General features: G+C 41.3%; 2 protein-coding genes across 4 annotated transcripts in view; one reads left to right on the top strand and one right to left on the bottom strand.

Annotated features, from left to right (window-relative positions):
* The window catches only part of CSRP3 (cysteine and glycine rich protein 3), a 9,431-nt gene extending 6,110 nt beyond the window's left edge, over nucleotides 1–3,321 (top strand). Inside the window, exons 3-5 of the mRNA XM_058544701.1 lie at nucleotides 93–225; nucleotides 1,383–1,476; nucleotides 3,011–3,321. Coding sequence (XP_058400684.1) covers nucleotides 93–225; nucleotides 1,383–1,476; nucleotides 3,011–3,087 — 304 coding nt within the window. The 3' untranslated portion in view covers nucleotides 3,088–3,321. The remainder of the gene's footprint in view (nucleotides 1–92; nucleotides 226–1,382; nucleotides 1,477–3,010) is intronic.
* A 10,364-nt stretch (nucleotides 3,322–13,685) lies between these two features.
* Nucleotides 13,686–70,650, bottom strand: ZDHHC13 (zinc finger DHHC-type palmitoyltransferase 13). 3 transcript variants are annotated; one of them, XM_058546120.1, is made up of 17 exons: nucleotides 70,557–70,650; nucleotides 54,717–54,862; nucleotides 51,606–51,728; nucleotides 50,245–50,322; nucleotides 48,680–48,824; nucleotides 46,774–46,838; nucleotides 45,222–45,384; nucleotides 44,860–44,985; nucleotides 41,732–41,865; nucleotides 37,995–38,095; nucleotides 26,342–26,466; nucleotides 25,417–25,479; nucleotides 24,641–24,734; nucleotides 22,868–22,951; nucleotides 18,964–19,121; nucleotides 16,609–16,706; nucleotides 13,686–14,281 (listed from the first exon to the last, which is right to left on the bottom strand). In XM_058546120.1, the coding sequence occupies exons 1-17, from the start codon at nucleotides 70,581–70,583 to the stop codon at nucleotides 14,143–14,145; spliced, it is 1,869 nt and encodes a 622-aa protein (XP_058402103.1). In that variant the 5' UTR covers nucleotides 70,584–70,650; the 3' UTR covers nucleotides 13,686–14,142. The 3 variants fall into 3 exon arrangements, with proteins under 3 accessions (XP_058402103.1, XP_058402104.1, XP_058402105.1); XM_058546121.1 differs by having other exon boundaries at nucleotides 54,717–54,857; nucleotides 70,557–70,629; XM_058546122.1 differs by lacking the exons at nucleotides 54,717–54,862; nucleotides 70,557–70,650 and adding an exon at nucleotides 54,675–54,688.
* Between the last annotated feature and the right edge of the window lie 1,439 nt (nucleotides 70,651–72,089).

The following is a 72,089-nucleotide window of genomic DNA, read 5'->3' as shown; positions in this document are numbered from 1 at the left end:
AGAGAAGTTAAGTAACTCACTCAAGGTCACACACCTAGTAGTGTTTGCCAAGGGAGGTCTATAGGTTTCATTCATTTCTGTTTCTCCATCAGGTCCCCCAAAACGGCACGCTCAGCCACCACCAGCAACCCTTCCAAGTTCACTGCAAAGTTCGGTGAGTCAGAGAAGTGCCCTCGGTGCGGAAAGTCAGTCTACGCTGCTGAGAAGGTGATGGGCGGTGGCAAGGTAAGGATTTCTCTATGAGCCAGAATGGATTTGCTCATCTCCACCAGATCAGTTGGGAGGAAGGACAGAAGAAAGTAGGAACTGCAGGCGGGTCGGGAAGACCCTTCATTCTCCTTAGCTCCCAGGAACCACTCTAGGTTCCTCACCCACATTCCCGGGCTGTGACTGTCACCCTGCAGCACCTTTGGAAACTAAAACTGGTGCAATTCGATGCAACAAGCATTAGCCCACTAGGAGGAAGGTACCCAGCCAGAGGCTCTGGAGATACAAAGGTACTCAAGACCCCGCCCTCAGCGTCCACAATCCTTCCAGAAAGGGGTCAGCCCTGGAGCACGTCACCACTGCATAGCTCAGGCCACTGCTAGCACCACCGTGATGGGCAGAGCAGACATCTCACAGCAGCAGAAAGCATCCTTGCTCCCAAACGTCCTGGCTTCAGCAAAGGCATTGAGTGTCTGAGACAGTAATGCGCACTCGCTCTGCGAGCCCTGGTTTCAGCCTGAAGCCAGGGCATTCCCCAAAGGACTTGGGCCTTACAAAAGAAAAAAATCTGTTTATCCTAAATGAGGGAGGAAGGCCGCGGAGAGCGTCTGACTTCAGCTATGAGGGCATCTCCACCCCAGACGGGCTGTCGGAAGGCTGATTCTGAGAAGCCCCGGGCTGCGTCTGGTGGACTCGCAGGTGTGCGGAAGGCAGGTGGTCTTCCAATGGTCCGAGCAGTGCAGCCGTCTCCCATGGGAAACACACGGAGCTCAAAGGAGGCTGAGTCGCCTGGATGCTGCCCTTTTCCTCGCTGTTTTCTTCTTTCACTTTATATTCAACATAAATTTTACCCACTACTCCAGTGCAAGCTCCCCTCTCTCCACTTTGTTCCTCCATCTTCTAGAAAGAGGAAGTCCTTTCCTATTTAGTCTGTTTTGAAGGAGTAGATATAGAAGTCACCTGGATAAATTTATTTTTAGGGGTTCTGAGAATTGCTGGCCAAGTCCACAGCATCTCATTTTCTCCAAACCTAATGTGAGGGCCGATTAGATACGCAAATGGTTAGGTCGGTGGCACTCCCTTACATGCTGCTAGTCAGGGGACTTAACACAGAAACAGAATATACTGCCCACCCCATTAAATATGTAACTGTTCTGCCCTCCTGTGCCCCTCAGCCCTGGCACAAGACCTGTTTTCGCTGCGCCATTTGTGGGAAGAGTCTAGAGTCCACCAACGTCACTGACAAAGATGGGGAACTTTATTGCAAAGGTAAGTGGTTCTGGAGACTCTCCTGAGAGGTTTTGCTGAGGAGGGTCCTTGGGAGGGGAAGTTGTGTCCATACCCGGAGGGTTAGGGTTAGGATTAGAGTTAGGGTTAGGGTTAGGCATGGCTGCTCAGTCTGAGCGGGTTTTGGGCTCTCAGGATGGGGCACAAAACCACCCAAGGGAAAGAAATCTCCTGCCTGACCCAGCTCTGGTCCTGTCCATCAGAGTATCTGGGGGGACTGGATGCTTGCGGATGCTCAGTGGTTTGGGGCAGCTGAGTGCCTGGTGGGGAGAGAGAGGACGAGGAGGAAGCAGTATCCTGACTCCAACATGGAAAAGGCCTCAGGCCTGGACAAACAGCATGGCATTCTCTTCCAAAACCCAAACACCTTTTGTCCACCTGAGTGGCAGATAGGGGTGACTGGGGGAGGAGGAACTCGGCCTCTCTTGAGTTTATCAAGACTGTCTTCCTTCCTTCCCTCCGTCCCTCCCTCCCACCTTCCTGACATTTCTGTTTCTGATGTTGCACATCACTTAGTGATCACAGGAACAGAACTAACAAATGGGTTTTCCTTCCAGTTCTCACAGCTCTGCCTGTAGCTGCCTCCAGGATCCCTTTGTCTCGTAGAGACCTAGTAGAGGCTTATCTCCTTCCTGATGCTACAAAAAGGAAGGGATGCATTAGGGCCATGGCAATAGGCCCATTCTCTTGACTAGGCCTATTCTGTTCTCAGTGGGATGTCTCAACATCTCCAGGGGTATGTGTTGGAGTGGGGTGAGAGGGACAATGGGAGAGTAGCAAGAGAGAGGACATCACTGATCAGACTGTAGGTTGCCAAGCTTTCTCCATAATGAGACAGGATGGGAACTGACACACAATCTGACAGGGGTTGCCTCCTCCTGGCAGTAGAGGGCCCCCAGCATTCATAGGCCATAAAACCCTAAAATGTTGCTGCAGCCAGCAGGGAGATCAACACATAGATAAATAATTGCATTTCCAAGTGAAAAAAGCTCTAGTAGGGGACCGTGCACAGCGCAGTAGCATACAGAGAGGCAAGTGATCAGCTTGGGGTGTGAGGGAAGGCTCCTCAGAAGACAAGCGTCCTCTGGGTCTTGAAGGGGAATGTGGGTTTGGGAGGTGGCATTCCAGGAACAGGGAGCAGTGAGTGCAAAGGCACCAACGCCGGGCATCCAGGTTCATTCGGGGAAGTGCAAGTTGCTCTGTGTGCCTGGAGTGAGGGGCGAGGCAGAGGCAGGAGAGGACGAGGCCGAGGCCGGCAGGCAATCAGGGGCCAGATCATGCCAACTCAAAAGAGAAAATGCCTCTGAACACACTTAGTGCAGAGCAAGGAAATATCAAGACTTTTTACTAGCAGATCTAAAACAAATCTAGTTCAATTTACTTAAAAGTTAACTTATGAGTATGTTTATTAGAAAGCTGCCTCCAGCAGGGGAGGACGGTGCCCAGACAGAAGGAACTGAAATAATGGTGCTAACCAACCCATTCTGTCTCCCCTCCATCCCCTTCTCGTTCACAGTTTGCTACGCCAAAAACTTTGGCCCTACAGGGATTGGGTTTGGAGGCCTTACACACCAGGTAGAGAAGAAAGAGTGAACAGGGCAGCATTTCTCAGATCTCGCGTCAGCCTAAAGCATTCACCAGGAATCCTGCCCGATGGAGACCCTTCCCCAAACACCCTCTCCTAGGTGGACGGCATTTCTCTTCAGAAGTGATCAGTCTTTACCCAAAGTTAGAAGAGACCTTTGGAAGAAAATTATTAGAAGTCGAATCTGTAACAAATGCTTTATTATTTACGATCCCTGGTGTGGGAGAGGCAATCAATAAATGTTCTAGCCATACCTCGTGTGTCTCTGGATCTTTTATTGCAAATAGAGGGAAATTTTCAACAAATTGAGACGTAGTTTGAAAAACTAGCAGCAAAGGTGGTAAGAATTTTGGTGTCAACTGGGGAAAGAGTGAGGAGGGGGAAACGAGACAAGAAAAGCAGTTTTCCAGAATCTGTCAGCCGTGCCTCTTTCTGGTTATTACTGCTAATGGCAAAGAAAACAGAGGTCCAGAGAGGCAGACAACGTGATCACAAATCCTAAAAGGAAAATCAGAACTAACAAAACTGCTGAAGAGCTGATCTTTTTGTCCTATCAATCATGGGCTTTGCAATATCACACATTTCGTGAAAACTCAGAAATGGCAACAAAATGTAGCATTTGCTTCTTGATATAAACGGCATGAGGATGATTTTCTTTTATTCTGGGACAATTCCCTAGGGTTTAGCAATTTTCTTAAAACTTCTCCTCCATCAAATTGCCAGCCTCGCAAACGAAATGCAGCCAATTAAAAATGTCCTCGTCTGCCCTCCTCAGCAGCTCTCAGTGGCTCGCGCGCGTGTGTCGTCTTGGGACTCCGCTTCTAACAACCACAGCATTTCTCCCACCACCCTGCAATTCTGAATTATTTGGAGTATGGAAGCAAATGAAAATCTATTGATAAAAATTATGAAACCCTAGATGAAACCATGGGTTTTTCTATGCTCCACGTCCCAAGAAGGCTTTCTTTAAAATGAGCATTTATTCAGGGCTGCTCATTGCATCTTTGGACAAGGCCCTGTACTGACTTTATTACTTATCTATTTATTAATTTTTTTTTTTTTGATGAGGAAGATCAGCCCTGAGCTAACATCTGTTGCCAATCCTCCTCTTTTTGCTGAGGAAGATAGGCCCTGAGCTAACATTCGTGCCCATCTTCCTCCACTTTGTATGTGGGATGCCACCACAGCATGGCTTGATGAGCGGTGCGTAGGTCCACACCCAGGATCCGAACCTCCGAACCCTGGGCCGCCGAAGTGGAGCACACAAACTTAACCGCTTCCCCACTGGGCTGGCCCCATCTATTTATTAATTTTTTGATGCTCAAAATGCAATTACATCTGATCATTTTCTCTGTTTGATTGGTGTTAATAGAATGGTCCAGAAAACAGAAAATAGCTGGCTGAGGTTGTGTCCCACTGCACTTTCAAGGAGAAAGTGTAGGAGTACGTTTACTTGTCCAGAGTCAGTCGCTGGGGTGATTCAGCTGCTGAGTTCCACCACAACAGCCTGAGGGTGGAAACACTGTACATTCTACATTCTCTGGGGAAGCAAGCATAGGACAATGTATTTTTAATTTGTAAACTTTTCACTAGAGCTACATCGTCAATCCAGCAATTAACACTACCTATAATCAACTGAACTAACTGAAGCAAGACCCCTTAACTGCACTGACTTTAAAAGCAATATACCACCTTGATCCTTCGCTGGGAAGTTGCCTCCACTAGGGCTTTCCAGGCTTGCCGAGGGTAAGACACACACGTGACATGACTACCGGACACTGCAACTTCTTCTCCTCTACCCCTCTCCCAGTTACTAGCCCCGCCATCCATCTGCCCAGGAGACTGAAGCTAAAAACCTGCGTGTCCTTAGCTTTGCCCTCTCCCTCACTCCACCTTGTCTCACTGCTCAAGCCTCCCTGACTCTGACTCCAAAATGTCCCTGGAATACACCTTGTCCATTCCCACTTTTTGGAACGTGTGTCAGTCGGCTAGGGCTTCCATAACAAAGAACCACCGAACGGGTGGCTTAGACCACTGAAATCATGTTTTCTAAGTTCCAGAGACCAGAAGTCTGAGATCAAGGTGTCATCAGAGTTGATTTCTCCTGAGGCCTCTCTCCTTGACTTGTAGACGGCCGCCTTCTCCCTGGCTCTTTCCTCTGTGTGTGTCTGTGTCCTAATCTCCTCTTCTTACCAGTCATGTTGGATTAGGGACACCTGAATGACCTCACTTTAATTTAATTACCTCTGTAAAGACCCTACCTCCAAACACAGTCACGTTCCGAGGTACTGGGGGTTAGGACTTGGACAAATGTGTTTGGGGAGGGGGGACACAATTCAGCCTATAACAATATGTCATATAAGCACTTTCAGGAATGGGCCTTGGACTTACCCATTCAACTTAGCTTTAGACAATCTCTTCCATACCAGCTCCAGCTACAGGCAAAGGCTGGAAGCTTTCCAAATCTGCCAAGTGCCCTCCCCTAATCATACTTTTCTAATGTTATTCTTTTTGCCTGGAATGTCTGGATGATGGAACCCCTCCATCTACACCCCCTAACCCAACTCCTCAGCCTGGTGAATCCCTGCTAATCAAGTCACAGGTCAAACACCATCTCCTCTGCATTGATCTTTTCCTGGATTACCTGAGCAGAATTAATCCACCCCTGTGTTCCCATAGCCACTGTATGACTAACATAGCGCTTGTCTCATCGCAATGAAACTGTGAATTCCCATCTGCCTCCTGGGTAGAACGTGACACACTTGTATTCACAGCGCTCAGCAAATAGTAGGCACTTAAAAACATTTATTGAGTGAGGGAAGGGGAGAGTGTAGGCCAGACTACATGCCAGTTCTGCTAGAATTTAAAAGAAGAGATTATTATACACTGGAGTGAAGGAGCTTGGAAATGACAAAACAAAACAAAACAAACAAAGAACCTTACTGTGGTTCAGCAGCCTCCGTGTTTCTCCTCTGCTTCCTAGACACACTGTCCTGCACGTCCCACGCTCCCCTACCAGTGACTGGGACACGTGACCGAGTTGGCCAATGGAGGCCTGGTCTCCAAGATCTCGAGGAGAGTCTCCATTCTCTCTGTCCACATCCGCAGATGCAGAAGGTGCAGCAGACACTGAGGCCCTAGGAAATGGTGGAGCCACTAGTTAGGAAGGAGTTGGTGTCCCTGCACAGAAGAACACCTGCTAACATCTAAATGGACTGTGATAAGAGGGAGAAATAACCTTTATGTTGTGCTAAGCCGCTAGATTTTGGGGATGTTTATTATCACATTCACTCCCTTCACTACTACACACCTGAAGTATTGGATGTGCTACATCCGAGATATTCACTGCTCAGTGTCCATCCAGTGTCCATCCAGTCCATTTAAGTCGCAGGGAGCATCATCAAGATTTTGCCCAATATTTGTGAAAGTGATTCAAGTGTGTCATCTTTGATGTGACTATACAGATATTTGGGAAAAGGAATGAAGTTATGGCAAGATGGCATAACAGTCAGATCTTGCTGGCCCGGATAAACGTGATGGTGTTTGCCTTGGCTTTAAAATGAAACACGAGTAAAACCTTGCTATTCACCCCAAGCTACTGCCTTCTCCCCTCTCCTTTTGGAGCCAAACTGTAAGACTGGGTTCCATTTAGTCCTTAGCGTCTCAGCATTCGGCTCCAAATCCCCTCCTTGCCCCCATCCCACCCCACCCCACCCTACCTCATCTCCTAATCATCAACCCTTTCCTCAGTTGTTCCTCTCAGCCTCTCCTTAGCTCCTGACCACTGACTGCTTCCTCTTTGAGATTAATCCTTTTTCTTGAATTCCATGACACTGTACTCTCTTGAGTATCCTTCAACCCGACCTCCTCCCAGCCCCCTCCTCCTTCTCCAGCTCCCTAAAGCCATGTTCCGTAGGGTTGTGTTCCCACCCTTCTCCTCTCTCATGCTTTTTTTGTTTGCATTGGTTGTCATTTGGTCTCTTTTTAGAAATGATCTTCCCATTTCAGGAAGGCAATTCCCATTTTGACTTTCATCTCATTTTTCCACCTCTCTCCTGTGACAATCTCATCCATCTGTGCAGATGAGTCTCATTCATGCCCTGGCCTCTTTCCTGCTGTCTTCTAGACTTTTCCACTGGATAGCCTGCAAGTACCTCAAACAGTAGGCCCCAACCACCAAACTCATCAGCTTGTCACTCCACACTGTTTTCCTTACTCCTCAGAGAGCATCGCCACCCTCTCGTTCATTGGGTTCAACACTTCAAAGTTATCTTTGACTTCCCCTCCTCCTCCTCCTCCATTCAGTCAGCAACCTGGGCCTGCTGGGTCTCCCTGTGCCTTCATTACTTCTTGTCTAGACCGCTATTAAAGGCTTATCTCTAATACTCTGTATCTGTCAGGGTCCAGTCAGAAAAACAGAAACCACATTAGTTTTTTTTTAACAGAGAGAAAATAATAGAGGCAATTGATGAAACAGGTGCTAATATATATATATTTTTTGGATGCAAAGTATCTTTATTTTTTTAAAGTTATTTTTTTGAGGTCATATTGGCTACAACATTGTGTAAATTTCAGGTGTACATCACCATATTTCAGTTTCTGTATAGACTGGATTGTGTTCACCATCAACAATCCAGTTTTTATCTGTCACCGTACTTATATGCCCCTTTACCCCTTTCACTCTCCCCCCACCCCCTTCTCCTCTTTAACCACTAATCTGTTCTCCTTATCTATTCGTTTGTTTGTCTTCCACATATGAGTGAAATCACATGCTATTTGTCTTTCTCTGACTTATTTTGCTTAGTATAATACCTTCAAGGTCCATCCATGTTGTTGCAAATGGCACGATTTTGTCTTTTTTTATGGCTGAGTAGTATTCCATTGTGTATATATACCACATCTTCTTTATCCATTCATCTGTTTTTTTTATAATTTTATTTATTTATTTATTTTTCCCCCCAAAGCCCCAGTAGATAGCTGTATGTCATAGCTGCACATCCTTCTAGTTGCTGTACATGGGACGCGGCCTCAGCATGGCCAGAGAAGCCGTGCGTCGGTGCGCGCCCAGGATCTGAACCCAGGCCACCAGCAGCGGAGCGCGCACACTTAACCCCTAAGCCACGGGGCCGGCCCTATCCATTCATCTGTTGATGGGCACTTGGATTGCTTCCACGTCTTACCTATAGTGAATAATGCTGCAATGAAGAGAGGGGCGCATATATATTTTTGGATTACTGATTTCATGTTATTTGGATAAATACCCAGTAGTGGAATAGCTGGATTATATGGTGTTTCTGTTTTTAATTTTTTGAGAAATCTCCATACTGTTTTCCACAGTGGTTGTACCAGTTTGCATTTCCACCAGCAGTGTATGAGGGTTCCCTTTTCTCCACATCCTCTCCAATACTTGTTATTTCTTGTCTGGTTAGTTACAGCCCTTCTGACAGGTGTAAGGTGATATCTCATTGTAGTTTCGATTTGCATTTCCCTAATAATTAGTGATGTTGAACATCTTTTCATGTGCCTGTTGGCCTTCTGTATATCTTCTTTGGAGAAATGTCTGTTCATATCCTCTGCCCACTTTTTGGTAGAGTTGTTCATTTTGTTGTTGTTGAGTTGTATGAGTTCTTTATATATTTTGGAAATTAACCCCTTGTCAGATATATGATTTGCAAATATTTTCTCCCAGTTGGTGGGTTGTCTTTTCATTTTGTTGATGGTTTTCTTTGCCATGCAGAAGCTTTTTAGTCTGATATAGTCCCATTTGTTTATTTTTTCTTTTGTTTCCCTTGCCTGAGTGGACAAGGGAATTTCAAAGGTATTTGAAAAATGCTGCTAAGACTGATGTCAAAGAGTGAACTGCCTATATTTTCTTCTCAGAGTTTCATGGTTTCAGGTCTTACATTCAAGAACAACAAAAGACCCCAAATAGCCAAAACAATCCTGAGAATAAAGAACAAAGTTGGAGGTATCACACTCCCTGAATTCAAAATATACTGTAATGGGCTGACCCCGTGGCTTAGCGGTTAAGTGCGCGTGCTCCGCTGCTGGTGGCCCGGGTTCAGATCCCGGGCGCGCACCGACACACTGCTTCTCCGGCCATGCTGAGGCCCGCATCCCACATACAGCAACTAGAAGGATGTGCAACTATGACGTACAACTGTCTATTGGGGCTTTGGGGAAAAAAAACGAAACAAAATATACTACAAAAATATAGTAATCAAAACAGCATGGTACTGGCAGAAAAACAGACACACAGAATCGAGAGCCCAGAAATAAAACCACACATCTATGGACAGCAAATCTTTGATAAAGGAGCCAAGAACATATGATGGAGAAATGAAAGTCTCTTCAATAGTGTTGGGAAAACTGGACAGCCACGCACAAAAGAATGAAAGTAGACCATTATCTTACACCATACACAAAATTAACTCAAAATGGATTAAAGACTTGAATATAAGACAGGTGCTAATATTTTTGAAAAAGTAAAGAGGAACACACAGACTTAATGCAGAGATAATAACTGCAGGAGACAGCTACCACCCCTGGGACTGGGGAAGCAGAGAGAAGAGACGGGGGTATCCTAATGTAGACGCCTCGAGGAGAGGTCGCCCAGGGACCAGGAGTCAGACTTCGGAGAAGAGAGCCCTGCCTGGTTACTGCTGGTGCTTCTAAGGGGACACAATGGAGCTGCCTTGGTGAAAAAGCTAGACACTGATTCCATTGTCATTGTCAGGGTGAAGGGCCATTGTCTGAACACCACTGAGAGGAACAGCTGGCAAGTAGGATGGACTGGGTCCCTTCTCCCCTCCTCCTTCCAGCCTACTGGCAGAATTGACGGGAAGTCAGCTGGCAAGGAGATGGTAGTTTCAGAATCCTAGCCCCAGAACACACACGCAGATAGAAGGGCAGATCTGGCACATTTCCCTACCACCAGCTTCTCTCTCTCTGTAGGCAACTTCCCAAAGATCTCTGAATTAACAGCCAGCATTTATTGAGCACTGACTATGCAATTACAATTCTAAGCACTTTATATGTATTAACATATCCAATCCTCATAACAACACTTGAAGGTGCATACAATTATTATCTATATCATACACATAAGGACACTGAGGCACTAGGAAGCTAAGTCATTTGCTCAAAGAGATAAAAGTAGCTTATAACTGGTAGATGCAAGATTCAAACCCAGGGTGCCTACCTATAACACAGATTCCCAAACTTCTTTTTAACTTTCACACCTACATGTACCTGAAGGAAAAGCCACACTAGCAAGGTGGGGTAAGGTTCTTTAAGTAAACAATTCTCAAACTGTAGCATGTGCATGTAAGAACCATCTGGGGAATCGGACGAAAGTTCAGACTCCAGGACCCACTCCTCAGAGACTGATTTGGAAGGTCTAAAATGAGGAAACTGAATTTTAAACAAGTGACCCATGGACACCACCCCAGCCTGATTCTGATGTAAATGGTTGAGGACCTCAGTTTGAGAATACTTACTGGGCGGGTGTCGGTGAGAGGGGGAGCGGGGACATAGTTTGAAAGAGTCCATCTGTCCCCAGTTGAGAATCAGTCTTCAAACACAACTCTGATCCCATCAGTCCCGCTTGAAAACCCTTCACTCATTCAACAGACTTCTTAGCTGATTAATTCAAATATTTATTGAACATATACTCTGTGCTAAGCAACATTCTAGGTGCTTGGGATACATCAATGAACAAAACAAAGATCCCTTGTGGACTTTATACTCTAATGGGGTGGAGAGGAAGACAGTACGCGGCAGCCATCGTAAATAAATTACATGGTACGTCAGAAGGTGGTAAGGCTACAGGAAAAAATGCCAAGTAGGGTGAATAGGAAGCTGAGCGCAAGAACAGGATGTTACAACTGGCACAATGTTGAGGGGTAGGCTTCACTGAGAAGCTGGCATCTGACAGAAGGCTTGGAGGAAAGGCGCTTGACTCTGTGGGTTTCTGGGGTTAGCGCACTCGAGGCAGAGAGAACAGGCAGGGAAAGGCCTGAGGCAGAAGCACGCCAGGCAGGCGTGTGGGGTCAGTGTGGGGTCAGTGCCGGGCAAGCAGGCGAAGCGTCAGATCCCGCAGGGCCCTGCAGGCCACGGTCAGGGCTTTGGCCCTTCCTCTGGTGACAGGAGGAGCCATGGGAGCATTCAGGATCACCCTGGCTGCTTACAGCCGGGCGAAGGGGGAGGCAAGGGGACCAAATAAGGCTGTAGTAACCCAGCCAGAGGAGATGGTTAACTCGGGACTAGAGCAGCAATGGTGGCCAGGGTTCAATTCTGAACATATTTTGAAGATAGAGCCAATAGGATTTCTCAAAGAAATGAATCTGGGGTATTATGAGAAAAAGAGGGTTATCAGGAAAAGATTCTAAGGTTTTGGCCTGAATAATTGAAAGGACGTAGTTTATGATCAATTGATACAGGGAAGACTGAGGGTAGGAAACAGGGTTGTTTACTTTTTATTTTAAAATTTGTTTTATTTTTTGTCTATATTTTAAATCTATTTTTTACCTGTGTGGGCAGGGGTAGGGTGAAAATCAGAAGTTCAGTTTCAGTTTTGGACATGTTAAGTTTACGATGTCTGTTAGATGTCTGAGTGGGTACGTCAAGTACCCAGTCTGGAGTTTGAGAAGTCTGAACTGGGGTTAAAAACCCGGGGTGTTTTGGCAGAGAGATGGTATATGCCATCATGCAATTGGATGAGATCACCAAGGAAGGGAGTGAGTTGAGATAAAGAGCAAGACCAAGGACTAGGGACATTCCAACACTAAACGGTAGGGGAGGAAAAACAGCACAGGAGACTGGGGGCTCTCAGGAGCAACTAGGCAGATGAGAAGGGAAGCTGGAGTGCTCTTTCCTGGAGGCCATGTGAGGAAAGTGTATCGAGGAAGAGAGAGTGACTAATTCTCAAATGCTGCCGGTAGGTTCTGTAAGACGAGGACTCGGAGCTGACCGCTGAATTCAGCAACATGGAAGACACCGGTGCGCTTGCCAAAGGCAGCGTCCATTCGGCACAGGGGTGAGAGCCTCACAGCTGTGAGTCAAAGGAGGAAGGGAAGGGAGGACCTGAGATAAATGACTGCACACAACCTTTCCAAGGATTTCTACTGACAGGAGACTGAAAAAGTAGCCCCTTATTGCTCACTCGAATCTCACAGCTCCTTAGCTTACATTCAGGGCCCTGGCGATCTAGCCCCAATCCACCTCCACAACTTACTAACCAAGCTCCCCACTTCAAACATCCCACAGACCCAAGCGGTCACCGTTCTGACGATACTTTACTGTCCCATGGTCTTTTCTCATCAAGTTCTCTCCCCGAGAATGCCTTTCATTTCCAACTCCGTATTTCCAAACTGAGTTACCACTGAAAGACCCTCTCTAATGCCCTATCATCCATAAACTCTTCTTTGATCACATCCACTGAGGCTCTCCCCAACCTCTAAGCTCTAACAGTATTTTATTTGTACCCCTCTTACGGCTTTTAATATCTTCTACATTATACTAGTTTCATTTATCTTAGCTCCCCCTCTAGACTGCAAGCTCCATGATTAGTATCCCAAGGAAATGTCTTATGGCCTGCAAGACCTAGTATGGTGCTCAATAAATATTTGTGGAATAATTTAAAAATGAATGAAATGTGCTTTCCATGTTACATATCAATCAGAAGTGCTGGAATACAGTGGTTCTGAGGGTATGAGGCGGGGAATTTGAATTTTAAACAAGGGAGCCCCAGGCCCTGCCCTGTCCCTGCCATTCTGATGTAAATAGTCTATGAATCACAATTTGAGGATATTGACTTGGTAGGGGTTTGTGAGAAAGGAAAGGAGAGTGGATACAGCTTGAAAATGTCCTTCTGTTCCCCAAAAGAAAATCAGTCTTCAAACACAATTCTGATCACATCATGTCATTCTTAGAAACCCTTCACTCATTCAACAAATTAATTGAAATGTTTATTGAACACACGTGTCAGGCAGTATTCTAGGAGACTGGGACTTTAGAGTGGCTACCCCACTTAGCATTCACGTGACCTTGAGGAAGATGCAAACTCCTTTAGGCTTTAGTTTCCTTATCTGCAAAGACTCTGCAGAAGAAAGGAGAACGGATCCTCGAGGAACTGAGAGGTCCATGTGGGAGGAGTACAAAGCGTGGTCCTGAGTAAGACTGGTCAACAGAACAAGGTTGTATCCTTCAGGGCCTTGTAGGTCCTGATGAGAACTTTAGCTTTTACCCCAAGAGCAGCAGAACCGAAGGAAGGGTTTTCAGCAGGAAGGTGCTGTGCCCAGGGGCGCATACACACAATACCAGGAGCTCAAGTTGATTCAGCCTTTCCTCCAGAACAAGGGAAATTAGCAATTATAATCACACCAGTCTAATGTTTCAAAGGTACTGAGTAAAAATAGTAGTTAATCTTTAGAATTTCCCATATTTCATTTTCTAAGTAAGATAGAAAACTAAATTAAATCTTGCTTATTGGTGTTAACAGTGATCTCAACTCATTCCTGGAGTCGTGAATCAGTTTATGTCCTATACACACCTTTTCTCAATTTAAGATTCTAGAAGTGTTAAGTGTCAGAAACTAAGCCTCAACTACAAAAAAAAATTTTTATTAAGGTGAAAGCAAAACAGGCACATGTATTTAAATATTTTTTTACATATTTATAGATAAAACAAAGACAAATAATTTATCAAAAATTACAAGTTTAAAGAACAGCACTATTTTGAAACAGCCAATAAAGTATTTGAAAATATCACATTTTATCCATAATTAGTGAATATTATCTGCAAAAAAAAAAGTACCTTGCATTTTCTTGTGAAAAATATAAAAGTTTTTTAGATGTCTGAAGATTGTTCAGGAACAGTCCATCTTGCTAAATCTAAAGAAGTGTAATGCCTTTATTGAGAACTTCTGTTTTCACCAATGGCTTTACAAACCACCCGTGATTCCCTGTGGGCTCAGGGAACTCTAAGTCTTCATTTTGCTTGCAGACCTCAGTGCATCAACATAAACACAAACAAATTGGAGTGAGAGTTTGGGTTGCTTTTCTTCATACCGAGCGAAGAACTTTCTCCTTAGCTGGGTGGAAGACCATGGTGTACTGTGAGGTCCAATCTACCGCACCAGGCTTGACCAGGCCAAAGCAGCCACACTGGAAGAAATCTGCGAGGTTCTGGGTGAACCCGAGGCTGCCGAGAAAGGAAGAGAACATGTCTTACTACATTTCCTGTTAGCTCCTCACATTCATTCATTCAAACCACAAACATTCACCGAGAACTTAGAATATAGAACATCATCTGAAGATCCTGCAGGAATCCAGAGGTCAAACAGATGGTTCCTTGGGTTTATGGCACCTTAAAACTGAAGCTGAGTCCCATTCTGGACCTGCATCCCTATTTTGAGATTCCCTGGCTTCTGCCCACTAACTTACTAAGCTCATTTTGGGTCCCTCACTCACTGGAGTGGTCACTGCCACCAATAAGTTTCTTTCTTTCCATTCCCACTGCCCTAATTCTAACTTTGATTATCTCAAAGGCCAGAGAGGCTAGAAAAAAATCAACAAGATGGGGTTTTTCTAAACCAGCTAAGCAGCTCTCTAAATTATGTCCCTGTCTCAATTCCTCTACTTCATCTTACATTTTGGAGACTGGTCCTCCAAAAGCCCTGATATGTTCACAGCCCCTCACCTCCCAATCAAAACCCCTTAAAGACACTCCTCCGCCCAGAGGCTCAAATTCAAATTCCTCATCGTTGTATTAAAGGCCCTACACAATAACGCCCTAAGACTCCTTGGGGGTTGACTCTCCAAACTCATCTTTATCAACTTTCTGCTATAGCTACTCTGGCTTTATTTTTCCCGTGGTCATAACTGTGTGCCCCATTCTTCTTCCCTGGAACCCACATTAACCTCAGGTAACCCCCTTATTCTTTTAAGGCCTACTGGTTGTAAGGCCCAGGTCAAGGTCTACTTCCCCTTTGGAGCCTTCCTGACAAAAGAGTCTTCAGCATCATTTTTTCTCCATTAAATTCCTGAATACTACTATCGAGTCCAGTCATGAGGAAGGTTTACTTTTACACACATGCCCCATCTTTCAAGTGCCTAACCCAACCTCTACACACATCAAAACATGTGCACATGAAGATGCTTGTGCCGCTGCTGCTGTTCAATGAGAGTGGTCAGGAAAGTACCATCGCTACTCAGAAGGCAGCTTCCTAGGAAGAGGATCCATTCCTACTCAGAATGGACAGGGAGAAGTGTGGAGACATGCTGGGGATTCATGGGGCCCAGCTCCAGAGCCAACTAGTGAGTACAAGTCCCTGAGGGGAGGACAAACAAGGCAAATCTTTGGTTTGGGCAGGATTTTGGAAGCTAGATTCAAAGTGGCTCTAAGGCATTACCATTAGTTCCTCCAGCTTATGTTGCAACTACTCAGCAATTCCCAAACACGCCCAGCTCTCTCACCTCTGCCTCTTTATTCAGACCCTTCTCCGGGGCTTGGAACGCCCTTCCTTCCATCTCCACCATGCCCCACCACAACCTTCACGGCTCAGCTTAAAATTCCACCTCTATCACAAAGGCTCCCATGCTTCAGTGGAGTGGACATTTATTCCTCTGGTTAAACCACTGACAAAGGGACTTGATTATCACCCGTCTGAAACAATCATCACAAGCTTAACACTACTCTCCACTCCCCATCACTTTAGCCATCTCTTCCAATTAAGTCATTTCTCTCCTCTCTAAACACACATGGTAGTCATAACCCAGGCTCGGGTTTCCCTGTCTAACAGCCTAACAGTTTCATCTTGTACCACGAGTGTGCTTTAAAATAGACTGCTCCTGAGATAGGCAGCGAGCGCTCAGATCCCGGGAGGGCCCTGGGTCACCTCCGCAGCACTCCCAGCCTCCAAGACCCCGAGACATGCGACAGGCAGATAAGCTTCAAAGCCTGATCACTCACATCAAAAGATGATGGCCTTCCTACACACACTCTCAATTTTTAACTGGGGACAGGTTTAATATAACCAATGCTCTGGGGAAAACAGATCCCAAACCTGAAACACTAGCTTCTCCCTGACACAGGTGGGCACATTAAACATAGGGCTCAAAGAATGCTGAAAATCTTGGCAAAGCTCACAATCTAACTTTCTACCGAGAGCCTTGTGGCTGCCTTTCTCAGCCACATGCTTAATTATCTCACACTGGCTTCATGCCAGCACATGCAACCTTGTGACCATGTGGCTCCACTGGAGAGATTCCCCATCTTGGCAAAACTTCAAAGTCACTTATTATTTGTGCCGAGTCCAGTAGACTAAATCTTAAATTCTTACCACCTTGGGGCTCATGACCTTACCACTTACCTCCTGTCACTGAGGCTTCTAAGAATGAAGTTCAGCTTCACCAGATAACAAGTTAGAGGAGAGCAGAACGGGCATGGGCAGTGGAACTAGGTAGGGAAACCAATGGCTAGGCTAGCGTCTTCCACAGGACTCAGCGGCCAGAACGGATCTCACTTACTTGTACGGGGTCCTCCTGAGGGACAACGTCTGCCTCATCTGCCTGCTCTGCTTCAGCAGGCTGGTTCTCTCGTGCGAGGTCAGGCCCAGAAAAGCAATCTGGAAAAGGTTGGAAGGTACGTGAAAATACCACTACACCGAGGCTCCACCACTCTCAGTAGTGCATCTCAGGACGCGGGCAAACACCCAGTACTCCCCCAAGACTGTACCACCTAGCCTTCCAACCAATGATCACCGGTGAGGACAAAGATTCAGCAGCTCTAAACTACACTCTCCTATGTCAATCTAGTAGCTGGGCTATTTTTTTTTTTTTTTTTTGATTGTCTGATTTTTATTAACCTTCAACAGCACAGTGCACTGACTTAGAGCCATGAAATCATTGCTTTAGTAATTCAAACCATGGCTTATGGCCACATTTAGATTCTCAACACATTCAGCATGCAACTTTCAGATGAATAAAACAATGTAAGATCAGTATCGGTGCTATTATCTCAACTTGTGTGTGCTTCTTAGTATCTCTTTGATGAAAAAGTTAATCTGAAGTGAAGAACATTTAAATCCATAAATTTGGGGAAGGTTAGGAATTAAGGTAACTTATAAACTCCCCAATTATTGAAACCATTACTATTCACTGAGTTATCTCATTTAATCCTCAAAACAACTCAAACCTCAAGTTCCTTATCTGTAAAACAGATTATCACATCTTCACCAGATTGTTTAAGGATCTGAGATAACACATTTAAAGTACCAAGTGCCGAGGCTTACAGAGGAGAAGTAACTGGTCCAAGGCCACACAACTTAGAAAGCGGCAGAACTGGGATGACACCTCGGTGGGTGTGAGAACAAAGCCCATGGTCCTGACCAGCAATCTATGCACTCAGGCTGACTTGCTACAGTCAAACCATAACTCACCAGAGCACTCAGAAAGGCTTCAAATAACTAGGTTGTTTTGTTTATTAAGAAAACAACTTAGCTCTGAACTCCAGTATTTGAAAACTATCTAAAACTTTGAGTCCATTTTCCTGCCTTAGAAAATACAGACAAATATATTAACCTTTCTTTTAAAAATTAAGGATATTATAGTCTCATATGCTTGTACTTATTCTAAGAGTCCAGAAAACAAGAAAGAGCATTAGAATTGGTGTCTCAAACCTTAGATTATACATCTAACTCCTCCTCTTACTAGCCCTATGGCCATAAGCAAGACACTCAATGTCTCTTAGGCTTAGTTTTCTCATCCATAAAATGCAGACACTACTTTGGCACAGTCTACACCTCAAATGTTTGTGAGGAAATAGACGGGAAAGTGCTTTGGAATATATAAAGCATATATAAATATTAAGTACTATACATGATAGTAATTAATATCAATAATCACTGGTGCTAATATCCATTCTTACTGCCTGAGTCTGTAGATACCAGAGGGACAGAAAATTAGGATGAATGTTTAGAAACCTCAGTTCAGTCAGTACTATTAGCTTAATTCCCTTTGTATTTTTTTTTCTTTCTTTATTATTATTATTGTAGAATTGGTTACGTCCCCATAAAAGTGGAATACATCTTGCTTTTGTTGAATAATGCTCTAATTATCTGAGGTCTTGCAGTAATTGGCTCAGACTGATCATGGCTGTCCATTCCATGAGGGCAGGCCACAGCCAACAATGAGAATTAGGTTCTGCTCATAGGGGAAGGCAGGCAGCAGGGAATGGACAGAAGCTTCACAGAAAGCTAAAGGTGGCTACTCCCCTGGAGCTTGAACTTTCTAATGGCCATGACCTTCTCTGGAAGTGTAATTACCATTTCCGTTTGTTAGTAATATATCGTTCATTTTCCCTCACTTCCATCCACTTAAGCACTGCATAACAAGGACAAACATGGTTGGAAAAAGTGAGGGAAAATCATCACCTCACATCTGCACAATGCTTTACAGTTTAAGCCATGCTTTCACACACCATATAATTCAATTGTATGACAGAAAAAGCACTTGAATTGGACTGGCAGAAGACCTAAGTTTCCAGTTCTGATTTTGCGTCTTACTGGGTGACCTTGAGCAATTCAATTCACCTCTCTGTACCTCTGTAAAATAAAGAGGTCAGATTAGGTAATTCCTAGGTCCAACACTAACAATTTATTATTTTAACCCTTAAACCATCCTGTGAGAGTATACAGAGATTATTATCCCTATTTTACAGACAAGGAAACTGAAATTCAAGAGTCAAATGACATGCCTAGACTCAAAGACTAAGTGATAGAGGTGGAACTAGAATCTAAGTCTTCTGAATTAAAATTCAAGTCTTTCTACCTTACTACAGGCTACTGGAAATTTTATTCAAAGGCATTATAAGAGAAAAAATACCTGAAAGAGTTGATTTAATAATAAAAATGTTGACCATGAGAAATGGAAAGTTGCCAGCATGAAGATATATAAAACCCAAGGAGAACAGGCCACAATCTGATTAAGGTAGGTCCACAGTCCATCTTCTCTGAAGGTTGTGGCACAATGATTCGACCAATCTGTGAATTCACAAAAAATGAAGCCATTATTTAAAAAGGCAACAAACTAGTAATCATTTTTCAAGAAGATAAAATCACTGCAGTTCTATTTAGGGAAAAGAAAAAGCAAGACATAATGGCACAGATCAGAACTCCACTTTAAGATTTGATCTTCCAAATGCCGGCACAACTAACAAAGATGAAAAAATGGTCCCTGACTGTTAGTCAAGGCTATGATAACACTGCATCGGCAGTTGGCAGTGAAGGCATAAAAGCAAAAAAGGTCCATAAAATCATCACTAAAATCAACATACTCAGCATAAAATGCTCTGCCCAGAACTGTTCAAAGACTTGACAACTGAGAACGATTATATTTAATAAATATTTGTCTTAGGAAATTCTCTATCTTATCCATGTTATAGCAAGATATAGATCTGTTATAGAACTGAATATAAACTCTTATTAAAGGTTCAGATCAACAGGCCACTGCTGCAGGCACAGGAAACCCGATAAGCACCCAGATACCATTGGAACCTCACAGCATGCAGTTACTGGGTGTACTTCTGCACTTGCACCATACGTTATCCTGCAAAGGGAGAGAGCTCAGGTGAGAGAATCCACGACAGACACCTCCAAGAAATGAAGAGGGAGCAAGATTCATATGGTCGCAGCTCAGTTTCTCCCCAGAACATCTATTTACAGGCCAAGTAAAAGAGAGGACTTCATTACAGGCTTCATGATACTGACCCCTCCCCCATGCAGCTAAGAGCAGCAGTAAGAAGACAGGTAAGAAGCAGCAGAAACAAGGGAGCAGATCTTCAAGGTTATGTAAAGCCAGCGACTTCTACAGGCATCACGACCATTCATAGAGGGCAAATTGTTTTTGAAATGAGAATTCTGTAGATTTGCACCTTGAGGTTTCATAAACGCCTCTGACAGTAAGAGCTTTAGACATTTTCCCAAAGCAGGACTTCAGAGCTCCTGAGAAAGGAAATGAGTCCATGACTTTCAACCAACTGGCTGTCCATTTCAGTCCTAAAATCTGTTCTTTTCTTTCCGCTGAGTGTCATTTGATTCCCAACCATCTTTCATGAATATATGCCAGAAGCATTTGAAAAGCAATCATCACAGAGTAACAATCAAGGTAACCAGTTAAGGCAAATTACACTCCCTTTAGAGCTTCTCATTAGGACAGCAAAGATAGATGCATCCCCTGTACCTGATATGACAAAAAAGAATAATTTCCACCAGCAGGCAAAGAAAACAGTTGCTGAGTGGGAAGAATATCTGCTTTCTTTCCGCTTATGGATTTCTACTGCTCTCTTCTGGTAACGTTTTTGATAACACAGCATGACCTCAAACTGAAGTTTTCATAGGACGGATTTCAGATTTAATATTAAAATATGGCTGCAAATGGGCATGTACATTATCTTATGCAATATAATACTTCAATTATGTACTAATAATACATTCTTATCAAGTGGTCATTGGCTAATGATAGACCTCGTACTGTTCCGAGTCAATCGTTTTCATCTTTAGATAGCTCTGACAGTTACGGAGTTCCTCCTGACAGTGATCTAAAATCTTTCTCCCTGTAACTTGTAGGATGCTGACACTTTCTCAGTTACTTACTGTCCACCCTGAAAACAGACCCCAAAAAAGATGAAATGCACGGAGGCTGTGCAGAGCCACAAGTAGCTACAACTGGATCACACGGTGGGGAGGGTACAGAGCAGGACTATAGTAATGGGAGCGTTAATAGTAACAAAGAAGGTGGGATGAGTGAGGCCTCATTAGAAAAATGAAGCACAAGTTCATTTCTCCTGTCTGTGAAATGATAAATGACACGACGTCTTCATTCAATGTAAAGAAATATTGTCAGAATATAAATGGGATAAAAGTAACAAAATACGTGTAGCTAGCCTACACAGTTGTAAGTGAACGTAAGGTGGGACTGTTCCTAAGAAACAAAACATAATATAAAAATTGGTTCAGAGCCAGAGAATAAAGACACAGAGGAGGGAAGAATCAACGCATGTACTGAGACAGCAACTTGGAAAGACTGAACATGATGGAAAATTACTTCTGTCCTTATCAGTACAGTCTTATGCTGGACCTAGACACCAAACAAAGGTGACTATTTTTAGTGGAGGGAGAGACAAGAGTGGTGTAGAATCTGGCTCCTTTCCCTCAGGATCCAGTCCAAGGGACAAGTTGGTCCATGGGCCAGCTTAAAAAGGTTTTCCAGGAATATGTTTTATTGTCAGCCTTAAAAGGGCAGCTCTTTCAACAGAAAGAAACACTGTCAGAAACTCTTTTATTTCTTACACCACAGGACATAATCTAAGAGGTTTTAAAGTTCCGATGCTCAGGAGTACTGACGGCCTTTAACAAGAACTGGGATCACGGATCACAACCTTCTGACTACGAGATCCATTCGAGAAGGTGACAGTTACACTGAGCTACAAAAGCATTCCCTAGTGATCAGACAAGCAAGGCGTCAGGTGGGAAAGGCCTGACAAGGTAACTGAAGTCCTCTCCACACCTATGGCAGGACAAAAACAGACCATTTCACATAGAGATTAATTAACAATCTCTAAAAATGAAAGCCCAAACAAAAACCAACTTATAATACTGGATGTTTCTGGGAAGGGAAACTGAGAGGCTTAGGCGGAAGTATCTTTCAAAAACTAAAGAAAATTTAAAGTAAAGAAAGCCAGCGGATCGGGGGGTAGGGAGAGGTGGGGCTTGGGATGCTAAGTGAAAAAGAAAAAAATGTAGGAAAAAAACTTTCCAACGTCTTCTCGAACCATTCCAGATTTTAGCTCAAGTAACAAACTAGTATTTAGTATTCTACTGGCAAAATCCAAGACTTGAGCATGACTATAACAGGAGGGTGGATGGAAACAGGTTAGTAGTGAAGCCTCTGCCTCCAGAGTCAATTCTCCACAAGCCTTCAAAATACGTAAATAATAAAAAGTTAAACAAATAAAGTCAAAATAAATAAACAACAAGAACTCTAAGTTTTTCTAGTTAAGTAACCTATTCCAAGGTTTGAAAAGCATAGTCACGCAATTCTCAACAGCTACCAAAATCCTTCTTGCTTCCATGTAAACCCTGTTCCTCTTAGCCAACCCCCTTGGAACCGCTGGATGTCACTCCCACATGAGACCTCCAGACGCCCTTTGATGCTGCTACTGAAAAGTCATCTTCCCCTCTCGGCGACGCAGAATAAGCGATCTAATGTCTTCTTCCAAGTTATTATTTCCATCTTTTCAATGACTGTTACAGTTTTCCCATGAGTTCTATGTTGTGACTGGATATTTATCAAACGGCATGTGCTTTCAGAGTTCTGTTCCTTAATTACTGTGACAACCTTCCCCCGCCCCCAACCTCTCCACCCAACCATTCTTTGTTTCCTGTTTTATTTGTTTATCAATTCCCTTGCTTTGTACTTGAGCAGCTGATTTTTCCTCACTTCACTGGGGGATAAATCTGCACTTGCCTTAGATGAACTTGTCTTTCTGATCACTTCTCAAATCCATCAAGGCCACTTTAGAGCACAATCTCTTCCAAAGTACTGACGACTACCCTCCTCCAGCATTTCCTGCAGCGCCCCACGGCTGAGTCTTAGAGGCATCCGTTTCATTTTTATTAGGGGTATAGTTTATAACCACCCGGCCAGAATGTGACATACGAGAGTTTACAGGGAAAAGTATACGTAGGTGTGGGTGCGTGAGCTTGTTGTGAGAAAAATTTATACTTACAGATGAAAGATTCATATATAATCCAGTCACACACGATGGAAAGGAAAAATAAGAAGAATATGTAATAGTGATGGTTGCCAAAACCTAACCAAAAAGAAAAACAACATATTTAATACTTTCTTACAATGATCTTCCAGATCAAGACCTTATTAACCACCTTCCTGTCAAAAGCCTTCACTAAAGTAAAAAAGAGAGAAGCTGTTGCTTTGCTTTTAGATACCACTAAACCAAAACCAAACAGCTCTGATATGTCCTGGTCAACTGTCCATGTTAACTGAACTAACTTTAATTCATGACTTATCTGAAAGAAGACACGGTTTTCGAATAGAACAAAGGCTTTACTAAGCCCATATAGCTCTAGGATGGCCTTTATCGTGTCGGAGGAAGGGGAGAGGGCAGGATTTTGGGTGAATCACACCGTGTCTCTTTCTTCCTTCATGTAATAAGTTTATATAAGTACAACTGCTGGACATCAAGGATTGACTTGAGCATGGGAGCAGAGAAAACAATCTGAGGAGCAGCACTACATAGACATGTTGCAGGAGACTGGACATAGCAAAAGCGGGGCACAGTGCAGCCTGAGAAAGGCCTACAGAAGTGAGGAAGGGGTGAGGGTGCCCAGCAACCAAGCCCACTGTTGCACGTGCTGCCCTCTTGATGCTGGCGATGGGAGCATTTTGACGTTAATGGCACAGAAGCTCCTCAGATAGCATGACGCTCCCACCTTCTCTGGAGGCAGCAAAGCCCCGCAGGAGCAGCAGCACCCTGTGGAATCAGGAGACCTAGGTCTACAAATGACTATCTGTGTGAGCAGAGGTACGTTGTTTACCTTCTCTGATCCAGTGTTCTTACTTGTCATATGGGGATAATATCTCTTCTGTCTACTTCACAGGCCTGTGGCAACCAAACAGGCTGATGTATGTGGAAACACTATGTTAAATGCAGTGTGATAAAAACATATGGGCTCACTACTATTGTTTTTCCACTGCCATTCAAAGCTGCCTGTTATAATGCCAATCATCTCATCTTTATTGTGGGATGGGGTCCATAAAGCTTGGGATCCCAGCAATTATGTCTTCGTCTGTTCTTCAGGACCAGTGGAGAACATCAAAACACACCGACAAAACCTATCTGAGCCGAGGCAGCCTTCTGTTCATCAAGATTATAAAAGCACATCCTCTCCAACGACCATAGTTCCTCCCAAGTTCCTCATAATAAACCCCTGGCTTTTACTGTGACAGCTCAGAGGAATGATGACAAGGAACATTCCCTGGGTGGAAGGCAATGCCCAGATCTCTGCTGTCTCTGGTTCTAGCTCCTACCTGAGCTTGGAAGGAGGCAAGTAGAGAAGAAGAGTAAGAGACACAGCCATAAAACATGGTAAGATCATGGTATTTAGAGCAGGACACTGATACTACTAATGTGACCTCAAGCAAATAATTTTACCTTTTACATTTTTTTTAACTCTAAAATGGAGATAATAATACCAACATCATAGACATGCTCTGATGATCAAATAGGATACTATATATGAAAGTGTCTGAAAATACTATACAATATACTGTCCTATACAAAATACTTTACAAATGACATTATTATTATCAACATCGACAATCAGTTTTCCAAAAGTATTATACCATAGAGATGATTCTCTGACAAGGAAGAGCTACAAAATGGACCCCTTGGATACCTCTCCACTTTTCTTATAAGTCCCACACGTAACTAAACATAAGCTTAACTTCGCAGTGGTAACTGAGAAATTCACTTTCTCACCAATGCACCGTCCAGTCCACAGGCAGTGTTGATCGTATCGAGCCACACAGGAGTTGCACACATGGCAGTGGTGTGACCTTAATGGCTTCCTTATCTAAATGGGCAATTAAGAGAGGCCTAAGCAAAATTCAGGGTTTCAAAGTGGTGACAAATCACAAGCAAAATTTTATTCCTAAATCATAAAGACACTGGCACAAATAATCCTAAATAGATCACCAATTCACATGGAGGCTCTGGAATGCCTTAGCAATACTTACTTCCACACATCTATTTTGATTAGGCCATCACTAAAGGGGGTCTGAATTCCAGAGCCTACTGACACTGACTAAGGGGAAACGAGGCACTACCACCCAGCAGAATGAGCACTGGAATAAGAGAGAGGAAACTCAAGTCACATTTCTGCTCTGCCAATAATCTGGGGAAGGTTCCTTTAGGCTATGATTCCTTGATTGCAAAATGAGAGGTTTCACTGAGTGGCTTCCAGGGTGATCATGAGCCTCTGACCCCCAGCGAGCTCTAATGTACGCCTCACGGCAGGAAAAAGCCAACAAACACAGAGAGAGATTTAACCACAGGCAACTGCAAGAGATTACAAACATCACGCTCCCATATGGTCAAGGCAGAAAACTGTTCTGGCAGCAATGCAAAATGAGAACCTGGTGAAAACAAAGGTGTATAAACATACCATGAAGATTTGACAAGCGCTTACATGAGCAACGTAACCAAGAATTTGCTTTTACTATGGGAAAAAAATCATAAAGAAAAGACTCACTCACAAGACATGATGTACAAAATGTCCTGAAGTCCAGACAGCCTGTCTCTGCAAGGGTGATGATGTTCTGAAAGACAGGAAGTTTGACCTCACGTTTACGTTTCATTGGGGAACGTATAACGCACAGTTATATACAATTCTCACAGCCCTCTCTCTGAACTGAGGTAGCTAGAAAAGCAATTTGGAAGACTTGCCACTAAATCATTCTGTGCTTAAAATAATGTGACTTTTCAAGGCTGCATTTTCAACCATAGCCAATAAACTAGAATGCACAAAAATTACACCCCTCCTTCTCTCCATGAACAGCAATCATCTCCCAGTTATAATCTGCTGGAGAAAAATAAATACATACGTATACACTCATCAAAAAGAAACAAAAGCCATCAGTATACATCAAAACTGGTGGTTATAAGCACCCAGGGCTCAGTCTTTCAGGAACACTGGTGTTAGGTAACAAAGACGACGACTCTCTCCCCAACTGCTAAATATTCATGAGCAACGCAGACACGCCACGTCACCTGACAACTCACATCTGAGGAAGAGAAGGGGCACCTTCTCAGTCAGTTGGGGGGACTCCTGCCTAGTTACCCTCCCTGTATTAAATTGAAGCTAAATGATCATTATCTAAGTGTTACCATAAACAAGGAGGAACTCCTATCTGCTAGCAGAAATCACATCTGACAAAGTCTTGGTGGGGTTCTACTTTAACAGAAAACAAAAATATTTCTTAAAACTTTCATAAAATAAATGAAACAGCATGACAGGGGAGAATTCTCCTTTGCTGATTTAAGCATTCCACGTTTACGCTGCACCTATTAGGTGCCAGGCACTAGAGACGCAGCCAGGACAGAAACCAACATGGCTATGACCCTCTGAAGTTCACATACCCTCCCAAGGAAAAAATCAGTAGCATCACAAAGAAGGCTCACCGTTTTCCTTTCTTCTTCAGAAGTCTTAGTGAAGCCTGGATCGGTTGCCCAAGTCTTGTAGAAAAAGTAGAGGAAGCCTGCTATGCTGAGAAGGAAAGCAAAATAGAAAGGGGTGCCTGCTACATGTTAAAGCCAAGTTAAGGAACGTACCAGACTTCCATTAAGAAGAGCATAATTATGACGTAAGCAAGTTTCATAACTGGGGCCTAAGAATCTCCCTTCTCTGCATTCTATCCTCACCTTCCCTTACGTACACACATCCCTGCCCCTAAATGTTATGTTTGGGGGCCCCATCCCATGTTCTGATCCTACTGGAACTTGCTCATTGTTGGCTAATAATTAATCCCTCCTCATTAGTTGAAACGCACAGGAAGTATTAACAGGAATAGTTGCAATATATGAAGAACAGCCTGAAGACTGAAAAACATTTAAGATCCAAATAGATTAATCTCTCTAATGGTGTAACTGCGGCTCTCCTGTGACCAGCTAAAAAAAATATTTTCTGGTCATTTTAACAAAATCATCCCAAGAAACAAGCCACTTGGTTCAGAGATTCCAACTAAAACTATTTCCCTATATATTAGATAAATACTTTCAAAAATTTTCTACTGTAGAGAGAGTGACGTCAGCATCATGGCGGAGTGAGCTTTCCCGTGAATTCTTCCCCCACAAAATACAACAAAAGTAACAGCCACAGACCAACAACGGAATCCCAGACAGTCAAAAGCTGGAGCGGAGGGATCCACACTGCCGCACATCTGAGAGCGGAACGTGCTGGGCCCCCGGAGGAAGTGGGGAGAGGTAAGGAGAACTCCGCTCCCTCCCCATCAGATCAGCGATCCGGTCCGCGCGGCTCCCAGAGAGGGGGGAGGGGCGGCCCTCGGCGGGAAACTGTAGCTCTTCGGGCTCTCTCAGCCAGTGGGAAACTCCCGCACAGAGGGCTCAGAGGAGCCACAGGGCTACCATCAACATCTGAGCAACCCAGAGAGCGGATAAAGAGGGGCAAACGAGAAGCCTCCCACGTCAGGGACCCAGAGGGCAAAAGAGAGAGCTCCCCCCTCCCCGCAACCCGGAGACTGCAGCTTGACCAGATCTAGCGGTCCGAGGCAGACCTGAATAAACTGGACTGGACCCGTGGATCGCAGTGGGGAAAAGAAACAAAACAAAACAAAACAAAACTGCGGATCGCAGCAGAAAAACTGGGGCAGAGCGCAGGGGGCTTAGACTACACAGCCCTTTACCACCACACAGTGGCGGCAGGTGGAAATTGCAACCAGAGACTTCCAGGATGAGGAAAATCAAAACCAACACAGGAACCACAATGCAAAAATATATGAAATCACCAGACCAGAAACAAAATGACAAGCACCCAGAAATCAACCCCGAAGACACAGAAATCCATAAACTAAATGACAGAGATTTCAAAATAGCTATCATAAAAACACTCAACGAAATACGAGACAACACAGACAAACAATTAAATGAGATTAGGAGTTTCTTCACAAAAGAGATTGAAATCATAAAGAAAAACCTATCAGGGCTGATGGAGATGAAGAACACAATGGAGGAGATAAAGGAGAATCTGGAATCTTTAAAGAACAGAGCTGACAATATGGAGGAAAGAATTAGTACTTTAGAGGATAGGAATACAGATATACTCCAGATGGAAGAAGAGAGAGAACTAAGACTAAAAAGAAATGAAGAAAGACTCCGAGAAATATCGGACTCTATTAGAAAATGTAACATAAGAATTATAGGTATTCCTGAGGGAGAGGAGAGGGAAAGAGGAACAGAGAGCCTATTCAAGGAAATAATAGCTGAAAATTTCCCAAATCTGGGGAAGGAGCAGGAAATACCAGTAAGCGAAGCCAACAGGACTCCTATATATATTAACAGACAAAGGCCTTCACCACGACACCTAGTGGTAAGGCTAGCCAGGGTCAACGACAAAGAAACAATATTAAGGGCAGCTAGACAAAAACAAAAAATAACGTACAAAGGAACTCCCATCAGGCTCTCAGCGGATTTCTCAACAGAAACTTTTCAGGCTAGAAGAGACTGGAATGATATATTCAAAATACTAAAAGACAAAAACTTTCAGCCAAGAATACTCTATCCAGCAAAAATATCCTTCAAATATGATGGAGAAATAGTAACTCTCCCAGATAAACAAAAGCTAAGGGAGTTCATGGCCACGAGACCGCCACTACAAGAAATACTCAAGAAGGCCCTCAGGCCTGAAAACAAGAAGAGAAAGGGAACACAAAGCTTGGAGTAAGGAGAAAAGTAGGTAGACAAAATCAGAGAAATAGTAGATCTTTACCGGAATAGGTTAGCAACCACTTAAATACTAAACTCAAAGATCAAAGGAAGAAATTCACCAAAAATAAATTTAACCTCATCACTGTAAACACACAGCCACAACACAAGATAGAATAAGGTATAACAAGAGCAACTTAGAAGGGGAAGAGGAAAGTGACTGAATTGACTTAGTATAAGGAAATAGGAGGCTATCAGATAATGGACTATCTCATACAGAAGATTTTTTGCCCAAACCTCAAGGTAACCACTAAACAAATAATCAAATTAAAACCACATATGATAAACAAAGAGAAAACTAGAAGAATCATAAGACAGAACAACCAAACTGAATTGGCAGTCCAAAACAAATGGGACAAGAAACAAAGGAAATGCAAAAGAACCAGAAAATAAGTGACAAAACAGCAACATTCAACCCTCATATTTCAATAATTACCCTAAATGTAAATGTATTGAACTCTCCAATCAAAAGATACAGAGTGGCAGGATGGATTAAAAAGCAAGACCCAACAATATGCTGCCTTCAGGAAACACATCTTAGCACTAAAGACAAGCACAGGCTCAGAGTGAAAGGATGGAAGACAATACTCCAAGCTAATGGCAAACAAAAGAAAGCAGGTGTTGCCATACTCATATCAGACAAAGTAGACTTCAAGATAAAACAGGTTAAGAAAGACAAAGAAGGGAAATATATAATGATAAAAGGGACACTCCATCAAGAAGACATATCACTTATAAATATATATGCACCCAACATAGGAGCACCAATGTACATAAAACAACTATTAACAAACCTAAAAGGAGAAATCAACAACAACACAATAATAGTAGGGGATCTTAACACCCCACTTACAGCAATGGATAGATCATCCAGACAAAAAGTTAATAAAGAAATATTAGACTTAAATGAAAAACTGGACGAGATGGACCTAGTAGACATATACAGAGCACTCCACCCAAAAACAGCTGACTACACATTCTTCTCAAGGGCGCATGGAACATTCTCTAGGATAGACCATATGTTGGGAAACAAAGCAAGCCTCAATAAATTTAAGAAGATTGAAATCATAACAAGCATCTTTTCAGACCATAAGGCCATGAAACTGGAAATGAACCAGGAAAAAAAAACTGGGAAAGTGACAAAAATGTGGAGATTAAACAACATGCTACTGAACAACCAATGGATCATTGATGAAATTAAAGGAGAAATCAAAAACTATCTGGAAACAAACGAAAATGATAACATGCCATATCAAACCATATGGGACGCAGCAAAAGCGGTCCTGAGAGGGAAACTCATAGCGATACAAGCCCACCTTAACAAACAAGAAAAAGCTCTAACAGGCAACCTTAAATTACACCTAACAGAACTAGAAAAAGAAGAACAAACAAAGCCCAAAGCCAGCAGAAGGAGAGAAATAATAAAAATCAGAGCAGAAATAAATGATATTGAGACCAAAAAAACAGTAGAAAGGATTAATGAAACAAAGAGTTGGTTCTTCGAGAAGATAAACAAAATAGACAAACCCTTAGCCAGGCTAATTAAGAAAAAAAGAGAAAAGGCTCAAGTAAATAAAATTAGAAATGAAAGAGGAGAAATTACAACGGATACCATGGAAATACAGAGGATTATAAGAGAATACTATGAGAAATTATATGCCAACAAATTGGACAATCTAGAAGAAATGGATAAATTCTTAGACTTATACAACCTCCCAAAATTGAACCAAGAAGAAATGGAGAATCTGAATAGACCAATCACAAGTAAAGAGATTGAAATAGTAATCAAAAACCTCCCAAAAAATAAAAGTCCAGGACCAGATGGCTTCTCCAGTGAATTTTACCAAACATTCAAAGAAGATTTAATACCCATCCTCCTCAAACTATTCCAAAAAATAGAGGAAGATGGAACACTTCCTGAATCATTCTATGAGGCCAACATCACCCTGATACCGAAACCAGACAAAGACAATACAAAGAAAGAAAATTACAGGCCAATATCGCTGATGAACATTGATGCAAAAATCCTCAACAAAATATTGGCAAACCGAATACAACAATATATTAAAAAGATCATACACCATGATCAAGTGGGATTTATACCAGAGACGCAGGGATGGTTCAACATCCGCAAATCAATCAACGTGATACATCACATCAACAAAACAAAGAATAAAAACCACATGATCATCTCAATAGACGCGGAGAAGGCATTTGACAAGATACAACATCCATTTATGATAAAAACTCTCAATAAAATGGGAATAGAAGGAAAGTACCTCAACATAATAAAGGCCATATATGACAAACCCACAGCTAACATCATACTCAACGGGGAAAGACTGAAAGCCATTCCTCTGAGAACAGGAACGAGGCAGGGCTGCCCACTCTCACCACTCCTGTTCAACATAGTACTGGAGGTTTTGGCCAGAGCAATTAGGCAAGAAAAAGGAATAAAAGGAATCCAAATAGGTAACGAAGAAGTGAAACTCTCACTATTTGCAGATGACATGATTGTATATATAGAAAACCCTAAAGAATCTGTTGGAAAACTGTTAGAAACAATCAACAACTACAGCAAAGTTGCAGGGTACAAAATCAATCTACAAAAATCAGTTGCATTTCTATATGCTAATAATGAACTAACAGAAAGAGAGCTCAAAAAGATAATACCATTTACAATTGCATCAAAAAGAATTAAATACCTAGGAATAAATCTTACCAAGGAGGTGAAGGACCTATACAATGAGAACTACAAGACATTATTGAGGGAAATCTACGATGACATAAAGAAATGGAAAGATATCCCATGCACGTGGATTGGAAGAATAAACATAGTTAAAATGTCTATATTACCTAAAGCAATCTACAGATTCAATGCAATCCCAATCAGAATCCCAATGACATTCTTCACAGAAATAGAAAAAAGAATACTAAAATTTATATGGGGCAACAAAAGACCCCGAATAGCTAAAGAAATCCTAAAGAAAAAGAACAAAGCAGGAGGCATCACAATTCCTGACTTCAAAACATACTACAAAGCAATAGTAATCAAAACAGCATGGTACTGGTACAAAAACAGACACACAGATCAATGGAACAGAATTGAAAGCCCAGAAATAAAACCACACATATACGGACAGCTAATTTTCGACAAAGGTGCTAAGGACATGCAATGGAGAAAGGAAAGTCTCTTCAATAAATGGTGTTGGGAAAACTGGACAGCCACATGCAAAAGAATGAAAGTGGACCATGTGCTATCGCCATTCACAAAAATTAACTCAAAATGGATCAAAGACCTGAAGGTGAGACCTGAAACTATAAAACTCATAGAAGAAAATATAGGCAACACACTATTTGACATTGGGTTTAAAGGAATCTTTTCGGATGACATGCCTACCCAGACTAGGGAAACTAAAGAAAAAATAAACAAGTGGGACTTTATCAGACTAAAGAGCTTTTATAAGACAAATGAAACCAGAATCAAGATGAACAAACAACCAACCAGCTGGGAGAGAATATTTGCAAAACATACATCTGACAAGGGGTTGATCTCCATAATATATAAAGAACTCACACAATTGAACAACAAAAAAACAAACAACCCGATCAAAAAATGGGCAGAGGAAATGAACAGACACTTCTCCAAGGAAGATATACAGATGGCCAATAGGCACATGAAAAGATGCTCAACATCACTAATCATCAGGGAAATGCAAATCAAAACAACACTAAGATACCACCTCACGCCCGTTAGAATGGCTATAATCACCAAGACAAAAAACAACAAATGTTGGAGAGGATGTGGAGAAACAGGAACCCTCATACACAGCTGGTGGGAATGCAAATTGGTGCAGCCTCTATGGAAAACGGTATGGAGATTCCTCAAAGAATTAAAAATAGAGATGCCCTATGATCCAGCCATCCCACTACTGGGAATCTATCCAACGCACCTGAAATCAACAATCCAAAGAGGCTTATGCACCCCTATGTTCATTGCAGCATTATTCACCATAGCCAAGAAGTGGAAGCAACCTAAGTGTCCCTCGACTGACAATTGGATTAAGAAAATGTGGTATATATATACAATGGAATACTACTCAGCCATAAAAAAAGACAAAATCGTCCCATTTGCAACAACATGGATGGGCCTGGAGCGTATTATGTTAAGTGAAATAAGCCAGAAAGAGAAAGACAAACACTGTATGATCTCACTCATATGTGGAATATAAACCAACACATGGACAGAGAAAACTGGACTGTGGTTACCCGGGAAGTGGGGGTGGGGGGTGGGCACAAGGGGTGAAGGGAGTCATATATGGGGTGATGGACAAACAAAAATGTACAACCCAAAATTTCACAATGTTAGAAACCATTAAAATATCAATAAAAAAAAAAAAAAAATTTTCTACTGTAAAGTTTACTACCTAATCCTTGTAAGTGTATTAGCAAGAGTCAATTGAGAAACACACCAAAGAAACTGTTCTCCCTGCAAAGTGATTATAAATCAAACACTATTTGGGAAAGCAGATACTATGGATAAATTAAGATAAAAAGTGTTTCCAGGATAAACATTACCTGCTTTGAAATGTTTTTGAAGTGGTACAAATTCTTTGTATGAAAAGTAAAAATCACCTCCAGGGAAAGAAAAAAGAACGTGCAGTAACAAACCAATACACCAGGAGTAAACCAATTCTCCCGGCCCGATTCAAATCATTACTGACACATTAACTTCCAAGGTGTTGCCAAGTGGTCTTCTGCCAAAACTCAGAGTGGAAAAGATGGCCATAAAGTAGACCCTAAACCCTTGCTATCCCAAGTGTGGTCCAGGGACCCACATCAGCAGCTCTCCCTGGGAGCTTGTTAGAAAGGCAGAACTCAGACCTCACTCCAGCCCCACAGAACCAGACTCTGGAATTTAACAAGACCCCCAGGGGATCCACACACACATTACAGTTTCAGGAGCACTGCTCTAACCCACAAAACGCAGCAAACCCCATCTGGTTCAGGTAGACAAGAACAAATCTTGTTGGTTTAGTTAATCAGTTTACCTGCAGATGGGCCTGGCTTTGTGAAAGAGATAGGGTCCAGAAAAGTGGTATGAAACCGAGTTTTAATGAATAAAGAAAGCTTACTTAGAATGAATCAGGAAGAACACTATTAAAGAGTACACAGATGAAGGAGCTGGCCCAGTGGCACAGGGGTTAAAGTTCCACACGCTCCGCTTTGGCGGCTCGGGTTCATGGGTTTGGATCCTGGGCACACACCTACACCACTCATCAAGACATGCTGTGGTAGTGACCCACATACAAAATAGAGGAAGACTGACACAGATGTTAGCTCAGGGCCAATCTTCCTCACCAAAAAAAAAAAAAAAAAAGTACATAGATCAAGACCTTTTGCTAAAGGATCACATCCCCATAAAATTGTGATCAACACACAGGGCCGGCCCGGCGGCGGAGCGGTTAAGTGTGCGCGCTCTGCTGCCGCGGCCGGGGTTCGGATCTCGGGTGCGCACCAACGTACCGCTTGTCAAGCCATGCCGTGGCGGAGTCCCATATAAAAAGTGGAGGAAGATGGTCACCGATGTTAGCCCAGGGCCAGTCTTCCTCAGCAAAAAGACGAACACTGTGACAGATGTTAGCTCAGGGCTGATCTTCCTCACACACACACAAAAAATTGTGATCAACACACATGACACATTCTCAAAGCCACATTCGGTTGAATCATATGATGATCCTGCATGTTGAGCTGACTGTTGGACTCCTGTTCTGAATAACTTTCAAAACCAGTCCGAGGAGAATAACTGGATTCTCTCTCCAAGTGAAGTGAATTGCACTATATCCCCTCACATAAAAGCAAACACCCCTTGCTTCCATGCCCTTTGTTCGTGTGGTTCATTGACCCCAAACGCTCCCACTTCCCCATCTACTTCTAAAACCACACTTTCAGGAAGTCCAAGTCCTACCCGCCTTCCAGACCTCACTTAGATTCTCCCTCCCCTGCCAGGTCTTTCCTGATCCCCTACAGAGGATTCTCTCCCTTCCCTGAACCTAAGAATGCTTATTCAATGGCACTTAGAACTGAGACGATAGTTGTTATAGACATGTCAGCCTCCCCAGGGAGCTCGTGATCCTTCTGCAGTTAGAAAGTCTCTCAGTAGGGAGCTAAAATTGGCCTTTCTGGAACCTGACTGACTGGTTTTCGTTCTGCAGACCCTTCAGCTCACACTTTGGATCTACACTAGAGCTGTCCTTTACAACCACCTGACAGAAGCTCAGTCCTCATTTGTGCACTACACTTCCATCGAGCGCCCATTCTATACAATGCACTGGTTTCCAGATGATAGCCATCCAAACACCTGAAATTAAAAGGCAGTGCTCCCACCTCCAGGATAAGTGACAACACTGTTCCTCACACAACAGTCTCCTGGTCATGTTCCTCCGTCCGTGCTCCCGTCTGACCTTGTCTCTTTTAAAAGAACAGCAATGAAAACAGAGCAAACACACTTCAGGTGTGAGCTGCCCAGTGCAGAGGACAGCGAGATTGCTGTGGTCCTCTGCTTGGACACTCAAATCCTCACACTGCTACTGGAGAACACACTGGCTTCCTTGACAGCTGCGTCACTACCCAGACCGTGCCTTTAGTCAACGCTCCTGTTCCTTCCCACTGGACCTGAAGCTACGTCATCGTCACCACAACAGGTACTGGTACACACGGATTCTCTGAAACAGCACTTCCCACGTACTCATCCCTCTTACACTTAACTCGGTTAGCCACAGCCAGAATCACAAATGAACGCTCAGTGGTTCACCATTTCTTCCCTGAGTCTTCATCTTACCTCCAAAACCCTCAGTAAGGTCCTGTCTCTTTCACTCAATCCTGCCTCATAAAGGCCAAATACGTTACTTGCTGAATATATAAAATGCACCAAAAGAACGTGATTGTCTGAGAAGCTAAACTAGAGCTGTTCTTAAAATGAATTTCAACATGGGGCCTTCCACTCAGATTTTGTTCATAAGAGTAATTAATAATAACAAAATAACACGGATTATCTACAGAATGCCAATCACGCAGTGAGAACTCGGTCAGCACTTCACAGACATCGCAGCAGTCATCCTCGCAGCCGCCCACAAGCTCGGGACCATTATCCCCAATTGACAGGAAAACTGAGACTCGGCGAAATTCAGTAACTCCCAATGGGACAGAACTAGTATGAAAAAGAGCCCAAACGCCAACTCATTCTAATTCCAAAGACCATACTCCTTCCACAGGGCCCCAGATCCTCTTCCCGAAAGGGACAAGGCGGCTGTAGAGGCCCACGCAATCCGGACTTGGCACCCTGAGACACTCGGGATGGGTCTGTGCAGGGCAGCACCTCAGTGCATACCCAGGGCAGTTCCAACAGCATCTAACATCCGGCTTGAAAAACAGTGATCTGATAGCAAAGTGCGCCCCCTCCTGACTGACACGCCCTCATCAGCAGCAGGCTCATACGGGTGCCTCCATCAAACGGCTTTATGAGAGTTAAATACTCATCCTGTCAACTCCAGCATCTTGAGACTCTGTCTAGCTACGGAAATCAGCTCTTCTAATGCCATGGCATCTTCAGAAATATTGAACAGTTTATAAACTCAACTGAATACTAAGTTCTTTAATTGAGGTTTTCAAACTACAGCAGAGTTACATTTTTGTTAATATTGATTATGTACATTTGAAATAATTTAAAATAAAATCGATCTCACCTTTTGTGCAAAATATGAAATAATGTGAGTGGCTCAAATTTTTAAAAATTCATCAAGAAACGCAATTTAAAAACTGCGTCTACCCACTGCCACATGGGTTGGTAAACAAAAATATCAGCCAGACCTTCTGAGTATCATGTCAATTACCCTAGAATTCACCACGAACTTCTACAAGTGATTTTGGTGTGTCCTGTGCTGTTATTTTATACACTCACGGTTACTTATAAAGTATTTTTATATCACATAATGATATCATCCAAGTCTTACTAAGTGGTGGTAATAAGACTAGTGCTTAAAAATCTGCCCCTAAATCAGTAATTATGAGACAAAGGTTAGATGTAATAAAATCTTTTAAAAAAAAGTCAAATGACCTCATTTAGATAAAGGAATCAGAAAAATATTAGAGATAATGCTCAGAACTAAAAAACATCATTAAAGTAAAAACATGCTATAATGAAGGTACATGTGTGCACTCTAAGAACTCATAGGCCTCCCTCACCTTACGTTTATTCCGATGAAAAAATATTCTTGAACTGAGTGTATGCATCTGTCCCATAAACATTGTTCTTTCTTTTCAAAAACGCCATTACAAGAAAGAGAAATAACACAGAACATAAAGCAATATGCTTAAAGGTACATTTCCCTCCACCACATTCCTTCTTTTCCTACCCAGTAATGAAAGCAAGGCTAGCACGGCTTTCCAGGGACCTTGGAAGGGGAGAAGGGACACTGCGAAGAGGTGGGAAGATGGAAAATTGGAGAAAATGCCTCCCTCCTAATGTGAGCTATAAAAAGCTATAAAGCAAGACATACCCCCACTCTCCACTTCTGGGTGACTGGATTTGACCAACCCTAAGAGCACAACACACCCCTAAGCGGGGCTTGGCCCGGGCCCTGCTCCTTCAGTGATAAACCTATGCCTTGATGAGCTTTTTAAAAAAAAAACAAACCATGGGCTGCATCCATTAGTAGGCCATGAAAGAATTAAATGAGCTGTGACCAGCATTTTTCAACAAGGAAATAGAATAGGGTAAAATAACAAAATATCAGAGTAAAGCACATATTAAGAGTATTAACTTTTTTTACATATGTTTTGGGTGGCGATGTAAGTTTATTTTTACTGTGGATTGAGAATCACTGCCATGGCTAATAACACTGCACTAACCATTGCTGAGGGGACACATTTCCCCCAATACCCCTCCCATACAGGCCATCTGGTACCCAGAAGATTTATTAATCAACTATAACTGCTGACCAAGTCAAAAGGACTATCTGACCTTGAAGGGAATCTCAAGGCAATACAACAAATTTTTCTAAGTCCAAGTAGGACAATAATTCATCCCACTATTTCCTTCCTATGAGTAATAAATACTAGACACCTACTGTTTCCACAGTGTGCTCTGAGATTATTTCCAGAATTGAGTAGATTTTCAACATTAAACATCTTCAGCTAGAATCATTAAACGAATACAAAAGTGAGTTGCATTGCCTGGACCTCTTCTCATATCCAAATTTATAACAATGGCATTACTATTTTTTAAAGGCAAAATGAGATATGATATGCATTTACATTTAAGCTTGAAGGATATCAGGAAAGAATAAGATGAACCAAGTCACAAATATCCAAAAAATGGAACTTAGCAGAAAGACCGTCGGTAAGTACACAAGGCTCTTATACCCAAACAAGAACCTAAAAGAAAAAAGGATAAACACAAGCTGTTAGTGAAAACAAATATGATTCATATTAACTTTAGTTCTAAATTCCCTTAACTAATAATAATAATAATGATGATCCCTTAAATAACTACAACACCCTACACTTACTGCGTGCTCACCATGTGCCACTTTCCATGTGGCAATAGAGTTATGTACCATCATCACCCCATTTTACAAACGAGAAAACTGAAGCACAAAGACTCTCAAGAAGTGAATGTTCTAGTTCTTATAACTTATACATCATTTCATTCCTTTATATTACTTTATATTTTCAATGAGCCTTTTTTATTTCTGTTGATATATCCTATTTGTATTTCTTTTTTTGGCATATCGTATTTTCAAAACTCCAAAATGCAGAGATTTAAATCCTTAGAGATTCACCTTCACATTTAACAAGCTCTCTTCTAGAGGCTAGCAGTGTATTTCTGAAACATACAGATGCACTTTCATCTCACAACCAGCTTGAGAAGGAGACACTCTATTACATAAAAAGATACATAAAGGTAGGGCCGGCCCGGTGGTGCAGTGGTTAAGTGCGCGTGATCCACTTCGGCGGCCCGGGGTTCACAGGTTCCGATCCCGGGCGCACACCAACACACCGCTTGTCAAGCCATGCTGTGGCGGCGTCCCATATAAAGTAGAGGAAGATGGGCACAGATGTTAGCCCAGGGCCAATCTTCCTCACCAAAAAGAGGAGCATTGGCAAAAGATGTTAGCTCAGGGCTGGTCTTCCTCACAAAGAGAAAAAAAGATACATAAAGGCTACAAGTGGCACTAGTCATCAGAACACTAACCACCTCACTTGGGTAACAAGCAACTTGGAAGTCTACATATAACCTATTCAAATGCTTATACTGTAATTTCAAAAGAAAAAAATCTCTCTTTTACATTAAATAATATAGTAAATCTAAGCATGAATATAGTTTATTTGGATCTATTTTAAAATTTGTACCAGGAAAAAACAATGGTTGATGATGGGTATGAAAAGGGTTTAAAAAAGCCATCAAGATCACAAGCATAACTATGATAAAGTAATATCTGAGAAGAACTAAAGATCCCAAACCTCAGGCACCCAGTATGCTGCCAGAACAGGCCAGATGGAGCACAGGCAAGCCCAGGGCGTGACCTGTCTGAGCCGCTACAGCAAAGACGCATGTGACCGGATTAAGGAGTGCAGTGGACTACCTAACTTGTAAGAGCCTGCTACCATGACCTGTCTCCTTCTGACAGGCTCACATTGCAGGCTGCGTCCACAAGCAACCACCCCTGCAGCCTAATAACTGTAGAATTTTGCAGCTGCTTACCTCCATGAAATTGGGACTCTAGAGGAGTGGGGGAGAAAGGAAAGCAGCATAGATAAAGTTGCCATGTGCATTTGTCTCCTATTTGAATGTGGCCACACGCCAAGCCTAGCTAAGGAAGCCCTCAACTCACTGTCATCAAAAATAAACGTTTTCATATAAATTTTTTACAATGTGGGTTTCTACGAAATCAAAAAAATCTCAAATGCCACTATCCTAGTTAAGTAGATATTGCTAAGCCTTTGCTTTCTCTCTGAAAAAAAACCAAAAACCAAAAAAAGTGATGATTATGATTCCTGGTGATTTGGCTTGAAATTTATTTGGAGACTAAGTCAATCCAATTAGTGGAAAATGAATGAATATCTCTAAGTTACAAGTTTTCTGAATAGTAGATAATTTTAGGCATTTTGCTATTTTTCAGAAATTTGAGCTTTTACTTTACTTTTAAATTCTAATTCATTTCCAGCCAACTGTCCCGCTCTTAAGTGACCAAGTGGCAAGATTCCTCTAATACTTTGTTTTTTCTTATGACAAAAGGCGCATGCTTATTCCAGAAAATGCTGGCAAGCGAAAGAAGAGCACAGGAATATGCATGATCACACCTGGAGGAGAGCAACAGCGTACCTCCTTCCAGATCCTTTTCTAGGGACCATCATCACCACATTTTTCTTTCATTAAGTGAATGAGAATGTTCAACGTGGCGTAGTGGTTAAGTGCACGCTCTCCGCTGCTGACAGCCCGGGTTCGGATCCCGGGCGCGCACCGACGCACCGCTTGTCAGGCCATGTTGTGGCAGCGTCCCATATAAAGTGGAGGAAGATGGGCACGGATGTTAGCCCAGGGCCAGTCTTCCTCAGCAAAAAAAGAGGAGGATAGGCATGGATGTTAGCTCAGGGCTGATCTTCCTCACAAAAAAAAAAAATGTTCAACAGGAGAGAGAGGTTTCCTGCTTGTCTGGGCCATATATTCCAGGAAACAGTGATGACACGCTATGAAGAAAGTAAATCAGTGTGATGTAGCAGAGTTCGTCAGGAATGGCCTTACTAAGGAGACGGCACTGGAACTGAGGCCTGAACGCGGTCTCCAGATAAGCAAGGATGTGGTATCAGCCAAGGCCCTGGTGGGAATGAGTGTGATGTGTTCTAGAAACAGAAAGGAGCCTGGAGAGCAGTGAAGGGAAGAGAGGAAAAAGATGAAGTCAGAGCGGAGGGAATGAATTACATAACACCTCATAAGCAGGGAGTTGGGTTTCTGAGTATAAGGAAAAGCCACTGAAGGAGGGCTTTAAGCAGGGAGAAATGACAGAAATGGACATACCTTTCAAAAGACCACCCTGATATAAGTGGGGATGAACTATAGGGGATAAGTGCTGAAGTCAGGACGCCAGTTAGGAGGCTGGGTCTAGGGCCTAGGGTGCCAGGCGAGGCGATGGAGAGAGCAGACCAATTGGAGGGAGAGCAGGAAGGACTTAGCAATGGGCTAGATGTGGGAAGTGAAGAGAAGGGAAGAAGTGAGGACGACAGTAATCCAAGGACGATACTCATTATTCACATGAGGAAACAGATGCTGTCTTACTAAGAAAGGGAAGCGAGAAGAAGAGACTGGGGTGTGACATGACTATTGAGTGCTGTGTGTCAGCCAGGGTTCTAACCATTGTATATGTATTGACCATGAGGCAGGCATTGTCACAATTATCCTCATTCACAGACGAAGACATTGAGGCACACAGAGTTTACGTAAAGCAACTTATTCAAGGTCACACTGTAATGTGGTAAAGCTTGACCTGAACCCAGGCAATCTAACTCTTACCCACTGACTATACATAATCATGCATAAATATTTTCCTAAAAAGAGAACTATACCATAGTTACTATTTTATCTCCTATGACTTAATTAGCTTGTTTCAACTAAAAAACATTAAGAGCAAAAAATAACTAGCTTAAAATGAATTTAGATTTAGAAAAGGAAAAAACAAAATTTCTGAAAAACGGGCAAAAATGCTTCAGGATGCAAAATATTTATAAAAATCTTCCCATTATTCACCAAAATTAACAATTCAAAAAGTGAGCTAGGATATTTATTTTCCACCAATTGTCAATTCAATCAAATTACGGGGTTGACCAATTTGCTTTCAGACAAATCATCTGCTACCAAAGCCCTTCTCTCCCACCACCCTGAGGATATTTCCACATGGTAATAAGTAACATTCATAGCTCAATAAAAATCTGTGATTCCAGCTAACTGACAATAAAAATAAGCAATCAAATTGGAAATTCAATAACCAGCCTTGCAAAGACTAGTATACACACCTTGGAAACAAAGATGTCAGAAAAAACAATGTTACTAGAAGACATCCTTTTAAAAGCCAAGAATCTGAATTGAAGTCCAGGATGTATCCAACAGCCCACATGGTAATCACACAAAGCATCAGCAGCAGGAAAAGCTATCAAGAGATGCAGAATTTCAGAACTTTATGGATTTTACCTCCTACGTATCTAATAATAATTAGTGTAATAGAAGAACCACCTCCTAAATACATAAAAACAATACAACGGCAGAACACAGTTTTTCTTCAAAATTGCTGATTGATAAATTTGAAGTTCGAGAAATTACAAATCTTAGAAACAATCTTTTAAAAGGCTTACATTTTAAAAACATTGCTTAAACATATTTGTTTTGCTTTCCCCCCCTTTCAAGAAACAGCGTTCTTTTAGAAAAGTGCTAATGATAGCTCACATTTTAAAAAATAATTTCTTTCAAAAAGTATTGCATGTCAGAAAGCATAAAGCAAGACAAAGGGACCACAGAAAAATCAACACACCCAAGACTTAATGAGGACAGTACAAGAGTTCCAACCTGGGCACCAGACGGTGCCATCCTCTAATAAAGAAAGTCAGAAGGAACAGGTCTGCAGAAAAGATGAGTTTAGTTTAGGGCATGTGGAACTTTAGATGCCTATGGACATCTAGGAGAAATTCAGGAGGCAGTCATAAAACCAGGGCTACGACCCAGGAGAAAACTTGGTGTTCATCAATAGCAGGTGGCAACACCACAGGTGAACAACATCCCGGGACTGTGTGCAGGCAGAAAGGGGAAGAATCTCGGCCAACACAAACACTGACAGGCTAAAAAAAAGCTAAGTCCCCAAAGATAACTAAGAAGGAGTGACCAGTGTGACCAGAAAGGCAGATGAGAACCAGGAGAAAGGTTCCAGTGAAACCAGGGAAGAGAGTCTCAAGAAGGGAGTAGTTTCTTGGTGCCAAATGTCACACGGAGGCCAAAGACTGAAACACATCCACAGGACGCTAATAATTCAGGTTTTTCTGGAAAAGTTAAAAGAATAAAACGTCTATGAACCAAAAGTGTGACCATCGGCCAGGCATGACGTCTGTGCAATGCACTAACTGCAGTCTACACGACCTGGGGAGCAAGCCGGCTTTTGCAATAGCAAAGGGAGGAAATACACTCTGCCCTATCTGCTTCAATTTCTACTTCTCTAAGCCATACTCCGAGGGTGGATAATTTCAAATGATATCAAGTCTTTAAAACGTTTCCAATTTTAATATGCATGATAACACAAATAAGCAAGTTTAGATTTTTTTTTAAAAGTAAATTTAGAATCTACAAGCAACATAATCTCAGAACAGAAATAAGAATTAAATATGGATCTTAAGATTTTAATCCCAGATATAACACTCAGAGATGAGTCACACTATTTACTCATTCAACGAATATTCCAGTGCATGTTGTATGCTAGGTGCTGTTATAGGCACTTGGAACACATCAATGAATTTAAGGTCTTCTCTCACGGAGCTTAAATTCTAGCAGGGGAAGACATACAGACAAACGTACTAGTGAATTTTACAGTGTATAAAAAGCTGGATCACACAGGGCCTTGTAAGCCACCGTAAGGACTTTGGCTTTTATTCTGAGAGACGGGGGAGACAGTGCAGGATTCTGCGCAGATGAATGACAGGATCTGACCTACATTTTAAAGATCCATGTAGCTGCAGTGTTGAGAATAGACTAGAGGTGATGGGGGTGCAGAGAGAAGTCAGACAACTGCAGCAATCCACATGAAAGATACTGTGGATGGACCAAAATGCCACTGGTGGAGTGGGGAGCAGGAGTCAGATTCCGACATAAACTGAGGGCAGAACTAGGCAGTATGTTTTTCTGATGGACTGGATCCATGGCAATGACAAGGAAAAGGCAAAGACGGCTGGAAAGCTGGAGTTGCCACCTGCTGAAACGGAGAAGGCTGTGGATGGGATAGTTGGGAGGGTGGGAGAAGATGAGGAGTTCAGGTGTGGATGTGTTACGTCGGAGATGCCTGTCAGACACTGAACCAGATAAGTCAAGTAGGTAACTGGATATATGAGTCTGGAAAGGTCTCAATTAGAGACAAATGTGGGAGCTGTCAACATATAGATGGCTTTTAAAGCCATGGAAGGGCGTGACATCACCAAGGGAATGAACAGACAGAAAAGAGGTCCAAGGACAAAATCCTGGGGCCCTCTGCCAATAAGCGGTTGGGGAGAAGCAGAGGGGTGGCAAAGGAGACTGAGAAGTAACCGTTACTTCCTTCTCTCTCCCTCCACACACCTAAATGTAAAATAGGTGTAGTACCCACGACGACCCTCTGCATAGAAATCTAGTGTCTGTTAATCTAGAATCATTCTGAAAGTGTAAGCACTAATTATTTTTAGATAAGATGATACAATCTATCATATTTGAAAACATTAAAAATAGTGGAATCAATTCAATTCCCCATTTTAACAATTTGAATTAAATTCACTATTATGACTTAGATTTTTGTTAGCCGTTCATAAGAACAAACTGAACTTCCTAACTTTTTCTAGTGCTCAGTTCACTTTTAAGGACAGAAGAACACCACTCAGAAGACTGCTAAGTTAAAAAATGAACAAAATTTGGGTTTCACCTCTCAAAATCCCAGATGTTTTTTATTTTATGAAATGACATCACATCCTTGAAGTCTGCAACATTGTCACCTTTCAAGTCTAACTCCTCATGATTCTAACAAAACACTCTGAATGAATTTTTCTATTGAAAAAAATTTTAATAAGGAACAAGCTCTTTAAGAAAAGCTTCTATAAAATTCCTTGCAACAAAGTATTTTTCTTTTCACTTCTCTAAGAATCTAAACCATTTTTTGTTTCAATTCACTCACTAAATACACGTGGAAATATGCCACGATATTAAAAAAGTAACATGCAGTTTTAGAGCCATCTAGCTGAGGACCAACGATAAACTGCCAATCAAAGAGCGAAATCTCTGCTGTTGAGGTGTGGGATGCACGGGAAAGATACAATCGGCAGATATAATGCAGCACTAAGCCAACTCCCTGGTTTCCCCTGATGCCTTAAAAAACAAAATAAATAAACAAAATATTCTTAGCGCCCACATATGAAAATACCTCGCAGTTCCGCAGCCACCTCCAAAGTCTGAACTTTTCGTTGGCTCTCATTTTGGCTTCCATTTTTAGCAAGTGAATAATGAGCCGATTTTTGTTTTGTAGAGCCATATCGAGAGGTGTGTCTCCCTTTGAAAAAGAATGAAAGAAAAAGTTCAGTTATATTTTCACTATATTATGAATGCTAAACATTTTATAAAAACTCACCAGAATCATAGCCTCAACACATTTATTGCGAGGGTAGCCAGCTATCATTGTTTATATCTACCTTGTGGTAAACTGAAAACGTATATTGCTTATCTTTATGTTAGTCTACCAATCTTCTAACTGAAGATATAATAAAGGAGAGCAACACCTGGTCATACCTTAACATTTCGGACATCCAGGCTAGCACCAGCTTCCAAAAGTTTATCGACGGCATTAATGTTTCCTGCTGCAACTGCCCAGTGAAGCGGAGTGTTCTGGTGTATTTTATCAACCACATTGAGAGCAGGATTAAACTTTAAAAGAAATCCAGTTGGTTCTGGCCTGTCTCAAAACAATAAAATACCAAGGGGTATTAACAGAAATGATGATTTGAAGGGTAAATGCAAATAATGAAACTTTTAAGCTAATTCACCAATTAACCAATCAGTAAGTATTCCAAACAACTGAGAAACTTCTTTGTGCAGAGTTCTAGGTGCTAATAGGAGAGATCCAAAAAAAAAAAAAGTGACAGTCTGCTATATAGATAATAGAATTATTTTAACACCAATACAGTGGAATAGCTGCTTTTGTTTTTCAAACTTTTACTTTCATCTTGTTCTATTGGTTAACATCTTTTTTAAATCGTAAATTTACCTCTGGCCAATATTAAATGATACGTTACTTATCTATTTAAAGACTAAATGTACAACATTGTAGGTAAGGAGATAAACCAAAAACCAACTTCACATTCTCCTTCCAACTAATTATTAAATAAGTCAGGTATAAATAATGTCCTAAAATATTTGTGTATCTTAGAAAATTATAGACTGGAAGAACAGAATTCAATATTTTTACTTTACCATCAATACCTTCCCTATCTTCATGACCACTCAAGAGATTCTTTTAATAAAACAACATCCTACGTTACTTATTCTATCAAGATCTTTAAACACTATACCCGACTTCAGAGTTATCAGCAAAGACGACAAAATGTTTAACAAAATTCTACCCCAGCCCCACCACTCCACTAACAAAAAAGAAACGGCATTAGAATTAACTCAGTTCCTTGCAGAGAAGTCCTAAGTAAAACCAGAAACAGACATTAAGTACAACAATGGAAACAAACTGTAAAGGGAAAACTGTAGCATGTATTTGAAGAAGAAGAACACTACATGCTGGATTATATGGTGGTCATTAATCACACATGTTTATAAAATAAATACACGGAAAAACTTAAATATGTAAGTACCTGATATGAACATATAAACAGACTCTTTTTACGGATCAGCTACATTAATATTTTCAGAACAGTCAACAATGTCAGAGAACCTTAATATTTACTGTTTTCCAGAAACCAGATTTATCATCTAGATCTCAAATTATAAGGACATTTAAACATGCCATTTTTTCTTAACACAAACTAAGAAATCTAAGTCATGTTAACAAGTATATGCTATGGAATCTCCATCTGTTCAATAAGGAAATTTTTTTATTATTAGTAGCTTTCAAACTTTCCCCCAAAGCTACCAGAAAAGAGAAAATTTACTTCAATGGTGCTTTTCTAACTACAACTACATTAAAAGAGCATATCACAGTCACAGGGTGGAAAATCTTATTTTCTTCCTCAGAATGCAGCATCATCTCACATAGACTGAGATACTTAAAATTATATATATGGAAAAGAAACTGTTGGAAACAAGAATCAAAATGAGGCAACTGAATTAAACTCACCCAAGTACTTTGTGAGCTGCTAACATGAGAGGTGTCTGCCCATTTACATCTGTCATATTCACACTCTGGTCAAAAAGAAGAGTAAATCAGCATAACTAAACACAGTCAAAGTTCTCTTTCTTCTCTTAACAGGAGTATCTCTTTAATACACTCAATACAACCATTGTGACCACAAGAAGGGTTCAAATATCATTTGAATAAAAAAAAGTTCTGCTTCACATCCCTATGGTAAAAATCCACTAATTTCTACAAAAATGTTTTTGTTTTTCCTGAGGAAGATTCACCTTGAGCTATCGTCCGTGCCAGTCTTCCTCTATTTTTTTAGTATGTGGGCCACCAGCACAGCACGGCCGCTAACAGAGCGGTGTAGGTCTGAGCTCAGGAACAGAACCTGGGCTGCTGAAACAGAGTGCACTGAACTTAACCACTAGGCCGCAGGGCTGGCCCTCTACAAAATATTTTTAAAGGGAAAATCTAAATATATGATTTAAAGTATTGTATGATGTGAATGGAAGAGAGCTAAGGGAAAGAGAAAAACGTTGATAATCACCATCAAATAAAACAGACTGCAGCGACCATAGAAATCATCTAGCTCAGACCTTAAGTAACACATTAATGCATACTATCATCCTACACAAAGTCATCCAGGCTCTACTTAAACACTTCCAGTAATGGTAAACTCTTTATCTTTTGAGACAACTCATTGTATTTTTGGACTTATCATATTATGTTCCAAATAGTAAAATATGAAAAATTCTATTTTCTAGAATACAGAAAAAAAAGGAAATCACATCACCATGAGGATATGCCCCTTTAATAAAAGGGGTCCAGGTTTGAGGTGTACAATAAGGGTTCCAACAGAGCCAAAGAGCAAGCTTTAGTTACTAAAGAGTCTCCCGGGCCTTGGAGGAATACAGCGTGGGAAGGAGCCCAAAGAGAAGCAGTAAGGACTCCTCCTCACACCTCTTTCCAAAATGAGACCCAGGAGGTTATAATTATTCTATTTCAATTGGCTAAGTCTGAGAGAAAGTGATTATTTAAAGAGAGTACAATCATTCCAACAGCACTTGTGCAAACATGTTTCCACACGTTACAGGCGAGTCTGCTGATACATAAACGGCTATCAGAAAGCATACCCCAGGCAGTGAAACTCCCATTGCCAATAACCTATAATTTAACCTGTGCCATAAATGGATGCCTCTTAAGGTAAGTCATTTTTCATAGAATTACTTTAGAGAACAATAAGAAGCATACATTCAACTTGGTCTCCCATTTGGACTCAAATAATGAAAGCAAATAACGGGTTAATTTAGCGATGTGACTACCATTTCTACCTTCAACCAGAAGAAAAATACAGGCTTTGAAGCCACATTTTTAAAAAACTCTGCAAATTACTAGGCTCATAAGGAAAACTATTAAAGACTTACAAGTTTCAGAAACATCTATCATACATTACTGAGCTAAATGACCTGTCCTTTTTGCACCAAGGAAGCTGGAAAAGCAGTATTCAACAGCTAGACTTACTGAGGCTAATATCTGAATATGTGGATATCTATAACTTCTACTTTAAAAAATGAGGACACGGGCCGGCCCGGTGGCGCAAGCGGTTAAGTGCGTGCGCTCCGTTGCGGCGGCCCAGGGTTTGCCGGTTTGGATCCCGGGCGCGCACCGACGCACCGCTTGGCAAGCCATGCTGCGGCGGCGTCCCATATAAAGTAGAGGAAGATGGGCACGGATGTTGCCCAGGGCCAGTCATCCTCGGCAAAAAAAGAGGAGGATTGGCAAATGTTAGCACAGGGCTGATCTCCTCACACACACAAAAAAAAGAGGACAGACTACTACTAACCATCTTCCCAACCTCTCAGATCTACAATAGCTGGAGCGTAAGATACATTTCAAAACATACCTGTCCCTTTGCGATGAGATACGCTATAACGGGCATGTGCTGAAATAACACTGCCAGGTGGATGCTGCTGAATCCCTCCCCGTCGAGGAGACTGGGGTCTGCACCACACTGCAGTAATAATATGACCATAGGTAAATGCCCTTGTCTGTAAATAGAGGATAAAAATCATACTGTATCCTGTAGCATGCAGAAAAAGAAACAAGTCCAGGGAGAAACTGATATCCCTAAGATATGAGGGATTTTGACTAGATATAAACAGTATTTCCTAACAGTAAGATTTTTAGACACTGGAGATTGTCTAAACATCTTTTACTTAGATGCTCCAAACTCAGAACCATCTGGACAGCCCTTCTTGAGTGCAGGTGATAAACATAACCTCCCAATCCACCTTAAACCTTACGTTGCTACCAGAGCATGACTAATGCTAAAACTGGAAACTTCAAAACCACTCAACTTCACTGCTGCTAATTAAAAAAAATGATGATGAGCCAGGTATGTGGGAGTATAACACTGACAGACTGCAGGCACACTGCGAGAACATTACTCTTAGAAACTACACATTTTTATACTTGAATATGGTTCACTTTCCATGTAAAGCACTGTTGCTCCAGTAGCTTAAAGGGGAGGAACCAGCCCTAGATTCGTCAAAACTCTTGGCTATGGAGAAAAGACTCAACTCCTTGCCTTAAATGAACAACGATTCACTTTAGTTTCAGGTTCACGCCAACCCCACCAACCACACAGAGTAGAGTTAAAATGAAAGATGAAAAAGTACATATTAACTTCAGCTTCAGACGGTCAACACACAACGGAGAAAGAACTGATTGAGTTTACAGTTCACTGCACTGTCACTTTTATCCATGTGACCAAATAGAAAAGATATTTATTGGATTATAAAAAAGAAAGTATAATACACATATTTCAGTTTGAGCATCATAGTGGAGCCCTAAATTAAACGCAAAAAATATCGTCTCATGGGCCGGCCCCGTGGCTTAGCGGTTAAGTGCGGGTGCTCCGCTGCTGGCGGCCCGGGTTCGGATCCCAGGCGCGCACCGACACACCGCTTCTCCGGCCATGCTGAGGCCGCGTCCCACATACAGCAACTAGAAGACTGTGCAACTATGACATGCAACTGTCTACTGGGGCTTTGGGGAAAAAAAATAAATAAATAAAAATTAAAAAAAAAAATATCGTCTCTGCAAACTCTAAACTGTAATCTTTTTTGAATGAAGGGAGAAAAGAAAAAGAAAGTCTTTCAAATTGTCTTTAACTGCAATTTCCAATGTGGTGGCCACTAGCCCCACATGGCTATTTAAATTTAAATTAGCTAAAATGAAGTAAAATTAAAACTTCAATTCCTTAGTTGCACTAGCCACATTTCACAATTCACATTTCATACTTCACTAGCCACACTGGCTAGTGGCTACTGTAATGGACAGCATAGAAGGGAACGTTTCCGTAATTACAGAAGATTCTGTTGGAAAGTGCTGATCTATAATGTTCAGAAAATGAACTTAAGTCACTTGATTTTGAACAGCAATTTCAGTGTTTATAGAAACCTTTACCTGACAGCCCAGTGAAGAGGAGTTGAATTTAAATCTCCACCCAACTGATCTACCACAGCACCTTTTGAAATATAAAACCTGTTAAAAGCAGACATAAATGAAAATAAGATTTAAAACTTGAAATTCATAATGAGAAAGAAAACATTAATTTTTCTTAGTAACAAATGAGTTGAAAAACAGAAATTATGATAATAATCTTCAAATCTGCAGAAAGATTCACACAACAGCATCAAACAGACCCCTGGTGAAATAATTCTTGGCATGTAAGTAATTACTCCTGCTGTCATGAGCATTCCATAACTCACATACCACACACGTGATAACTACTCCCTGCATATTCTAACTACGATGTTCTCGAAATGGTTTGTGTTCAAAAGGTTTAGGATCACACAGATATTCTACTTAACTTGCAAGAAGAAAGGTCAAATTATGTCACTTTTAAGTTTAAAATTAGAATTATTATGTGGGAATGAATTGTAAAAGTAAGTAGTAAAAAATTAATTCAAAATCCCTTCAGGAAAGTTAGACATTTTGAGTGTTTTGCTTTCTATTTTGGGAGCACAGACTGACGCACTGTACACAGTGAACCTATAAGGTAAAGAGACTTATTTTCTTCTGTGGTTTATAGGAATTCGTCTCATTATTTCAAAGTTGTGCCTCACGTATCATATTCTCTAAACAATACACCAGTTTATTTCCACAGAAAAGGAGTTTTACCTGTGAGTATAATATGTGTTAGAATATTTTAAACTTTAGTATATTTTTATTTTCTTAAACCTCAAGGATTTTAAACACGTATAATACAAAACATATACACATGTATATTTTACATGCTAAGGTATAAAACAAAGAAAGAAACAAAAAAAAAATGGGTAGGCAGTAGTGCTTTAGGAAGGAGAAATATTTTATACAATCCAATACATGCCTACTTAGAAATGTATTCCATACTTAGTTAAAAAAAACTGTCTATTCCTCCTGGCATTATCACAACAGAAAGCATTTCAATGTTTCTTTCTAAAACAGATGAAACTTTCTGTTCTATCCTGAGGAAGTCTGTTATGCTTTTTCTTTTCCAAAAATGTGCACTTTCATTTTCAGGTTCGTTTCCTGAACTTTATTCTTTATGATGGGCCCCCATGGCTTTATCTTAAATTTTCCTTTTTGGGCCAGTGCGAGTCTCTGAGGTCCTCTTCCATGCTATCATAACCGATGGGTGTGACACAAAGTTCCAGATATTCATTTACAATAAAGGATTACAGATGGTTCAACATCCATACTTGCACTTGAAGAAAAAGACAAATGAAGGTGAGGTCTAGAATTATAAATACACACTTAATTAACACACATATATGCCATCTTACTTTACAAGATCCAGCCTGTTGTTAATAGCAGCCCAATGAAGAAGCGACACATTTTCTTTGTCTGGTTGCCTGACATCATATCCTGCTTCCACCAACTCTTTACATCGTTCAAAAATCCCATATCTCAAATGAGAAAAAAAGAGAGGCATAAATGACACCATTAAAATAATTTCAAATAGCAAAATTTCTTGCTTTTACCATGTCTTTATCCAATCTGTCTTTCAGCCAACACAGGAACATGGTAATTAACAAAGATGTACACAAAGAGGACACAGTGTAAAGCCAAAAACAAAAGTAAACCTGGTTTACTAAATTGATAGATTAAGCCATTTGATGGTGAATGTGATTTTCTTAAATAAACTTTAACATTCACATTTGCCCTCCTTCGATAAATTTCAATTGATCTTTCACTATATGCCAGGAATACATGGTGCCAATTCCTGAATCAAACTAAGCCCATGCAACGACCTCACGATAACGGAAAGCAAACCTGGAATGGGATAAACTCAATAATAAAATATGGACATGGTATAGTGAGAGCAGACGAATGATTAGTCCTTTCTAAAGGAGATGAAATATAATAAATGAGCTATATTTTACAGAATAAGAGAGGGCATCTCAGGCAGAGGGAATAGTATGTATAAAAGTCAGAGATGTGAAACGGCATGGATGTTCAGAGAAAGATAAGCAATTCAGCACTGCAGAAGCATAAAGCATAAACGAGGGAACGGCAAGAGATGAGGCTAGAAAAGGCAGGCAAAGATTGCATGGGCCTTCCATGCTATGCTATGAAGTTTAGACTTTATCTATGGTTCAAAGGGAAACCACTAGAGATTTTAAAGAAGAAAATACTCAGACTTTGAGTCTTAAGGATGATCACAGTAGTGGCAGTACGGAAGCTGATTAGAGGAGGGTGAGGCAGAGACTGAGAGAACCGTTTAGAGCCTCTTGCAATAAACACAGATAAATCTCAAGTAAGAGGGGCAACAGGAATGGAAAAGGAAGGATGGACTTGAGAGTTATTTACGAGTTATTTACTGACTATCAGAGCGAAACACAGGAGAGAAATACCTCTTTTTAATGCTATAATAATTTTTTAAATCATTTATTAGCAATATTTCCTTTCAACAGAAACTCTTAAGTCCCAGCAAACCATTCAGCATTTTCTTTGAAACATTTCTATTTAGAGGGACCCATAAGTTTCAACAGGCCCTCAAGGGTCAAAATCAAACCAAATGGCAGAATTGTCTCTGTTTCCCACACTGTTAAATTAAATAATTTCTGCCTGACCAAAATGTGTGCCTTTGCCTATCTGTCTGTCCATCTTTATGGCATTTTTTACAAGATAGAGATACCTGTTTGACAATGCTAAGTGAAAATATTAATAAGAAGGAATTGTTGATAATGATACATATATTTATATCCTCCATCTTTTAAACGTCAACTTCAACATTTTACTGGAAAAGAAATATTCCCTTTATTTGAGAAATATAAGAGTACACGCTAACTAGAATTTTTAGTGGTTTAGAAAATGCATGCACACCCACACACATCCTAGCTCTCTTTTGCCCTTCCCAAATACTACCTAAAGATCCTCCCACAACCACTCGAGTAGGTCCAAGACCTAAAGGAAATTTTAGGAAAGATATAAAATGTGAGTTCTGGGCCGGCCCAGTGTCGTAGTGGTTAAGTGCACGTGCTCTGCTTCGGTGGCCCCAGGTTCGCAGGTTCAGATCCCGGGAGCGCACTGAAGCACCGCTTGTCAAGCCATGCTGTGCCGGCGTCCCATATAAAGTAGAGGAAGATGGGCACGGATGTTAGCCCAGGGTAAATCTTCCTCAAAAAAAAGAGGAGGATTGGCATCAGATGTTAGCTCAGGGCTAATCTTCCTCGCAAAAAATAAAAAAAGAAAAAATAAAATAAAAAATGAAATGTGAGTTTTTACTGAGATTCCCTGTAAATGTAGCCTAATTTCTCACATTTATCATAACAGAGCTTTACTGGTAGCAGAGAAACATTTAAATGTTTCCATTCTAATCAAAGCAAATATTTACCTTAAGAACACTCTCATCTTCACATAATAATACAAACAACATCAAATAATATTCACCTAAAGTAGTGGTTCCTAAGGCCTCTGAAGTTCACATAAATTAGGAATTAGAATACTCAAATAATTGTCAATTATTTTTTAACTAACATAATAATACATTAGTCTACATTAAGCCAAACAGGCCAATTAATCGCTAAATATCTTTGCTTTTGACAGAAATTACATCAAGTTAGTGTGGTAACATTAGTTCTTTTCACGCTGATTAGAAACTCTGATGGGCAGATTTATATTCGTTTACTAAGAAATGCATTACTAATTAATGTAGTCTGATAGGCAATATATTTTAAAATACATTCAATGGCAAGAGGTGGGGTGGATGTTGATAATCAGTAAGATCCACGAGGATGAAAATGTTGGAAATGATTTAACGCAAATATGGAGATCTCAAGAGGAAATTTTCAAAACAAAACTTTCATTTTCAGTGCAAGGAAAACCAACTACCATATGTTTCGAGTGGTGAGAAAATCTATTTCTACTTCACTGCCTTTTTTCTGGTGCACCTAGTATAACAGATAATAGAAAGTAATCAATCAACAAATCTTTAAAAGATCCATAAATGTGTGAGGTGATATTTTTCCATCCCATCTACATATTTAGGTTGTAGTACTTTTTAAAAGACTCAGATTTGTGTTTCAAAGTCTAGTTTTAGTGTCATTTTAAATCATTCATTCACTCGACATTTATTGGGCACCTAATTCAAGACAGGAACTGTGCAAAAGAACTGGGGATAAAAGATGAAAAAGTCATGCTTTTGCAAAGGAGCTTCTCACAATCTAGTGGGAGAGCCTGGTGATAAACAGCTGAGGTGCACTGCACTAAGTGCTCTGACGCCCCTACGGCAAATACCCTAGTGCCGGAGCAGGAAGTAAGGATGGGATCCACTGGAGGGCCATGAACTGCACACGCAGGATTACAATTCAGCAGAACGCAAGGAGAAAACAGTGCACGGGAAGACTTACTGAGTAGCTTTGACAATGTAAACAGTGCACGGGAAGACTTACTGAGTAGCTTTGACAATGTCACAGTTACTAGAGTCCTCTACAAAAGGCAGAGCTTCTCTCGCCTTGGCAAGTTCTTTGTTTCCATGTGCACAGACTCCATGTCGACCAAATCCTGGCGGGTGGGGGCCATGGCTGTGATTCCTGCACTGCGGAGTAAGAGCAATTTGAGAAAGCATAGCAAGAGAATTAACGTCACGCTCAATTACATAACAAAGCATTTGCTACTATCAACAATATCTATGTTATTAATTAGAATTTTTTTTTGTCTTTGAGGTGTATTCTAGGAAAGATTTTCATCTTAATTCTGTTCACTAGAATTAGATGCTTAATATTAGAAAATTCTAAATGACATATTTTGTCACAAAACAAAGGTCATCTGCAAAGGCACAAATGGACCTCGTTACTTGTAGTAGGTGGACGGTGATGGCTACTGACAGAGTAGGAAGGTCACCAGGCCTCTGCTTTGGGGGGTTGTGGCAGACACACTCTGAGGATACCCTCTAATGAATCAAGTTCTTAAATGTGTATAACTGGAGTCCCAGGACAGGAGGGGGAAATATTTTTTTGATATCTGAATAAACAATAGCCAAAAATCTTCCAAATTTGGTGAAAATTATAAGCCCACAGCTTGTAGAAGCTCAACAAGCCCAAGCAGGATAAACCTCAAAATCTTGCGCCAAGGTATATCATAATCAAATCACTAAAAACCAACGATAAAGGGATAACCTTAAGAGCAGCATAAGGAAAAAGAAACATTATTCAAAACAACACAGATAAGAATGAACTCAGACTTCTCATCAGTGAGCGCAAGCCAGAAGACAAAAGCACAACAGTTTTAAGGAGCTGAAAGTAAAAACTGTAAACCTGGAAACACCAGCAAAACATTCTTCAAAAATGGGGGCGAAATAGAAACTGTTTCAGAGAAACAAAAGCTAAGAAAATTCCCAGCAGACTTATACTACAAGAAACGATAAAGGAAGTTCTTCAGGCTAAAGGAAAATAATACCAGATGGAAATCCGAGTCAATACAAAGGAATAAAGAGTGCCAGAAATGCATGGGTAAACATAACAGACTTCTTCTCATTTATTAATTTCTTGGTGATAGTAGAGAAATGGAAGTATACTGCTGTAAGAGATGCTATAACAGTATTTGCAGGTAGACAGTGATAAAGTGTATAGTGTTAGCCTAAGAGTAACTTCTAAATAAAGGAAAGAGGTATAAGTGACAAGCCAATAGCAGAGATACAATAAAATACTTAAAAGATACTCAATTAAAATCTTTTAAAAATTCAGGAAAAGTAGGAAAAAAATGAACAAAGAACAGAGAAGAGAAAGGAAAACATACAAGATGATATATTTACACTGAACCAAATTGATAATTATGCTAAATGCAAATATTTAAAAAAAAACAATGAAAGACATTGTTAGATTGGATTTTAAAAAACTACAACTATATGCTGTCTACAAGAAAACCATTTTAAATATAAAAACATACATAGGTTAAAAGTAAAAGGACAGAAAAAGGTATGCTGTGCAAAAACAGTAAGCATAAGGAACGTAGTGGCTATGTTAATATAAGATAAAGTAGACATCAGCACAAGAAATCCTACCAGAAATGAAGAGGGACATTTCATAATATTAAAGAGGCCAATTCATCAAGCAGACATAACAACCTTAAATGTGTATGCACCCAAAAGGAACTTGAAAATTCATGAAGCAAAAACTGATGGAACTGAAAAGATAAACAGAAAGATTCACAATTATAGTTGGATATTTCAACATTTCTTTCAGTAACTGATAGAACGAGTAAACAGAAAACCACACTGGATAGAGAAAAGGATAGGAATCAGAAAGGGACAGAGAAGACTTAAAGAACACTATCCACCAACTTGATCCAATTGACATTTTCATAAAACTTTACCCAACGAGAACAGAATATTCTTTTCACGTGCATACGGAATACTCATCAAAATAGACGATATATTGGGCCATTAAATAAGTCTCAACAAACTTAAATGGATTGAATTCATACAGAGCATGTTCTCCGACCAGAATGGAATTAAATTAGAAATCAATAACCAAAGGATATGTGGAAAATTCTCAAATATTTGGACACTAAACAACACATTTCTAAATAACCCACAGGTCACAGAAGAAAACAAAGAAAAACTAGGAAATACTTTGAATTGAATGAAAATGAAAATGTAATGTATCAAAATGTGTAGGATGCCACCTAAGCAGTGTTTAGAGTCGATTTTTAGCTTAAATGTTTACAATGGGAAAAAAGAAGAGTTTAAAACAAATGATCTAAGTTTTCACCTTAAGAATCTAGAGTAAGAAAATTAAACCCAGAACATCACTGAAACCAAAAGCTGGTTATTTGGAAAGAATAAATCAATAAAATCGATAAACCTCTAGTCAGACTGATAAGAAAAAGGATGTCAATGACAAATAGATTTTAAAAGAGGGACATCACTACAAGATTCTACAAACATTAAAAGCATAAGAGAATATTGTGAACATCTTTATGTCCCAATTCAACAACCTAGAGGAAATGCACAAATACCTCTAAAGACACAAGTTATCAAAATGAATTTAAAAAGAAACAAGTAGCACTTTATTAAAGAAATTGAATTCATAATTAAAAACATTCCCATTAAATAAACATACCAAAACTACTCCAGGCCCACATAACTTATAACTTAACTGGTGAACTGTATCAAAATACTTAAGGAAGAAATGATACCAATTCCTTCAGAAAATAGAGGGAATGCTTCCCAGCTCCTTTTAGGAAGCAGCATTATCCCGATACTAAAAACCAACAGACATTACAAGTAAAGAAAACTATAGACCCAGTATCCTTCATGAACATAGATGCAAAGATCCTAAATAAAATATAAGCAAATTGCATTCAGTAATACACAAAAAGGACAGTATACATTATTACCAGGTTTAAACATTTCAAAATAAATCAATACAATTCACAATATTAACAGAAAAAAGGAAAAAAAATATATATATATATATATACTCATTTCAGTAGAATAAAGCATTTGACAAAATTCAACACCCATGCATGATAAAACTCTTGGCACACTAGGGAAACATGGGGAGTTGCTCAATCTGATAAAGAGCATTTATAAGAAATCTACAGCCACCACACACTTAATGGTAAAAGACTGAATGCTTTAACTCTCAAGACTGAAAACAAAGCAAGGATGCCCACTATCCCCACTTATAATCAACAATGTACTGAAGTCCTAGACAGAGTAACAGCGTAAGAAAAAGAAATAAAATGTATACAGATCAGGGAAGAAGCAAATTCATCATTATTTGCAGGGAACATGATCATTTACAAAGAAAATCCTAAGGAGTCTTTTAAAAAATCTATAATAGCATCAAAAACACTCAAAATGTTTTTATGCTGCATCCAGTATTTTTAGTTGCATTCAAATGGGAAGTTCACATCAAATACCTAGCAAACGACTCTTAGAAATCAAAACCAGCTTATTACTTTATAATCCCATCTTGTTCTTTACCATAAAGTTGTTACCCAGCTTTCACCAACCTTCTTCACCAGACCTGTCACGCAACAACTTTTCACTGTTGGAAAAAAAATCATTCTCAAAGAATGAAAACACATTAATAGAAAATTGAAGATATTTGAAACAATGTGCCTAAGTCAATTCTCCAGGAGATCCAAAAAAGGTTTAAGAAATTACAGTTTTACTGAAATAAGTCCATAACCCCTGAATGGGTTACTCTGAAGAGGCAAATGCCTTCTTTAAAAAAGTTAACTTGGGGCCTGTCCAGTGGTGTAGTGGTTAAGCTTGCGTGCTCCGCTTCGGCAGCCTGGGGTTCATAGGTTGGGATCCCACGTGTGGACTTACACACCGCTCAATAAGCCATGCTGTGGCAACATACCACATACAAAATAGAGGAAGACTGGCACAGATGTTAGCTAAGGGCCAATCTTCCTCACTAAAAAAATTTTAAAAATAAATAAATGTTAACTTACAGTAACACTGATTTTTTTGGTATAGAGTTCTATGAATTTTAACATATGTATAGAGTCACATAATCACCACCACAATCAGGATACAGAACAGTTCCAAAACCTCAAAACACTTCCTTGGGATATCCTTTGTAGTTATACCCCACCTCTACCCCATCTCCTGGCACCATTGATATGTTCTTTGTCACTAGTTTTATCTTTCCCAGAATGTCATAAAATGGAATTATACAGCATATAACCTTCTAAGACTGGTTTCTTTCACTCAGTATAATGCTTTTGAGATTCATCCAAGTTGTTGCATGTTATTAATAGTTCCTTCCTTGCTGTATAGTATTCCATTATATGAATGTATCAGTTTATCCATTTAAACAACCCATGTGGGTTGTTTCCAGCTTTTGACAATTATAAATAGAGCAGCTATAAACATTCACGTACAAGCTTTTGTGTGAACATGTGTTCTCGCTTCTTTAAGAGTGAGACTGCTTGATGTGCCATTGTGATTTATAATAAGAAATACATATTTAGTCTTCAACTCTGTTTCAGGCACAGAGCTCCTAAAACTCTTGGAATTTCCTAAGTGATGAGAGCTATAAAGATGTCTTGTTATGTTAATGACACGACTTTTGGAAAGCACAGAAAGATGAGGGCTGCTTGCCAAGAGAACCAACTACTCGATTAAAGGGCTGGAACTTTCAGTCCCACTCCCCTGACCTCCGGGGAGCTGAGAGGGGCCGGAGGTCGAATCAATCAATGGCCAATGATTTAATCAATCATGCCCATGTAATGGAGCCTCCACAAAAACCCAAAAGGACAGGGTTCGAAGAGTTTCCAGATTGGTGAAGACGCAGAGATTTGGGGAGCATGGCACGCTCGGAGAGAGCATGGAGGCTCTGCGCCCTTTCCCCATACCTTGCCCTATGCATCTCTTCATCTGGCTGTTCCTGAGTTATATCCTTTCATAATAAACTGGTCATCTAGTGAGTAAACTGTTTCCTGAGTTCTGTGAGATGCTCTAGTAAATTAATGGAACCCAAGGAGGGGGTCGTGGGAACCTCTGATTTATAGCCAGTAGGTCAGACGCATGGTGGTCTAGTGGTTAAGATTCAGCGCCCACAGCCCAGGTTCATTTCCCAGTCAAAGAACCACACCATCCGTCTATTGATTGTCATACTGTGGTGGCTGCGTGTTGCTGTGATGCTGAAAGCTATGCCACTGGTATTTCAAATACTAGCAGGGTCACCCATGGTGGACAGCTTTCAGCAGAGCTTCCAGACCAAGAAAGATTAGGAAGAAGGACCTGGCCACCCTCTTCCAAAAACACTGCCCATGAAAGCCCTATGAAGAGCAGCAGAACATTGTCTGATATAGCACTGGAAGGTAAGAGTATGGCGCAAAAAGACTCGGCAGGGTTCTGCTCTGCTGTACATACGATCACTAGGAGTCGGAATCGACTCGACAGCACTAACTACAGAAAGCTCAGAAGCACAGGTGACAACTTGGACTTGAGACTGGCACCCGAAGTGGAGGGCAGTCTTGTGACACTGAGCCCTTAACCTGTGGGATCTGATGCTATCTCTGGGTAGACAGTGTCAGAATCAAGTTGAGTTGTAGGACACCCAGCTGGTGTCAAAGAATTGCTTGGTGGTGTGGGAAAAACTCCTCCCCACATGGTAATCAGAATCAGAATTGTTACTTGACCATTAGGTAAGTATATGTTCAATTTATAAGAAACTGCCAAATGATTTTCCAGAGTGGCTGCACCACTTTGCATTGCCACAAGCAACTTATGAGAGTTCCAACTGCTCTGCATCCTCCCCAGCTCTTGGTACTGTCAGTATAGTAGATGCGTAGCAGGATCTCATCACAGCTTAATTTTCATACCCCTAAAGGCTAAAGAGATCGAGCATCTTCTCATGTGCTTATTTGCCATCTGTGTATCTTCTTCGGTGTCTGCTCACGTCTTTTACCCATTTTTTAATTGGGCTGTTTGTTTTCTTACTGTTAGGTATTGAGAGTTCTTTATATTATATATTCTAGATACAAGTCCTCTGTCAGATATGTAGTTTGCAAATATTTTCTTCCAATCTGTAGTTTATCTTCCCATTTTTTTTCTTTTTTTTTTTAATTGATGTTTTAATAGTTTTTAACATTGTGAAATTTTGGGTTGTACATTTTTGTCTGTCCATCACCATATATATGTCTCCCTTCACCCCTTGTGCCCACCCCCCACTCCCATAGCCCCTGGTAACCAGAATACAGTTTTCTCTGTCCATGTGTTGGTTTATATTCCACATATGAGTGAGGCCATACAGTGTTTGTCTTTCTCTTTCTGGCTTACTTCACTTAACATAATACCCTCCAGGCCCATCCATGTTGTTGCAAATGGGACAATTTTGTCTTTTTTTATGGCTGAGTAGTATTCCATTGTATATATATACCACATTTTCTTGATCCAATCGTCAGTCGAGGGACACTTGGGTTGCTTCCACTTCTTGGCTATGGTGAATAATGCTGCAATGAACATAGGGGTGCATAAGCCTCTTTGGATTGTTGATTTCAGGTTCGTTGGATAGACTGCCAGTAGTGGGATGGCTGGATCATAGCGCATCTCTTATTTTTAATTCTTTGAGGAATCTCCATACTGTTTTCCATAGAGGCTGCACCAGTTTGCATTCCCACCAGCTGTGTATAAGGGTTCCTGTTTCTCCACATCCTCTTCAACATTTGTTGTTTTTTGTCTTGGTGATTATAGCCATTCTAACAGGCATGAGGTGATATCTTAGTGTTGTTTTGATTTGCATTTCCCTGATGATTAGTGATGTTGAACATCTTTTCATGTGCCTATTGGCCATCTGTATATCTTCTTTGGAGAAGGGTCTGTTCATTTCCTCTGCCCATTTTTTGATCGGGTTGTTTTTTTGTTGTTCAGTTGTGTGAGTTCTTTATATATTATGGAGATCAACCCCTTGTCAGATGTATGTTTTGCAAATATTCTCTCCCAGCTGGTGGGTTGTCTGTTCATCTTGATTCTGGTTTCGTTTGTCTTGTAGAAGCTCTTTAATCTGATAAAGTCCCACTTGTTTATTTTTTCTTTAGTTTCCCTAATCTGGGTAGGAATCCGAAAAGATTCCTTTATGACCAACGTCAAATAGTGTGTTGCCTATATTTTCTTCTACGAGTTTTATAGTTTCAGGTCTCACCTTCAGGTCTTTGATCCATTTTGAGTTAATTTTTGTGAATGGCAATAGCAGATGGTCCACTTTCATTCTTTTGCACGTGGCTGTCCAGTTTTCCCAACACCATTTATTGAAGAGACTTTCCTTTCTCCATTGTATGTTCTTAGCTCCTTTGTCAAAAATTAGCTGTCCGTATATGTGTGGTTTTATTTCTGGGCTTTCAATTCTGTTCCACTGATCTGTGTGTCTGTTTTTGTACCAGTACCATGCTGTTTTGATTACTATTGCTTTGTAGTATGTTTTGAAGTCAGGGATTGTGATGCCTCCTGCTTTGTTCTTTTTTCTTAGGATTGCTTTAGCTATGTGGGATCTTTTGTTGCCCCATATGAACTGTAGTATTCTTTTTTCTATTTCCGTGAAGAATGTCATTGGGATTCTGATTGGGATTGCATTGAATCTGTAGATTGCTTTAGGTAATATAGACATTTTAACTATGTTTATTCTTCCAATCCACGTGCATGGGATATCTTTCCATTTCTTTACGTCATCATAGATTTCTTTCAATAATGTCTTGTTGTTCTCATTGTATAGGTCTTTCACCTCCTTGGTAAGATTTATTCCTAGGTATTTTATTCCTTTTGATGCAATTGTAAATGGTATTATCCTTTTGAGCTCTCTGTTAGTTCGTTATTATCATACAGAAATGCAACTGATTTTTGTAGATTGATTTTGTACCCTGCAACTTTGCTGTAGTTGTTGATTATTTCTAATAGTTTTCCAACGGATTCTTTAGGGGTTTCTATATATAAAATCATGGCATCTGCAAATAGTGAGAGTTTCACTTCTTCGTTACCTATTTGGATTCCTTTTATTCCTTTTTCTTGCCAAAACCTCTGGCCAAAACCTCCAGTACTATGTTGAACAGGAGTGGTGAGAGTGGGCAGCCCTGCCTCGTTCCTGTTCTCAGAGGAATGGCTTTCAGTCTTTCCCCACTGAGTATGATGTTGGCTGTGGGTTTGTCATAAATAGCCTTTATTATGTTGAGGTACTTTCCTTCTATTCCCATTTTGTTGAGAGTTTTTATCATAAATGGATGTTGTATCTTGTCAAATACCTTCTCTGCGTCTATTGACACAACCATGTGGTTTTTATTCTTTGTTTTGTTGATGTGATGTATCATGTTGATTGATTTGCGGATGTTGAACCATCCCTGCGTCCCTGGTATAAATCCCACTTGATCATGGTGTATGATCATTTTAACGTATTGCTGTATTTGGTTTGCCAATGTTTTGTTGAGGATTTTTGCATCTACGTTCATCAGCGATATTCGCCTGTAATTTTCCTTCTTTGTATTGTCTTTGTCTGGCTTTGGTATCAAGGTGATGTTGGCCTCGTAGAATAATTTAGGAAGTGTTCCACCTTCCTCTATTTTTTGGAATAGTTTGAGAAGGATGGGTATTAAATCTTCTTTGAATGTTTGGCAAAATTCACTGGAGAAGCCATCTGGTCCTGGACTTTTATTTTTTGGGAGGTTTTTGATTACTGTTTCAATTTCTTTACTTCTGATTGGTCTATTCAGATTCTCCATTTCTTCTTGGTTCAAAAAGTTTTGGGAGGTTGTGGAGTCTAAGAATTTATCCATTTCTTCTTTCCATTTCTTAAAAGTCTCTTTCACAAAGCGAAAGTTTTTAATTTTGCTGAAGTCCAATTTATTAGTTTTTTTCTTTTACGGATCGCCCTTTTGGTGTCACTTCTAAGAACTACTCTCTTGGGACCACAGTTCCTCTGTTCAATGAGGAAGTTCTCCTCCCTCAGAGTTTCAGGTGCCTGTGCTGCCAGGAGACCTCTTTCCTGCTCCTTGAGCCTGACCTAGCACTCCTGGAGTGTTCTTGTCTACAGTGATGCTCCCCTCCAGGCTTGGGAGGGAGCACAGGGAGCAACCCAGACGGATTGAAGGTAAATTAGCTCCTGGTTCAGGGGTTTTTTGCATTCTGGTCTTCCTCTCAAATCTACCTGCTACCACCTACTTTTCAGAATCCTTAAATAGCTGCTACTTGCATTCTGCCCAGTTTAGTCAGTGGAACACACAGGGTGGAACGTGCCTACTCCATCTTACCCAGAACCAGAACCACAAATGCTCTTGTGAACAGGTAAGTTCTGATTTATCTGGTAAATCAACCTCACTACCTGACACTCTTATTTTACATACACTTAACACTCACATACAGCTAAAAGTAAAGACAGGTAGATTAAAACATAAATAAGAACATTACTTTAGGATTCTTTTCATCATGTCACAGTAATTAGAATCATATCCAATTGGAAGAAGAGAAGAGGTGAGGAAAAAGAGCTGAATTATACTCAGAATTTCTGGGTGTCAAAAAGTAGCAGATGTAACAAAAAGTACAGCTAAGATTGAAAGAAATTAGTCTACTTTTAATTAAACAATTTTTTACCGGAATTTTAAAATTATAAAACGATTCATATTCATTTTAAAGATCTAGCAATACAGAAGTGAATAAAGGGTGAACAATCGGGACTCTTTCCCCTCCAACCCAGCACCACCAGAGATACTATTAACAGTTTAGTGTATCCTACCTCATTATGTATACATACTTTCACGTATATAACATCACACAGTATACATACATATAAGTTTTTATCCTTGTCTTCTTCTTTAACAAAACAACCAGATCAAGTTCTATAATTATTTGTCAACTTGCTCATCTCACCTAACAATACATCATGTACAGCCCTGCAGGTCAGTAATACTGGGATATTATTCCAGTGTACAGACCTAGCATAATGTATTCAACCCACTTCCCTATCCTTAGAGATGCAGGTTGATTTCAGCCTTCATTTCTATAAAAACAACCCTATAATTAACATTCTGTACGTTCTATAGCATTGATTCCCCAAAGTAGGACGGCTGGGTCAAAAAAACATGCATTTTAAACATAGATACTGACCAATTACCTTTCCCAATGCACACCCCCAACAGCAAGTGAGTGTTCTTTTTCCCTACAAACCTCCCCAGAACTGAATATTACCAATCTTTTTACACTCTTGCCAATCTGATGGCTAAAAAATGGCATCTTGTTTTTCATTTTCATGCCCCTAGTTGTAATGAATCTGAGGGGTTTTTTTGTTTCATGCTTATTGGCTCTCCATATTTTCTCTTTTATGGAGTTCCTCTTCGTAGTCTACTATTTTTCTAGTGGATTGTGTATCTGTCTCCATTTGTATGTTCGGAAGACTAACTCTTTGTTTATATAGAGATTTTACATCACAGAAAATTGACTCATTCTACAGACACAAATTTGTTGTCTCTCATAATGCCTTAAGGACAATCAGCCTTATTTTTCACATACAAAGTTGAGGAGGATCTCACGTTTCAACGTAAAGAATATCCACAATTAAGAGCATTCATTTATTCAGCAATACTATGTATTTATGATGCACCAAGCATTATGTTAGAGGCACAGAAGACACGGGTGTCTATCCTCCAGGAGGTGAAGTCTATTAGGGCAGATAAGTCAGAGACAGACTAAAGCGACAATGGAAAGCAGTGTGTGATTAAATGGCAAAATGGGCAGTAAAGACTAGAGAACATGAGGTACCTTCTGTTCATGCCCTCGTTTTTTGCCTAATTCCAGATCAGAGTAAAACCTAAATATGATTATATAAACTCAAAGCCTGTTTTCAAAGTCAACAGTCTCCAAAGCGAGGCAAGTGCACTCAAGGCCACATATGCAGTGACCCATTAGGTAACTGGAGAAAATGTTAAAACTTCTATTATAATGACTTTTATCTTTTTTTTAAAAAAAGGGGGAAAATCACAAAAATTTACAAATTTGGCTTCTTTAAGCATTACTAATTTTCAGCACTGGCAGCCCCACTTGATCTGTATGTCAAGCAGGTCACTCCTTACAGCCTGTTTACAAGGTAACCTCGGGGCAGAGTAAAAGTTCCACAACCCAGAGGGGCTGACGGAGGGACCTTCAGCATATTACAGTATACATCAGGTTACATAATTTTCAAGTTACAATATCTAATTTTAACTAACTTACCCCTCCCAAAGTGAGCAAGTGGGTTAAACTGATTCCTACAAAGAAGCCTGAACTGAGAATAATAAGAGCATAGTACAAGCAAACAAGAAAAGGGCAGAGCTGACACTGCCATTCACAGCAGGTGCTCTTCATTAGTCACATGAGGTAAAAAACAAAGACAATCTAACCCAACCGAAAAAAAAGCCAGCCTCCCTCCAAAAAAATTCAGAATTATCAAAAGGGCTGATTTGAAGCAAATTGATATCTACTATCTTTAATTCAAAGTCTTACCACGTGTACATATTGACCTATTGATTAATGAATGTGATTTAGAAATATACTGTCAATTCTTACAATAACATGCCCCATGACAATATGAATTTGGTGAGTGGCTCCTGTCCCCACCCCTCATGTACATCAATCAGAGGGGAGTTGAACTTCTGGCGTCCTAGCCAACCACATGACACAGAATCATCCCCATCAATGCGTAAGTTAGAATGATCAATTGCCAACAAGTGACAGCAAACTGCAGGCAGGCCCTGGACGATGCTGACTGTGCGGCTGGAGCCCTGAGCTCCCAGGCCGCTTGCAGTGCAGGCTCCATCCACCATTCCATTAATCTCCCAGTACAAGACATTTTACAAAAATGAAAACTTTGGATCCTACTTTTCACATTACGGTGGGGTTTTACTCTAGAGGTGCAAGCTCAAAATTGTTTTACTGAGAGGAATGCATGATCAGAAAAGCTCAGAGACCACAGCTCTAAGTGATCTCCTTTACTCTAGACATTGCCCCCTTCCAAAATTTTACCAGAAGAGCTACATAAGGTGAGAAAGGAGATGACCTGCTTTGGAGGAGGTAACTTTGACTGGAGACAGTCACATAAAGATGTTTAAGGAAAACAACCCATTCCCATCACAAAGACTAAAGCCAACTTTATGTCATGATACTAACTCCTTCTTAGAAATTACTCTCTAGCTATCAAAAAAATTTTAAGTATTCTCTAGTCGTTTCATTTTTACCATGCTAAAATATAAACTCCTTGAGAACAAGGCCAAAGTTACACATTTCATGCTGGCTGTATGATGGTGGCTAATCATCTACATACACTATCTTTGGCTTCAGTTCCAGTTCATTTGTAAAATGAAAGGAGCAGGTCAATATAGCTATCAAGTTCCTTCCAATTCTACGTTGTATGGTTCTAAGAGGAGCTATTACAATGCTCATTATTGCCATGTACACTGGTAGAGACTTCATAGCATAAACAAACATCCTTTATGGCAACGGAAGCTTAACTGCTACATAGCTGCCTACAACGTTAAGGTAACAGAATAGACTAAGCAAATTCTCATGACACCAGCAAACTCGTAAGAGTTTTCATTAATCATTCATTCATGGAAATGTAAAGAACACCTACTACGTACCAATCACTGTACCAGGTAATTAGGGATAAAAGATGAATAAGACACGATTCCTGCTACAATCCATTCATTCATTCATTAGATATTTACTGAATGCCTAGACACAGGCATATGGCAATGAACACAACAGACAAGATCCCAAAAAGGGAGGAAAGGGGGATAGCAAGAAAGAAACATCAGCTAGATATGTATCTAGCTGAATACTCTCCTCCACAGGGGAAAAAAGTAGAACAAGATATCATGAAAATTATGTAAGAGAGATATGAATGCAACTGTGGTAATTTTTACAACAAAACCCCCAAATTCTTTGATACTTGTTCATCAAGAGGAGTGAGTCTATGTCCCTCCCTCTCAAATCTGAGCTCTCTGACTGCTTCACTAAGATAATACCGCAGAAGTGAGGCCACCAGTTTGCAGGCCCAGGCCTTAGAAACTGGCAGCTTCCTCTTTCTGTCTCTTGAGACGCTCACTCTTGGAACCCAACCACCATGCTGTGCAGAGGCCCAGGCCACATGGAGGTACTCCTGCTGAAAGTCAGCATCAACTGCCAGACGTGTGCATGAAGACACCACCAGATGACACCAGTCCCAGCTATCGAGTCATCCCAGCTTACAAGTCTTTCTAGAAGAGGCTCCAGACATGGTGGAGCAGAAACAAACCATCTTGCTATGTCCTATCCAAATTCCTGACACACAGTCCAAGAGCATGACAATGGTTGGTTTACATCACTATGTTGTGGGGTGGTTTGTTACACAGCAATAGATAACTGGAACATATTTAAGATATAAGGGATCATATCTCTCACATAGAGATATCATGAATCAAATTATTTTTCTAAATACTGAATAAGTACTGTTGAAGTTACAGTGGATATTAATTTAAGAGAAAACCACGATCTAGAAAATCATACTCAAACTCTGATGAGGATCACTATCCTGCCAGGCTATCAAATAAAACAAAAAGAAACAGAGAGATCTGACAGACAGCCATTAAAATTTCTCACAACATTAACAGAAGTATCAGAGTTAAGTTTCCAAGTTCATTCACTGGATGATTATTTACAGAGTACCCACCAGTGCTAGGCACTGTTCTAGACACTAGGCAGACAGCAGTGAACATCACAGATAAAAATCACCATCCTAGCAGAACTCACATCCAGCGGAGGGAAGGAGACAACCAACAGGACAAAGAAGTTTGTTAAATGGTATTAAATGCCGAGGAGAAATATAAAGCAGGGAAGGAGGCTAGGGAATGTTGCTGGTAGTGGTGATGATGGGGAGGGTTTGCCACACTGAGGTGACATTTGTCAAGACCTTAAAGAGGTGGGGGAATAAGCCATGTGGGTGTATGAAGAAAGAGCATTCCAGACAGAGCGAATAGTAAGTACACAGGCCTTGAGGCCAGCATGGCTGGTGTTGATTGAGCAAGAAAGGAGTAAAAAATGCGGTCAGAGAGGAAATTGGGGGCCAGATGGTATGGGCAAATTCCGGCAAGAACCCATCAGCGCTGAAGTTGGAATCAGGAGAACTAAATTCACCCAGAGCAGGAAGGTTTTTGTCTGCTCTGGTCACTGATTTGTCTCCAGCACCTATGACAATAAGGAATGAAGTCCCGACTCTGTCTCTTAGCAACTATTTGATTTTTAACAAACGACTCCAATTTTTTGAGCCTCAGCTCTAATCTCTAAACTGGAATAATAATCCCTCCCCACCTTACGAGGTCACAGTGATGATCAAGAATGGGGAAGCATTTTGCAAACTGTCTAGCACCATATATAGGGAAGATCTTTACATTATTATTGGAAAACTTAACAGCAATTATTACTAACAACAACAGTGATCTCTCTACTTTGCCCTATTAATTTCAATCGCTGAATCACTCTCCCTCTATCTGTCATGGAACTGGGGCAGAGCCATCTTCCCTACAGCAGGAGGAAGTGAACTTTAAGCACTTGAAGGTCTTTGTAAATGAGTGGCAGTAATTAAGATAAGATAATTACTCCTACCATTTTTTCCTTGAGACTCTGAGAAAAAAACCAAGACACAGTTTCCATGTGAAGATTCTACACCCTTTTATAAAATCCAGTCTGCCTGCAAACCATTTTTTTCTGTCAAAATGCAGGAACACCTAATAACACCTGATAACTTCCCCACATGTCTGAGAGCTGAAAGAAGGGAGGGAAAGGGGGGGCATGAGAAACACTCCCAAGATTGGAAAGGCTTTTTTATAGAGGCCAACTAATCCAATCATCTCCTACTGCCTGAATCTCACTAGGAACAGAAAATCTACCTAACTCCCCTCAGACTGGAGACAGCTTGTTTTCTCCTCTGTAAATGCGGATAATATCACCTTCTTAAGGATGCTTCAATTCTGGAATAAAAGCAATGCATATACAAAAGCATCTGGCATACGCTAAGCACTCACTAAATGTTGGCTGAATCTGGATAGTCTTCATTTATTCAACAAATATAAGGCGAACAGCGACACTATGCCAGTCTACTCTAGGCACTGGGAAAGAGCCATAAGCAAACGGACAAAATTCCTGTTCTCTTGGAGCTAAGGTGTACCCCCTGTAACTCCCCGCACTGGCTCGTTCTGGTCTGGAACTACATCTGGCTCCTGGAAACACCTCCTCCAAACAATAGAGTCCTTCGGGATTCTGCAGATGGCTATCACGTACCTCCCTTTCCACCCGCTTTCTCCAGCCTAAACAGCCTCAATCCTTTCAAGGAGTAAGCAAGGATGTGGAACAAGACTAAAACAGGGCTGAGTGGGGAGGAGGCGGGTGCCCAGGCGCCCAGACAGAAATCAACAGAACCTCCCAGATTCCAGGCCAAGGTCAAGATGGGTTGGTCCAACTCAGGTGTGTCACCTGACACCTCTCCCAAGAACGGCCGCCCTCCTCTCCCACGCCCCACGCGTCCCTGCCGAGCACCGGGGTGCCGGCCACGGGGGGCGCCCTGCCCCCCGTGGATGGAGATGCAGGGCCGGCAGGGCTGTCCTCGCCTTCCTTCCCGGTCGCCTCGGAGAGAATCCCAGCACCATTCTCGATGTTTCCAGTGTTCCCCTCCCAGGCCCCTCCGCCCGCGGAGGCTCCCCCGGGAGCCGCCTGACACCCACGCCCTGCCTCTCCCCGCAGCTCCGGGCCCCCAGGACGGCCAGCGCCCGGCCGCACTCACCTGCGAGTCCAGCCCCGGCCCCTCCATCTCCCCCGCGGCGGCGGCGACGCTGCAAAGTGGCTGCCGCAGCCCGCTCGCCAGCCCGCCTGGAGCAGCTCCGCGCCCACTTCCTGCCCGCGGCCCCGCCTCCGCCGCGGCCCCGCCTCGCGCCCTGCGCCGTCAATCGGCCTCGGGAGAGCCAATCCCTGCCCTCCCCTCGGCTGGGGGCGGGGCTTTCTCGCTCCAGGATGGCTAGTGGGGAACCGCGAGCCGGAGGCCCCGCCCCCGGCCCGCCCCCGCCGGACTCTTCCAGCCCCCGGTCAAGGATGTGCGCTGCTCGCCCAGGTGGGTGTGACCCTGTCCTTCAAGCGTCAGACTGCCCCCGTACAGGTCTAGGTTCAGGCTGTTATTCCAGCGTCAATCACCATCTACTGAGAGCAAATCCGGACTTGGCTACTTAATAGCTAGATGACTTTGCAAAAGTCTCTTACTTTACCTCAGTTTCCTCATCTGTGAAAATGGGGGAAATAAGGGTACCTGCTTCACAGAATTGTCAGGATGATTAAATGAGAAAAAGCACGCAAAGCCCCTCAGCCAACGTTTTACATATAATAAGGAATCGACAAATGTTAACTATTAAAAACATTTGCCACTCCACCTCTGCCGGTCTTGGGCAAGTCACTTCCACCATCTGGGCTCTGTTTCCTCACACACAACAGAAAATAGATGAGTTCCGCCGCTCAGGCAGAGGATGGTTGGGTAAGAGCCCCCACCTGCGCTCCCCGCGCTCTCTTGTGGCCCGCACAAGGGGCTGGCGTCTTAGCTGGATTCAGCTTGAAGGATAGGTATGAAGAGTGAGGCTTGACTCTGCCCTTGGGGAGCTCCGGGGGGCCATGGGGCTCTCCTCCCTCAGCCCCCAGAAAACCCTGAAGCTTCTCTAGTGCAGCGCTTAATACAGTCTTTGTAATTATTCCTTAATGCATCTGTTGCCAAGCTGAACCAGGTTCAGACCTTTAGATGTTAAACTGGAGAACTGAAAGCATTATGACTCCCTTATTCTATAAAAATAATTCTAAATCATAAAATAACTGTCTAGAAATCCAACAAAGTGCTGGGTTTTTCCATGATGAATACTATAATACAATGTAATTGTAAAAATTTTTAATTTTTATTATTGTTATTATGATAATAATGCCCCTGCCTGTTAGGCACACCAGCCCTGTGTCGCCCCCAAAGCCCAACCCCTCTGAGGGTGGGACCATGTTGTACCCGTCTTTGAACTCCCAGTGCCCGGCACAGCACTGGGATGGGGAAAATGCTCAGTACAATTTTATTGAGTGGATAGGTGGATAGATAGATGTGTCATCAACTTCTATGATACAAGGAAGGACAAATTGAGTGACAAATGGAAGTGTGAGCAACTTCCTGCAAGAGCCAGAGGAGCGAGCTATGAATCTGAATGGGCTAGGATGAGACATTGGGCAAGGCTTCACAGAGGACAGAGCCCTTGGGTATGGTCATTTTGCTTAACTAATAAGATCTGTTTATTGATCA

Source organism: Diceros bicornis, chromosome 7 (genome assembly GCF_020826845.1).
Source record: "Diceros bicornis minor isolate mBicDic1 chromosome 7, mDicBic1.mat.cur, whole genome shotgun sequence".
Taxonomy (NCBI): domain Eukaryota; kingdom Metazoa; phylum Chordata; class Mammalia; order Perissodactyla; family Rhinocerotidae; genus Diceros; species Diceros bicornis.
The sequence above is the reverse complement of the archived record's forward strand: the minus strand, read 5'-3'. Positions and strand labels throughout refer to the sequence as shown.

What these genes read in the sequence shown, in the direction of transcription:
- ZDHHC13 (XM_058546120.1), bottom strand. Translation starts at nt 70,583, where the DNA reads ATGGAGGGGCCGGGGCTGGACTCGCAG. An exon ending in GTGGACTGGACGGTGCATTG is followed by an intron (nt 22,952 to 24,640) that starts GTGAGAAAGTGA and finishes CTTTTTGGTTAG; the next exon opens with GTTTTGGCAACCATCACTAT. An exon ending in CTCAGGAGGACCCCGTACAA is followed by an intron (nt 14,282 to 16,608) that starts GTAAGTGAGATC and finishes CTTTCTCGGCAG; the next exon opens with CCTCGGGTTCACCCAGAACC.